The sequence below is a fragment of the Silene latifolia genome, chromosome 8 (assembly GCF_048544455.1).
Source record: "Silene latifolia isolate original U9 population chromosome 8, ASM4854445v1, whole genome shotgun sequence".
Lineage (NCBI taxonomy): Eukaryota > Viridiplantae > Streptophyta > Magnoliopsida > Caryophyllales > Caryophyllaceae > Silene > Silene latifolia.
In genome coordinates this window covers 94,902,580-94,974,668 of record NC_133533.1, presented here as the reverse complement: position 1 = coordinate 94,974,668, position 72,089 = coordinate 94,902,580, and the positions used below count along the sequence as shown (strand labels likewise).

General features: G+C 36.7%; 2 protein-coding genes across 2 annotated transcripts; one reads left to right on the top strand and one right to left on the bottom strand.

Moving 5' to 3' along the window:
- Nucleotides 1–25,971: 25,971 nt before the first annotated feature.
- On the bottom strand, nt 25,972–26,322 carry LOC141595538 (uncharacterized). Its single transcript, XM_074415504.1, has one exon. It carries the CDS (start codon nt 26,320–26,322, stop codon nt 25,972–25,974), a length of 351 nt encoding a protein of 116 aa, XP_074271605.1.
- An 8,718-nt stretch (nt 26,323–35,040) lies between these two features.
- On the top strand, nt 35,041–35,658 carry LOC141595537 (uncharacterized). The gene has a single exon (XM_074415502.1). It carries the CDS (start codon nt 35,041–35,043, stop codon nt 35,656–35,658), a length of 618 nt encoding a protein of 205 aa, XP_074271603.1.
- Nucleotides 35,659–72,089: the final 36,431 nt, after the last annotated feature.

The following is a 72,089-nucleotide window of genomic DNA, read 5'->3' as shown; positions in this document are numbered from 1 at the left end:
CAGAAATTTTAACATGCATGGATTAATTTCGTGATATCTCATAATAACACAAATTTTACAAGTTTTATATGTTATTCTTATAACTCGGAAAAAACTTTTAACCGATTTGCATGCAAACAACCATGGCTCATGATACCGATTGAAGGAAAAGTAGATCTATATACTAACATACTCATATATGTTTTAAATTAATTTGTCATAAAATTAACTAATGATCTTATGCATGCAAACATTAAAACAAAACAAGGAAGAAACATTATTCTTACATTGTGATTTCGGTTCATATGGGCACAAAAGAGATCTCCTTCTCTTTCGTTCTTGTGCTTTCCTCAATGGATGAACAAGGACTCAAATGTAGAATCCCTCCCAAAAGCATATACCCAAGGAATACATCTTAATAAATCAATACTATTTAGATCTAGTAATAATATTAGTTTTACAATAAAATTGACACAAAATAAATTGTATTTTGGCTCTTGAAAATTTCGGTCAAGAGGTGGTGTTTTTGTGTGATTTTATTTCTCTAGATTTCACAATATGTAGAGAGTATATTAATTTTCTCACTCTAGAAAATTCTCATGTTGTATGAATGAATTTAAATTGGAAAAAGAAAACCTTCTCTTTTCTTTTCATTTTGGCCGAAAATATGGCTTTGGGTAGGTTGCCCAATAGCTTTCATTTTTTCTCTTCACAAGAGACTAGGCATGAAAGCCTACTACCTAGTGTTATGATTGTGTTTCCATTTAAAAATAAATAACACAATATAAACTATACACACACCCATATTTTCGGTTTTAGGTATAAAATGGAGAATCCATTTTATTTTGTCATTTGTCAAATTTGTCACATGTAACATGTTACATGACATGTTACAATGCAATGTATTTTTATCATATTAAAAATCAACATACTCATAAAATATGTCATTTACAAAATCGACTAGTAATTCGTAATTACTCGTACCAAAAATGTTTCCAAATTATAAACTACAACATTCTGTATTTATAATAATTTATTCATTCCGTTTCAATTGTTTCTGTAAACAATAATTTCATCCAAGTAATAAAATAATTCGATTACTTAGACCGTGTCTTATTTAATCATATTTACAATAAGATACGTAAATTATACTCACAAAATCATCCGTCAATTTTAAGTAATTTAATTAACTCGTATCGGTAAACGATCAATTAAATAATCAATTAAGAGTATTTCCCTATAGGTATGACCTAAGGCGATCAACTGATCACCACCGTCGACGATTTAAAGAATGTCAAACTCTAGTCACCAATCATTACCGATATGTGTGGACCAGTTGACAGTAAAATATTACATCCCATATGTATTCTTAAAATGAGATTTAATAATGATATTTAAATCATATGATCGCACTATTGTTGAGGACACATTTCCCAACAATAACAACGGGTTTTAATATACAAAACCGTTGTTATAACTAAAGACAACGGGTTGTTTGTAAATAACCGTTGTTGTTTGTTCTTAAAAAATAAAAAAAAAATTAAATTAAATGGTACTAGATGCATGCATAATTACGGCCCGTTATAATTCCGATGCATGCATTATTACTGACATCACTGTGCATATGAACGGACAATATGGAATGAGAAGGGTTAGTAATAAGATTTGAAGCAGCATTGAGAGATATGATGATGATTATGCATGGCACAACTTCCTAACATATATATTAATTAAAAAACAACTCAGCCCACACATTGCTTAGTATAAATACATTGCATTATCTCAACTAACATTTCCATTATCTCAATATATACATCTCCAAACCCTAACTGCTAAAACAAACTCCAAATAAATAACCCTACTTAATCTTTCAAAACAAACTCCAAACTCCAACAAAATGAATGATTTCATCCTTAAGACTCTTACTATGATCGAGAACAACAACAGTTTCATCCGCCGGTTGCTCCATATTGAGGAAAGTTCCAAGAGCTACCTTGCGGATGCTCGATCCCATCAAGGACGCCAAAGAAGAAGGCTTGACGGGCGGCGGCGATTGCGGCTATATGACGATATAGCAATCTGAACGGAACCTCAAATAGCCAAGGAGGAGAGGAACGATATGATAGAGGAGAATAAGATCCTCTATGAAAATATAAGAATTGCATTTTCATCAATGTAATTTTTTTTTTTAATTTATGTATTTATAAATATATATATATATATATATTAATTATGTTTATCTTGCTTCTTCATCTTGCTTCTTCATTGTTTTACTAACTAATTATGCGAACAATACTTAAACAAATAACATAATGGTCGATAAAAACACATACATGCAAAAGAAATAATTAGAAAAAGAAAATAATGACGATGAAACTAACAGTGACGGCGAGATTTGCCTGATAAATACAGAACGTAAGAGATGATGAAATCAACAGTGACGGCGAGAAGATAAAGCGACGATGAGAAAGAGAGAAAGAGAGAAAGAGAGAAAGAGACGATGAGAAAGTGTGTGTTTTGTGTTTTTGTTTGTCTGCTGTGTTTGTGTTTGTTTATTAAGGGGTGTGTTTTGTGGCTGCAGCAGACTTGTATTTGTGTGGTTTATAGTATGGAAGGTATTGACAACGGTTATTAAACAACAACCGTTGTCAAATATGTTTTAACAACGGTTGTAGAAAAAACCCGTTGTCAAATATGTTTTAACAACGGGTTACAAAAGTAACCGTTGTGATTACGTTTCACTAACTTTGCGCCAATTTTGCGCCAAATTATTAACAACGATTGTTCATGTGTGACCCGTTGTTAAAACTAATAACAACGGGTTTTATAACCATACCCGTTGTAATTAAGTTTAGTAAAATTCGCGCCATACATTCTACAACGTCTATTGTGATTTTCGTGAATAATCGTTGTTAAAGGGGCGTTGTAGTTGCCTGGATTTGTAGTAGTGATATGCCAAGAGACTTTGTCAAAATTGGGTGTCTTAGAACAAACCAAGACCTTTTTCGAGTCTATGCAGGGATTGAGTACATTGTTTGATATGAAAGAGTTGACTTACTCATCCCTCACCTTAGAGTTTTAAGCTCTTTGAAAGTTACCAAGGTGGAGGCTCTAAAGAACATTGAATTTCACCTCGAGAATGTTGATAGGAAATTATCTTTTGAGGAATTTGATAAAATTTTCGGCCTTAGCAATGACCCGACATATGTGAAGAAACCGACTAAGTATGATCCCACTCCCTTATGGAAAGCCATAACCGGAAGAAAGTTTACTTCTTATCATGATTTTCGTGCTCTCCTTGTCCATCATCCAGGCATAAGACTATGGCACAAGGTTGCTGGGAATACTTTGATTGCTAGGAAGGGCACGAATCATTTCACCGAACTTGACTTTATTTTTCTCTAGTCAACCTTGAACATTGGAAGAGAGTTCACCAAAAAGTACAACATTCTTCAACTTTTGATTGAGAGGTGGCTCAATGTTGATCATGGCAAAGAAGGCACGGCCTTTTTGCTAATGGAGGATTAGTAACTTATTTGGCTAAGCACTTTAACCGGAACTTCAACAAGAATGACACCTATAAACCGGTAAAGGGGGGGCATATCATTGATTTGCACACCATGGTTCAAAAATTCAAATGGGTCAAGAATGATACTCTTGATAACAAGTTTGGGTGGTTGACAAACGATGCTAGATCCTTACATTGCCAAGCAAGATTTGCCTATTAAATGTTCATAGGCCAAACTACCTTCTCCCACTCTCCGAGGAAGCCGAATTTATTATCCCACACCAAGGGGATGAATTTGCCAAGCCCTCCTCCTCAATTATCACCCCACCTTACCCATTCCTCTACCACGAATTTCAACCCGAAAATGCTAAGGCGTGAGATGACTACTTGACTCTCTTGATGAAGAAAATGCACAAACAAGCTTATAAAGATAGAGTCGATGCTTACAAAGCACAATATCCGCCCCTCCTACATCTTGCTAGGCAAGGACTTCTCCATCCATCTTGTCCTTTGCCTAGTTGGGCGGATAAGGAAGTCTTCTTTCCTAGTCCTTTAGAGGTGGTAGATTGGGTGAAGAGGAGATGGTCGTTGTCGAAGAAGAAGAAGAAGAAGAAGAAGAAGAAGAAGAAGAAGAAGAAGAAGAAGAAGAAGAAGAAGAAGAAGAAGAAGAAGAAGAAGAAGAAGAAGAAGAAGAAGAAAGGGAAGAAGAGGGAAGTGAAAGTGAAAGTGGTGATGACTCCGCATCCATGGAGGTTGATGATGACTCAAGTGAAGAGGTTGATGATGATACTAATGATAGTGATGATGCCATGGGTGAAGATTGAGGACTAGCAAGCTTTTGGAGGATGCCACATTACTTTGTGAGTTTCATACACCTCCTCTAAAGTTGTCTATTTCTCTTGTTTTTCATATAATTTGCATCTTGATCATAGTTTGGAGTCCTAGAACCATCTAGAGGACTAACACCTCGGTCGCATTGAGGTGTTCATTATATTGTTCCCATTTTAAAAATCCAAAATGAAAAATTGTAGTTTCATGCATTCATTTTTTGTGCATGGACTCCCCCTAAATTCTTGACATTAGAAATACCGCCTATTTTGGTTTGGGGAAGTTTTATGCATATGCATTGGGAGCTAATCTAAATTATGCTCTCCACCATAACAAAAACCCATGCATCATGTAGTACTGCTTATTTTATTTTGCATTTAGCTTAGAAATCATGAATTTTCATATAGAATGCATAATTTCCTATCGTATTGGCCATTGAGGACAATGCCCTTACTAGTGTGGGGATGGGAAATTCTAACTTGACTTTTTAAACAAAAATCATAAAAATTGAATTTTTTTGAAAAACACAAAAACATGTGTCTTTATTTCATTAATCATAAAAAACCATAAAAATTTGAAAAATTTAAAAATCCAAAAACATGTTCATTTCCTTTATAGTGTAGTCTTGTATATATTTTTTGTATATATTGTGTTTGTTCATCCTTGTTCACATTGATCGACTACGCCACATCCGAGACATGAGGATATAGAAGACCGCATGGTATGATCTTTCCAATCTCCTCTTTCCTCTTTATGCTGATGACTATGTGACTTTATTTTGATTGATGGGGTATAAAAAATGTGAATTTAGGATTGCATTTAGAATATTTGGCATATTAGTTGGTAGAATCACATGCATTAGGTTGTATAAATGTTAGTCGCATCATGGCATTTAGTTGCATTTAGGAAAAATTTTGTGAAACCGTCTATTTGGGAAACTTGACAAATGTATATAAGGCCCTTGTAGATACTTTTTCTTTTTAAAACTTTGCTTGTTAGAATGCTTGTAAAACACCCTAGGATGTGTCATGCTAGTTTCCTTTGACCCATGGATTAAGGCCTAGTCAGGAGTACCTTGTGGTATGATAACTCCTTGGCTACCCTTTATTCCATGGTGACCCTTGAAACCATGCAACTATACATCATCCATATTCTACCATATTTTTGTCATCAAAGGCAATGGCCACAAATATTGTTCAAAATTTGAGTTCAAGAAATGAAAAGAAAATAAAAAGTTTGCAATTGCTGAAGGAAAAGTATATCTACATACTTACATATTCATATATGATTTAATTTAATTTTTCATAAAATTAAATATGGATTTTATGCATGCAAACAAATGAGCAAAATAGAGGAGAAATCATGTTCTTACATTGGATGTTTCAGATTATGGGCACAAGAGAGATCACCTTTCTCTCTTGTTCTTGTGCTATCCTTTAATGGAAGAACCAAGATCCAAGTATAGGATCTCTCCCTAAGCTTAATACGCAAGGCTTTCTCTTAATAAAAATTAATATTATAGGAACTAGTACAATATTAATTTTAGTAGAAAATTGATCCAAAATATTATATAACACTTGAATATTTCGGTTTTTAGAGAGAAGAAGGGGAGAATTATTTTTCTCTCTAGAATACTAATTTTGGATGAGTGATAGAATGAATGAATGATCTTCAACATTTTGTATGATATTAGGTTAATTAGAAGAAAAACCATGATGGGTTTCTCTTCTCAAAAACCGGGTGGAAGGGGGGCTTTTTGGGGAGCCAATGCATGCAATTGTTGCTCTTAACAATAAACAATAGGGTTGCATGGCTAAATAGTAGGTAATCATTGTGTTTCCATTATCTTAATCAAACACAATATTAGCTTAAATCACCCCTTAATTTCGGTACACTTGATAATATGGGATCCATATTATTTTTGTCAATTTGTCAATATGTAACATGTCACATGTAGCATAAATTTGTTGTGTATTTTTAACATATTAAAAATCAACGTATTATTAAAATACGTCACATACAAAACTGACTTAGTAATTTCATAATTACTTGTACCAAAATATTTTTCCATTTATAAATCACAACTGATTGTATTTATAAAATTCATTCAATTTGAATTGTTTCTTTAAACAATAATTTCATCCGAGTAATGATACAATTCGATTACGCATACCGTATCTCATTTAATCACATTTTAATATGATACGTAAATTTTACTTCCAAAATCGTCCGTCAATTTTCAAGTAATTTAATTAACTCGTAACGTTATACGATTAATTAAATAATCAATTAAGAGTGTTTCCCTATAGGTATGACCTAGGGGGTCAATCGATCACCACGTCGCACGACGACAAGTAATGTCAAACTCTAGTCACCAATCATTACCGATATATGTTGACCAGTTTGATAACAAAATTACTTCCCAATTGTATTCTTTATAATGAGATTTAAACATGTGATCATCATGATCAACAGTCGTGATCGCATTATTGTCGGAGGACACATATTCCAACAATCTCCCACTTGTCCTTGACAAGTGTGCGTCACCAATTCTCTTGTCCTATTACTATCTCCCACTCAATGCAAGGTGTCTTTCAGGTCGTACTTGCAAGTGATCATATCGAGAGTGGTTTCCTCGATCTGGAGAATAACTGATTGACCGGACTTATCTATCATAGATACTTTCCGAGCGTGGCCACGCATTTCCAGTTCATTACTCCTCGAGTGGCCTTGAGATATTGTTGTAACCCTGACTAGGGGTGGACAATTCCTATCGCACTCATTCCCTTCGACTAGCCACAGCCATCATAACCCAAAATATGCCCATTTGACCCCATTTACGAAGGTCGTAGTAACACAAATCAAAGTTAATCTGAAACTGTGCCATCTTAGGAGAATAGTCTTTAGTCAAAAGAATCGACTCATTCGAATACTATAGCAGCTCTCGCCACGACCAGGCTATATAAATTTGCCAGAACTCTATAAGCGGTCATTAGGCCCGACAAAATGTTCCTAACAGTCTGCCTATGTGATCGACTAGTCATTCTCATATGACCCTATGGCACTTGAACTTGCCATCAATCGCATCACACTCTAGTCACTTCGAGACGTCACCTCATATAAGTGACTATGGGCAAATACTATGTTAATCCGTGTTCACTTTAACGGGGTTCAATTGTCTTCACAACCCGTTTGGATGTAACAAAGTATAAGGTGAGTTAATAATAACTCAAACGACAAATGTCAACATCACACTCGGGTAGTCAATATCATATTACAACCTTGTGATGTATATCGTAAGTGTAAACACTTATTGATTGCAATAGAAGTTTAACATGCCATGTGTCCATGTGTTTAAACTGCTTATACTTGCATTTTCCTTTACATTCATGTTCTCTCTTATAGCATGAATCTTACCAAGTACACATCAAGGTTCCCGACCTTGGTTTCGGTTCTTTAACTTGAAAGAACTTTCTTATCAATTATCACATAACGAACGAATTTGTGTTGAATGATATAACTTGTACTGATCAAGTACTCCATCCACACAACAATGTACTAGGTATATGTTTTGTAGAGTCTTGCAACAATTTGTCAAGATGATTAGCCTAGCACTTCTTACAAGTCCTAGCATATTAGGAAAGATTAGTTTTGAGCAACTTCTTGTTCAACTAAGTGTCTTTCCACAACTTCTTATTTCTCTTTCTAGGCTTGAAAGATTTGGGATTCTCATATATCCTTACATGTGCTCGGACTTTCTATAATATGTGTAACCTCTTATCACATAATGGAGTATTCCGTCAAACACTGAAATCGCTCATCGGATTCTACTTGAGAATTCATGACGTTTCTATTATGGCTTACCAATCAATCATCATGCCCTTATGCATATGATTCATAATTGTACATGTACATGATTATTCTAATGGCGGAAACATTAGTTACTAATAATCATGAGATCAACCGTTCATAGGTTCAATGAACGACCATGACTGCTAATGGCAATTCCATTTTCATTTACATGAATAACCTATGTGAATGTTGATACGATGTGTATCTCTTAATACTAATTCAACATCCCTTGATGTAATTGGATTCATCATAGTCAATTTTCATCCAGAATTGAAAACTCAAAAGCTTCTTAATGAAAGAAAGTATTAGCTCGTCATTCTTTAATGAGTGATGAGTTGTAAACATTCAAAGGATGATAGCTCCCACTAAATTCCATGTCTTCACATGAGAATTTCCTAACTCCCACTCAATTCTACACATTTTGAAATTGACTTCTCAATCAAAACTTATTCAAGAATTGAAATATAAATTGCATTGCCAAGTTACTAAGATAAAACCATATATGTTCCCATCATATCCTTTCAAAATACCTATTTTGAAGTGGTCTCATCTTAACCTTATGGAAAGAGATTTTAAATCTCCAATACACTCATGTCATAATGATGTGTAGCAATGTCATTATTCGAATATAAATAATATTTAGAACCCGTCCTTCGAAATACCCTTTCGGAAGGAGGTTTAACCATTTCATTTTCATAATGAGGTTAAGAAATGACATTTGCTTAACTTAGCTATTGAGGATATCGGTATATCAATCCTTGGGATTTGTTTATTAACTAGTACGTTACTCTGATTCATTTAGGCTCTTAAGTAAATCTCGGTTGAAACTATAGGTCAAAATTTATCACAAAAAGTCTAAACTTAGTCCAAAATTCTTATTTAAGACTTTACATTAGTCATTTCCTCCAAAACATTCTTTTGGTGTCCTTACGTAGTTTATCTCAAGAATGTCTTCTTTCGATTACTTCACGTGGTCTCTTTAGTTATATAGAACATCCTTGAGACCATAGATCTCATCTATTGGGTATACTATATAAATAGACATATCTCTATTCAAATCATACTACATTGCGTAGATCTCTTTTACACAAGTTCACAAACTTATCTTGGTGTGTGTCGTGTCCTCATTTTTCTCCCACTCTATCTTTAGAATAAATACACTAAAAATTCAAAGATAGTATATGAGACACGAATAATGAATTTGAAGTATAAGGAGAACTATCTCATAGATTGAGTAATATTTGTTGATTTCATATGTGTACTTGGTGATTGACAATCCTTTAAGAGAGTTCATAGACTCAAAATCGCTTTATGAATGATCATACACAAGCCTTAAGCATGTGGACATATAATGAAACCCGTCATTATATTTGTCTATTAGATCACTTTAAGTGAATAATCTTATGTTTCAAAGTGCAAGCATTTAAAGATGAATTTTAGAACATAAAAGGATAAATGATAAAACGGGTGACTTGGGTTGCAAACCAAGTCACCATTATCCAAAATACAAACCATTATCCAAAATACCTTTCCATGTCGAACACGGAAACTTAAGGTTCTAAAATTTAAAACATAATTTAAAATAAGACAATGAAAAGCAAAGCTCCATAAAAGCTATCCCTAGCTTCTTGATGGTTTCTCATGCTTGCTTTTCCTTTCCCTTGTCTTTGCTTGGTGGAGGCCCTATTTACAATAAAAAGGGAGATACATTATCACAACTTTGCATCATAATACCATAGTTGAATTAGAAACATAAAAGAAGGATAGTCATTTACCTACTGGAGTGATCTTTCCAGCCTTAATATCACCAAGGTATTTGGAACAATTTCTTTTCCAATGTCCCATACCATTACAATAATGGCATTTATCAAGAGGACCCTTCTTGATCTTTGAGGTGCTAGCTTCAAAAGTCTTAGCTTTGGTGAATGTGGGAGCTTGCTTCTTGCCCTTTCTTCCATTCTTCTTGAACTTCCCCTTACTCTTAGTGCTTATGTTAAGAACATCCTTGGGAGGGTTCACATTTAACCCCATGTCCCTCTCGGCTTGCACAAGTAACTTGTGCAACTCCTCAAGAGACACATCCTTGTCTTGCATGTTAAAATTCACCCGGAATTGAACATACGCTTTTCACTTTAGACAAGGAGTGTAGAATCCTATCTACAATGAGTTCTTTGGGGATTTCAACCTTTTGAATTTTCAAGGTCTCGACGAGCTCCATAAGTTTGAGCACATGAGGGCTAACTTTTTGGCCCTCTTTGAAGTCGAGATCAAAGAATGTCGCGGCCGCCTCATATTGGACGATCCGCGGAGTTTGTGAAAACATGGTCACAAGTTTGGAGTAAATCTCATTAGCATTGCCCATTTTAAAGGCTCTCCTTTGGAGGTCCGCCTCCATCGCAAATATCAAGACATTTTTCATTGCGGCGGACTCCTTTTGGTAAGCCTCATATGCTTCCCTAGTGGCGGCGGTCGACCTAGTAGTAGGTTCGGGTGGAGAGGCCTCGGTAAGGTAACAAAGCTTGTCGTCACCTTCGGCGGCTAATTTGAGTTGGGCATCCAAATCGGAGAAATTTGACCCATTCTTTTCAAGTTTACATCGATCCATAAAGGATCGGAGCCATGACGAACTAGCGAGAGGTGTGGCGTTTGGAGTTGGTGTTGCCATTTGTTATGAGAAAAAAGAAGTGGTCTACAAAACAAAATATAAGGAGTAAAACAAATGTCGTTTTAACAATACTCGTAAAAATGCATGATTTAAACAAGTTTTAAGCATTTTTCTAGTGACCTCTACCCAACTAGATAAATGATTCCAAGACCCAAATTCATATCGACTTAGGCACGGTAGGGCCGATTCATCCTTTATCAATATAACTCGGTGGATTAACGTTTAATCGATTCTACTTTTAGAACTCTTGGTCGATAATATTACATTAACAATTATCTTTAGCCCAAAACACATTCGACAAGGGCACGGTAGGGCCGATACATCCCTTATCAAAAACTTTTGTTGAGTTCAATCCAAATTTCGAATAAATGTGTCCATGATCCAAATCCATATCAACTTGGGCACGGTAGGGCCGATTCATCCCTTATCAACATGAATTCGGTGGATAAATATTCATCACCCACTTCCCCTACGTAACAAGGTTTGTACACCGGTAGGGCCGAGTGCACTCCCTCGCGAAATAGGTTTTCATGGTTTCTACTATTTGGTAAGGCTATGTCTCAATTAATTGTTTTAGCGAGAGGTCATGTCAATTTATTATCTATCACGTTTTAAGTGAACTAAAGCGGTGAACTACGATAATTTTAATTGACACGGTCGATAAACTCGATAAAATGACAATGCATGTTTAGTTATGGCGATTTAGCCATGCATGTGACATATAAATAAAATGCAAGCATAAAAATAAATAAATCCTAGTATGGCCTTTCCTAAAATAGAAAAACTATTTAACTATTACATAATCGGAAACCAACTCCATTGGTCCCTTGAACTTCGGTTGTGGCACGCATCTCGAGGTAACACCGTCTTTATGTATCTCCATTCTTGAAGAATTCCGTCTTTGGGTACTCCGGAATGAATAAAATTACATAATAAATTACATAATTTCCTATTATACATTTGTAACTAAAATAAAATAAATCTATTAAATTACAAAACGGTGATAGGAGATCACAATAAAATTACAACCGAATCGATATTCCCATACATTTCGGGAAATACCAATTAAACTCTAAGGCCATACTAAGCAAAATTACATAATTCAAAATTACATAAATTAAAATTATGACAATCATAAAGAAAATGCAGCATTATAATATGTATGAACATGCTCAATTTTATGCTAAATCGCCTTTAATTAGCCAATATCGTATATAACTCGGTTTTTACGGATTTGCGCGATTTCAACATTTTACAATCACAAAAATTACATAAATTCATATTTATGCATAAGTTAATTACCCTAACCTCTTAGGACTCAAAATTTAGTCTTCACTAATAATTTGACCATAATTAACTCATATTTACAAAATTTTTCATTAATGGACTAAAAATACAAAAGTAAGCTATAAACTTCAAATAAATCACAAAATTTCAAATAAATTCAAAATTTGAAATTTAAACTCATGAACATTCTGGAAAAATACCATGACACTCATAATGTTCAAAATCTTAGGTTAAAAATTTCGAAATTTTTCCGGAAAAACAATGTTGCGATTTATCGGTTTTAACTAAAATAATCATAAAAACATGGAAAAATTTTATTCATTAACTTTTAAATTTTAGATCTGAAAAAGATAATAAAAATCAACATTAGACGTTTTTCCTAAGTCATAGATTATGTTTTATTAATTTTTCACTAATAATGTCGCTATTTATGCTATTTTTCTTCAAAAATCCATAAATCATGCAAAAAGACTTCTTTATAGCCAATTATTTTACACACATCTTGTAAAATTGCATGTGACAACATAATAAATTTCTATGACCAGATTCGAAATTTAACTCATATTAACCTATTTTTCACCTAAATCCGAATTTAATAATGAAAAATCCATTTTTCGAGCATAACAAGTCCAAAAATTATGAAAATTTACAGGTTATCTCGAAATAACATATGTGACAACATATCAAAAAATCACTGGAAAATTCGAAGTATAGCTAATTTTAGACCGAAAATGACATTTTTACTCATAAAATCATATTTAAATGTCATTATTGTATTATATGAACAATAAAAATCCGTAAATATAACCAAAATATCCTAAAACATTTTAGGACCAGAAATATTAACATGCATGAATTAATTTCGTGATATATCATAATAACACAAATTTTACAAGTTTTATATGTTATTCTTATAACTCGGAAAAACTTTTAACCGATTTGCATGCAAACAACCGTGGCTCTTGATACCGATTTGAAGGAAAAGTATATCTACATACTTACATATTCATATATGATTTAATTTAATTTGTTATAAAATTAAATATGGATTTTATGCATGCAAACAAATGAGCAAAATAGAGGAGAAATCATGTTCTTACATTGGATGTTTCGGATTATGGGCACAAGAGAGATCACCTTTCTCTCTTGTTCTTGTGCTATCCTTTAATGGAAGAACCAAGATCCAAGTATAGGATCTCTCCCTAAGCTTAATACCCAAGGCTTTCTCTTAATAAAAATTAATATTATAGGAACTAGTACAATATTAATTTTAGTAGAAAATTGATCTAAAATATTATATAACACTTGAATATTTCGGTTTTTAGAGAGAAGAAGGGGCGAATTATTTTTCTCTCTAGAATACTAATTTTGGATGAGTGATAGAATGAATGAATGATCTTCAACATTTTGTATGATATTAGGTTAATTAGAAGAAAAACCATGATGGTTTTCTCTTCTCAAAAACCGGGTGGAAGGGGGGCTTTTTGGGGAGCCAATGCATGCAATTGTTGCTCTTAACAATAAACAATAGGGTTGCATGGCTAAATAGTAGGTAATCATTGTGTTTCCATTATCTTAATCAAACACAATATTAGCTTAAATCACCCCTTAATTTCGGTACACTTGATAATATGGGATCCATATTATTTTTGGCAATTTGTCAATATGTAACATGTCACATGTAGCATAAATTTGTTGTGTATTTTTAACATATTAAAAATCAACGTATTATTAAAATACGTCACATACAAAATTGACTTAGTAATTTCATAATTACTTGTACCAAAATATTTTTCCATTTATAAATCACAACTGATTGTATTTATAAAATTCATTCAATTTGAATTGTTTCTTTAAACAATAATTTCATCCGAGTAATGATACAATTCGATTACTCAGACTGTATCTCATTTAATCACATTTTAATATGATACGTAAATTTTACTTCCAAAATCGTCCGTCAATTTTCAAGTAATTTAATTAACTCGTAACGTTATACGATTAATTAAATAATCAATTAAGAGTGTTGCCCTATAGGTATGACCTAGGGGTCAATCGATCACCACCGTCGCACGACAAGTAATGTCAAACTCTAGTCACCAATCATTACCGATATATGTTGACGGTTGTGAACAAAATTACTTCCTAATTGTAATCTTTATAATGAGATTTAAACATGTGATCATCATGATCAACAGTCGTGATCGCATTATTGTCGGAGGACACATATTCCAACAATTGCATCCAAAGAAAAGAGGAGTAACAAAAATGAAAACTCCTATGCTTCAAATACAAGGCACCCTCGTTACTAATTGGGGTGACTTTGATAATGTTCAAAAAAAAATGCAAAAAGTTGAAAACTTGTCAAGTTTTGAAAATGCATAACATCAAAAGAAATGGCAAAAACAAATGTTCTCAAATGTCAAATGCCACATGAAATTGGGGGGAAAAACAACAACAAAGCAAACTCCCAAATGAAACTCAAATACTATCGATCCCTTTTCCATCGTATCCACTTTTTTGCATGGTAGAGACGGGACGAACCTTCTTGTCTAGGCAAGAAGGGGAATTCCGCGATCCTCCAGTGTTTCTACCACCATAGGGAGTCTACTCTTGACGGAAGCATTTAACGATTGAGGACAAAGGTACTCTAGCTTGACATAACTTGGAGGTGATTTATTGGTATCCTTCTAGGCTTAGTAGTTTGAAGAAACCGTATCTATAATGGAATGTGTACCCTTAGATTGCTTCCCCTTTAGATAATTTCCGTCACTTAGATGAGGAAAGTGGCTATTCGTTTTTGTAGATGCATCCATTACTTATTTTTTGTTCTTTAATGCTTGGATGTGTCGCCATTTAAGCAAAGCCCCACCTTGCCTTGCTAGAAGACATCCTACCTCATGGTTGTCTTGTTGTGAGTTGAAGGGGCGGAGTGAGACCCGCTAATTGTCTCACATCGGCTATATTAGTAGGTTAGTTTCAATAAAGGTCCTAGTTTTGTCACATCTTTACTCGGGACGAGCAAAGGTTTGGTTTGGGGATATTTGATGTTACTCATATTTGAGCATATTTAGTCCCCGAATTAGTCCCTGAATTAGCCTCGTTCCTATGCTTTTTAGTGCATAATTGGGTCATTTACTATCTTTAGTCTTTCGTTTTGCATATTCTTTGAGGTTTTGATCCTTTGGTAGGAAAGGAGTACAAACCTTGCATTTTTCATGGCAAAATGGAGCTAAATTGATCGAATCTAATGACCAAGCATCAAAGGGAAGACAATGCTAGAAGGCCTATGTAAATAATGACGTAAATGGGCAATGATGAAAAGATCCTTGTATCTCCAACAAGATCCTTGAGGATTGTTGAAGAAAGAAAATAAGAGAAGTGACTGCCTAGCAATCCGAGTGTCGCAGTGCACGGGACGAGCGTCCTGGCCCGTTACAATCCGAGCGTCCCGTGGCCAAGACGCTCGTCCTGGTACGTCTCAATCCGAGCGTTGCCCTCCCCAATCCACTCGGATTCCTCTCCAGTGCAGACCGTCCCTTAGCCAAGCCGCTCCCTCGAGAGGAGCACTTCCTCAACTTTTCTTAAGGGTCTTAATCGTCATTTAAGCCCTTAGAAACCCTAATTCATGTACCTAATGCTTAGTATAAATACCCCATTGTACTAATTATATGATCATGCTTTTTGTATGTTCTTCTTAAGCAATCTTAGTCTCATCTTAATCTTGTAATCAAGTCTTAATTTAGCATTAATACAAATCCCATCTCTTAATATTTCCTTAATTTCTCCATTGTTCATCCTTTATTTTGGGTAATTGAAGATTATTTGGGTATTATTTGGAGATTGACAACCTTCCATCAATCATCAAGTACTTCTATTATTCTTTTGCTTTATAATTGTGGAATCTCCATAGGTATAATTTCTTAATCCTTGCTTTAATTATTGTTAATCATTTCCATTCAATCATCATGTTTTGCCTTGTTAATATGATTGACAACCTTGTTAGCATGTTAAACTTGGGAGTGAGTGAGTAGTCTCTTAGCTAGGGTTAATGGGTGATTAGGGGAAACCAACATGGGATACGATTAATGCTTAATCTAATATGTTCTCATAATTTATTTGCTTGCTTGTTGTGAATTCAACTTATGCACATGTTATGTTTGATGAAATGCTAGCCTATGAATCCTTGCATTTTTTTACCCGTCACATATCTATTCAATGAGACTTGTAAGACATAAACCATCTCGAGTCTCATTAGACCATGCATATAGTTGAATAGGGAGGAATAAGTCGACTTGTAGGTGTTGTACAATCTAATCGATTCGGCTCCGAGACCCAAACCTTTATAGAATTGTAGGATATAAACCAAGTCGATCCTATCACAACAATAATTGCTTGCTTACAATTTGAGAATACGTTTGTATGATCAATTCCCATGTATCTCCTATGAACCCATGACACCCTAGTGCTTTTAATCAATTGTTTACATCCCATTTCAATCATCTTGCTTGTTTTTCTTAATTTGTTTACATTTCTATTTAGCTTAGTTGATCTCCTACCTCAATCCAAATTGTGACACCCTTAGACACAACCAATTGCAATCGAAAATCCTACATCAAAACCCGTCCTTTGGGATCCGACCTTTACGTACCTATTTACTAATAGTAGAGTAGTTTGTGAAGCTATAAATATTGTTTTGGTCTAGGTAACTCCTAACGACAAGTAACCGAAAATAGAAATCCCGACCATTTTCCTTTCAAGTTGTGTTTCTTCCTGACACCTCAAACCTCCTGCCACGGGACTCGTGCCTCTTCAAACCTATCCAGGATATTTTATGTTTCCTCACACTCACATTTCCTTAATTTCGCGTTTTATGAAATCCGACACGGTTTCCATGACGCAGATTTAAACATACGGGTTTTTCTCTTCAGTTTTTAGGGGGGAAAGGCTAGTTTCCCCGATCCGCGACGGATCGTCTCTATGACAGTCGAAAATTCCGAAAAAATTTCGCTTTTTCGCATTTTCCACGAAATTCAAAATTGATAGCACGACGTCAATTTTCTTCAATTTCAGACTCTTGAAAATTCGAGTCTTGATCTCACAAAAATCAAGTCAAATACAGTAGCAAAAATCTTTTCTAAAATTCACCCATGACGGTTTGATTTTTAATTTTTCGAGTCACAAATCGATTCCAGCAAATTTCGATGCAATTTAATTCAAAACACGAGTTAATTGCGCAAAATTTCAAATCAATTTCTTATTGAGAAATCCATATGTGACGACTTGTCGCGGAATTTTCAAAATATCATTTTAAATTTCAATTTTAACTTCGAGTCATCGTGGTTAATTTTGTTTCCATCAAATACTTTTACGTGTTTACATTTGTGCATATGTGTAATACCCCCTGTTTCGATAGTAATTTATGAGAATAATTTATGTAATTTTATAAATTAAAGGCATTTCTAATAACAATTACAAATAAGACGTTAATTAAATAATCAAGGAAGTAAGCAAGTCGGGAATCAGGTTTAGCTAATAGTTGGACCTTGGGCCGTGTGCCATGTTTTGTGGACAGAAATTTAGTAGTATAATATTGATGTGGTCGGGATTTGTATCGAGAATTAATAATAAATAATATGGAAATAATAATACGGGAAAGTAATAATAATTATATTAATTATCCTAATAATTAAATTAGTAAACGATATGTGTGGTAATTCTAGTTATCGTAAGACTAGTAATATATGATAATAATAATAATAATAATAATATTAATAATAATAACAATAACAATAATAATAATAATAATAATAATAATAATAATAATAATAATAATAATAATAGTAATAATAATAATAATAATAATAATAGTAATAATAATAATAATAATATAATTCATAATAGTAATAATAATAATAATGGTAATTCCTATATAAATAGAATAAGGTAATTAAAATAGTTTCCTAATTGACCTCACATACTCTTTAATCTGACACTATAAATACATGTTAAATCTAAAGAAAAATTCATAAAATTAAGAGACGGAGCTTTTGGAGACGGAATTAACAAGCGGTTTTTAATAGATAACAAATTCTAATCTCATTTTATTTTCTTATAAAGCTGAATGTGAACCGATTTGAAGACGCTTTGAAACTGACCCAAACCTTGACAGAATCAGACCAAACTTTAGGAAGTCGTACGTGGGTTTGCAAGGGTTGGAATGGTTGTGGTGGTGGTATGAGGGAAGGCCTAGGGTGGCGGTGGCAGGCGGCTGAAAGTGGCTCGTTAGGGGGGTTGCGGGTTTTGGTCGTGGGTGGTTGTAGGGGGTAATTGAACCCTTATTCGGCCGAGTATTGACCTGGGCATTGTGGGATTGTGATGGGGGAAGGTAGTCGGTCATGGTGGTGGTGTTGGTATGGTGGCAAGTGGTAGCAGGTGTTGGTGGTGGCGGTAAACAGGGGAGAGCAGGGAGTGATGTCGTGGCTGTGTTGGGGCGGGTAGTGTGAATGCGTTTCTGACCATGAGTGAGGATAGAGGGTACCATTAGAACCGTCGTAGACCAAGGGTGGCAACGGTGGTGGCCGTTTGGTGTGGGAGTGGTGTTTTGGTAAAAATTTACCGATTATGAATTAATTATGTGAGTGATAATGATTATTCTTGATGCCAAGTTTGTTTAAAATACGAACGAAAGGAACGACGAAATAAAGACAAACGGAGAGAAGGACACGGAGGATTTTTGGTGACGCGGAAAACCCGGTGTGGGAACAACCGCGGGGGGAGTCGGAATCCCGCCAATTATTGCACTATAATCGAGATTTTATGAAACAAGTAAGGAAATACAAGTATAATATTGCTGGATAATTCTCGTCAATTGCTAGTTATTTGTTTTTGGGTGGAGTTGTTGCTTGATGATACTTCAATGTCCCTTGTACGTTGCTTTGCTCTTGTTTTTATAGCTGCTGAAGTCAATACCTAGGGTTTGAAAGCTGCTTCTGCTTCTGTTGCGGAATAACAGGTCAACATGCTACAAAGTAGGAGTTTGTTAGTTGACTGGGTCTTTTATTCTTTCTCACGCATGGGCTTTTATCTTAGACAACTTGTGTTTGTTTTACTTTACATCCCATGGTCCACAATATGCCACCTCAGCAATCCCTCTCCCCCTTCTTCTTCCAATTGTCGCGCGCCACGTTGGCATCCCTTGTCACTTTTTCTCGCCAATGATATTCTGCCATGTCACGGGTAATAAATGACATTTTTATCCATAACAATTGCCCCCAAATTTCCGTCTCAAATATTTTTTAGGCGGGAATTTCAGTTGCGACGCGGAGAACTGACGAAGCCTTAGCAGTTATCTTGGTTTCTACAACTTCCCTCACTTAATTCTTCTCAACCGCCCATTAACTTCCCCACTTGCCCTCAAACTCTTCCTCTCACGCCACTCCCTCGGTATCCTCCCTCTTTTTATATTCCCCAACTCCCTCTATCATTACTTCTCACTTCCTATCACCATCAATCACTTCCCATCTTCTCCGCCGGTTGCTTTGTTTCACAGGTACTTCGTCTTCACCTTCACTCTCTTTCTATTTCTTTGTATATCATGCCACGAAAATCTACTTCCTCGACCTCGGCTTCGGATCCGGCAATGTCGTCCGATGTTTTTCTCTCCGGCGGCGTCCTATCCGCCAAACATTCTTGTGATTCCGATTTTACCTCCGAGGATCTTCATTATATCAAGAAAACCTTTGGTTTCTCTGACGATGTGGTGTTTCACATCCCAACCCCGGGCCAAAAAGCCGATTCAGTGAGGGTAGGGTGGATATGTTTATATGAATATGCTTTAAAATGCGGGCTTGAGGTTTCCTTTTCCTCCTCTGATTCAAGAGTATCTGAACTTGAATCACCTGGCTATTTGCCAAGTGGCTCCATACACTTGGCGGACTTTGCTTGCGATTGATACTATGAACAATCGTTTTGGTTATGAAATTGGTCTCCCGGATCTTGCACACTTGTTCTCGGTCAAGTCCCTGGCTCGGGGTCAAGTGACCATTCGGGTTCGAGACGGGGAGAAGAATTGCATCATCTTCCCTGTGAAACCGGATGATAGCAAGTGGTTTTCCCGCTTTATTTTCGTGAAAATTGATACTCTTCCTGCTCCGACTGACTATATCGTCAGTGTCTGGCGATCAACACACGGTACTTACATGCCCTTATTCCCGTGCATTTTTCCTTGACGCTTATATTTCCTTACTTGGTTTATTGTGTAGGTCTGTGTCCCTTGCCTTTGTCTCCTGACAAGACTGCCTCGCTTTCCAAGTTATTCAGCCCTCCTCCAGAAAATAGGACCTTTCCCAATCTGATCCAGTATTCTGCTGCTGCGGTGAAGAAAACAGCTGCTGAAGAAAAAGATTCAATGTCGACTAGTGCGTTGCTCTTCCCTTTTTTGGCTTGGTTCTGTTTCTGGATTCTTCGTACATCTGGTTCTGACTTAATATTGGCTGCTTACAGGTTCTGCAAAATCTAGAATTTCATTGCAAGATGTTCTGGCTCAGAGAGTGCAAGAGCAGGTTACGTCTGTCCCCAAGCCTGCTGAGAAGAGAAAATCTACTCCTGCCCCTGGTTCTGGACCTCGTCCCAAAAGAAGGTCTGCTGCTGCGGAACGGGCTAAGGAGCAGACTCCTATTGAAGCTACGCCTCTGGCTGTGAGGCCTCCATTACCTGGGCATGGATCGTCTGCTTCTGGAGATGCTCTAATTTCCAAAGCTGTTCCTGGTTCTGCTCCAGCTGTGCCTGCGTCTGGTGCGACTCCCACGTTTGGAGCCACCCCTGCCTCTGGAGCTATCCCTGCTTCTGGAGCTATCCCTGCTTCTGGAGCTATCCTCGCTTCGAGCGCCTCGGTTCCAAGATCGCTCCCGCTTCGGGATCGCTTACGGTTCCAAATGCATACGCCTCCAAAGATATAGTCTTTTCATTTCCAGATGACTTTGGTAAGGCCAAATCAACGCAATCTGGGCTGATGGATCAATTCTTTGTTTCCCTCCGAGTCGTAATGGGGCAAGGGCTTTGCGTTATTTAGCAGATCGTGCAGCAGAGCAGTCTTTCGAGGTAACATATGTTTGATTGTCTCTGAAGAATTTTCCTTTTCTCTTTTGACACTTTGCTTTGGTCTGGCAGTCCTTCCAGATGTCTCTGTATCTGAGGAAGAAGGTTCCTCTTATGGAAGCAGAAAATACCAAATTTCAGAAGTTGGCGAAAGAAGCAAATGAGGATAGGCTTAAGATTCAGGCTGATTTGGATAAATCCCAAAGTCTGCTGCTGGAGGAAGCCGCTCAGAAGCAGAGTTTGCAGAACAACCTTTCTCTTGCTGAGGGGCGGGTTTAGTCTTGAGAAGAAAGTCGCCGATCTTTGAGAAGAAGGGCCGATCTTGAAAGGCGTGCTTCTGAAGCTGAGAGGCGTATCTCAGAGGTGGAGAAGCGTGCTTCTGATGTAGAGGCTCGTGCTGCCAAGATTCAGGAGGAGAAGGTTTCTGAGGTGCAGGAGTTAAAAAGGACTCTGGTGGATGCTCTGTCTTATGCTGCTCTGGAAACGAAGATTGACTGTATAAAGGTGTTCCAGAAGGGAGGACATTCGGCCTGGGATTTAGGAGCTGAAGAGGGGAGGCTTGCTGCTACCTTTCCGGATGGTCTCAATCTGGATATATTGGCTGGCTTGGTGGAGCACAGGCACGTTTCGCCGATGATCCGGTCTTGAGGAAGAGGTCAATTCTCCGCTCCCGATGTTGCACATTTCTTCAAAGCGTGGTGCACATTGACGTGGATTAGTATTTCTGCATCTGAAAGACTTATGCTATGTTTAGTTAGTTTTTGGCCCTACGGGGCATGACGTCTTTATTTTGAACAGTTTGTGTACTTTTGGTCTGGCTCTGGTGCCAGACGTACTTTGCTTTGTGACTTAAGTATTTTCTACTAGTTATCTTTTTGTGTCGTACCGTTTCTGGTGCTTTGATTTGTGCATGCACGTCGTTTGTTTGGCCATCGCTGATAGATTGCTGGCTAAGGGGTCTAGTATGCCCACTCGTCCAGAGGAGCCAGGCTTGCGTGGGTGCTAATGCATCGCGGGAGGCTGGTTGTCCCGGTTGTATGTGCTTAGCCACGGACACACGCCTTCTGTAGTGAATACAAGCTCTGCCAGATTAGTTTGCATTTTATTTCCTTGGCTTACTTGAAAATATTTTAAATGTTTCACGATGGTTTTGCAATTTTTAAAGCTTGTTAGAATTTAAAATACGAGCAAGGCTTTTAGAACCAAAAATGTTGGATTCAAAAATAACGTTTTTAGAGCCAGAAAACATGCAGACTCAGGAGATATCTAGACCCAGAGAAATGTAAAAAAATAGAAAAATATTTTAGAAGCAGGAAAATATCTTTTAGGGCCAGAAGAATTTTTGGAGGCATAAAAGTATTCAGAGACAGAAAAATATTCAGAGCCAGAAAATATGTAAGGCAATGTCTAGAACCTGGCTGGGCTGTATCTGGTAGGCTGAGTACCCGGTTGTTGACCTTGCTGGTGACTTTAAATAAAATATTTTTTTAAGTGGGTGATATTCCAGGATCTGGGAACCATCTGCCCTTCCATAGTCATGAGTCGGTAGGCTCCATTTCCAACTGTGCTTTCTACTTGGTATGGCCCCTCCCAGTTGTAGGCAAATTTCCGCTTCTTTGGTTCTTGGTATTCGGAAGACTTTCCTTAAGACCGGATCTCCCACCTGCAGAGTTCTTACTTTTACGTTCTTGTTGTAGCTTTTAGCCACGATCTGTCGGTAGGAAGCCATCCCGATCCGGGCGTTGGTTAAGGTTCGTCTATCGTGTCCAGGCCGCTTGCCATTTCTACTGGTTCCGATCTTCGTGATGCATCCATATCGTGGGTTGGGACCCGACTTGAGATGGGATGACGCTTCACTCCGAACACCAGGCTAAAGGGGGTTTGCCCGTTGCAACCTTTGGTGTGGTTGTCGGCCCAGAGAACCGAGAGGTAGCTCTTCCGCCCATTTGCCCCCAATCTCCTCTAGTTTCTTTTTCAAGTTTTCAATGATAATTTTATTCTTTGGATTCACTTGTCCGTTGGATTGGGGTTCCGGGAGTAGATTTTGTAACGAGATATTCCACCTAGCACAAAAAGCTTGAGTCTTATTTCCAATGAACTGGGACCCATTATCACATATAATTTCAGATGGAATGCCAAACCTGCATATGATATTGCGTTTAATGAAAGATATCACCTGGGTTTCGTAACTGGGAGGATGATTCTCGCTTCTATCCATTTGGAAAAGTAATCCGTCATGGCGAGCATGTAGACTTTGTTTCCTGGTGCTCTGGGTAATGGTCCCACGATATCCATCCCCCATTTCATGAAAGGCCATGGTGAGATAACCTGGCAGAGGCTCGCTTTGGCTGGTGGCTAACATGGGCGTGTCTCTGGCAAGCGTCGCATCTTTTTGCGAATTCCATGGCATCTTTGCGCATTGTGGGCCGAAGTATCCCGCTCGAGTGCCTTGTTGGATGGGCTCCGCCCCTCGCATGGTTTCCACATTCTCCACTTGTGGATAGCATGCAAAACGACTGAGACTCTTCCCGATCCAGGCATCCGAGGTAGGGTCCAGCGTGGGATTTCTGAAAAGAGCATTATCGATTAGTAGGAATCTGGATGCTTTCATTTTAAAGCCCCTTACCTCCTTTTTATCTGCTGGTAGGACGTCATTCTCGCAACCCGGTCTAGATAGGGTTTCCTCCGTCCGGAGTATTTTCTTCACTCTTTTGTGTCCGCATTACATCGTTTTCGCTTCTGCTTTGGGATTTTAGTGTTCTTGGCTCCAAAGACGTGGACAATTGGTATCGTGGAGATAGTTCTGTTTTGAAGGTTGCCCCCGGGGTGGCTAGTGCGTGCCTTCGCATTCTCGCTCTCGGGGATTTGCTTGATGTTGAATGTGACGAACTTGACTTTCAGCTCTTTTGCTACATCTAAATATGCCATCATCCTGGGGTCCCTGGCTTCATAGCAATCATTCACATGGTTAACTATAAGCTTAGAATCACCGCAAACCGAAGGTGTCCGATTTTTTGGATCGAGCGCCTTGGACCAGGATTAGTGCCTCGTATTCTGCTTCGTTGTTTGTGGCTTTGAATTCACATCGTACGGCCTGGACTATGAGATCTCCTTGGGGTGATTTGAGGACCAGCCCTACTCCTGCTCCTTTGGCGTTTGAGGCTCCGTCCACATGTAACTCCCACACTTGTTCTCCTTTGTCTTCTTCCAGATTCAGGATATCCTGTTCGGCCTGGGTCTGGAGTGCTGGGCAGAAGTCAGACACAAAGTCTGCCAGAGCCTGAGACTTTATGGCCGTACGTGGTTCAAATTTCAAATCGTACCCGCTCAAATGTACGGACCATTTAGCCATTCGTCCTGACAATTCTGGTTTTCTCATGATAGTTTTAAGAGGATAATTAGTTATCACAGAAATTGTATGAGATTCAAAGTAGGGACGCAGTTTATAGGATGCAGTAACAAGTGCAAGGACAAGTTTTTCTAGTGATGTGTACCTGGTCTCCGCGAAAGCGAGAGACTTGCGATGTAGTATACCGGATGCTGTGATCCTTCCTGCTCTCGCACTAGCACTGCACTGACTGTTGCTTCTGTGACTGACAGATATAGGAACAGTGGCTCCCCTGGCTCTGGTTTCGATAGGAGAGGCGGGGTGCTGAGATAACGTTTCAGCTCCTGAAACTCTTTTTCGTGGTCGTCCGTCCATTCAAATTTTTGGCTTTTCCTGAGTATATCATAGAATAGCTCGATCGTCCGAGGATCTCGGATATGAATCGTTTAAGGCCGACACTCTTCCGGTCAGCGCGGACGTCTTTTGGTTTTGCGGTGACTCCGGTGCAGGATTGCTCTTATTTGCTCGGTCTTGGCCTCTATTCCCCTACGGGTCACCATGTACCCTAGGAACTTTCCAATGGATACTGCGAAGGTGCACTTCGTAGGATTCAGCTTCATTTGGTATTTCCTAAGGGTATTGAAAGTTTCTTCCAGGTGTTGGTGGTGCTGTGAAGCCTGCTTCGATTTGACGACCATATCGTCTATATATACTACCATAGTTTTGCCTATTTGTTCTTTAAACATCATGTTTAGCCGACCTACGATAGGTAGATCCCGCATTTTTCGGTCCAAAAGGCATGACATTATAACAATAGATACCTCTCTCGGATCCGAACGCATTTGTCTTTTCCTGGTCACCGGGGTGCATCTTTATCTGGTTATATCCGCTCCAGGCATCCAGGAATGTCAGCATCTCGTGACCTGCAGTAGCATCTACCATGGCGTCTATGTGTGGTAGAGGGAATGGATCCTTTGGGCAAGCTTTGTTCAAGTCCGTGAAATCGACGCAGACCCTCCACTTGCCATTCTTCTTTGGGACCACTACCACATTAGACAACCACTCTGGGTATTTTACTTCACGGATCTTTCCCGCAGCAAGCAGGTTATCTACTTCTTGATTTATGACCTGGTTTCTTTCAGATGCAAACTTTCTTCTTTTCTGCTGCACGGGTTTATAGCTTGGGTCCACACTTAGTTTGTGAGTTATCACGTTTGGGTCTATCCCTATCATGTCATCATGTGACCAAGCAAAGCAATCCATGTTAGTTCTCAACAACCGAACGAGTTCTTCACGAATCTTACCTCTACATTCGGATCCAATGAGAACCGTTCGCTTTGGATGCAGCGAGTCCAGGATGACTTCGTCTAGTTCTGCCTGCTGAGGTTCAATGTACTCATCCTGGATGCGCTGGCTCTGTAATTGCTATGCGGGCGAACCTGTTGTTGGCTTCTGAGCCACCTTGTAGCAATCCCTAGCTTCTTCCTGGTCCCCACGTATTTCTTGCACTCCCCAAGGTGTTGGAAACTTCAGGCATTGGTGGTACGTTGAGGGAATTGCTTTCATCTCGTGGATCCAGGGCCTGCCAAGGATTACATTGTAAGTAGAGGGCCCATCAATAACCAAATACCTTACCTGTTTGTTTACACCTCCGGCGTAGGTCGGGATGATGATTTCTCCTATGGAGTGCTTTGTTTCGCCGCTGAAACCAACCAATGGAACTGCCTTCTTTGCTAGATCTTTTTCGGTGAATCCCATTCCTTTGAGTGTTTCCATCATGATCAAGTTGACGGAGCTTCCGGTGTCCACTAGGATCTTTTTTACTTTGCAATTTCCTATGGGAAGCGTGATGATTAGGGCGTCGTGGTCTTTGTTCAGAGTAGATCCCAGATCTCTGTTTCGTCGAAGGTGGTGATGGCGGATTCTCGGTGGTTAACCCTGCGGGGAGCTCTCTCAGTCTGTCTCCCTTAGCCACGGTTGCGTGCCTCTTAGCTGCCGAGTAGGTCGGCCCACACAACTCCGATCCACCGTAATGACATTCACGGTTCTAGAATAATGAGGAGGAGGAGAGGCGAACCTCGGTCCGTGAATTTACTCTTGTCGTGTTTCGGGTAGGAGGTGATCCAGGTTTCCCTGGTCATAGTGGAATTTGACTTCTTTTTCCGAGGGAGTGGCATTCATCGGTGTTGTGAGTGTTGCTGCCGTGGAACTCACACTTTTGCCTGTGTCTCTCTGCCGGGGTTTCCTTCGGATGTTTTGGCCATCGACTCTGCGTCCGCCTCCTTCAAGGCTCGAATAGTCCTGCAAGATTGGTAGTGAAACCATACTCACTTACTTTCGGAGGCAGATCTGCTTCTGACTTTCCTTCTGAGCTTCCAGAAACTTTATTCACGTTCCTGTTGTAGGGTTTGGATCTTTCGCTTTTCTTTTCTACGGGAGCCTTTCTCGGATCGGGTCTGAGTCATAAGTGCCTCTTACGGGTGCAGCGTCTTCTTCCAGCCTCATGACAGCGATTGCTTTCGATTGCACCTCCTCAAAGGTAGTGCATGGGTGCATGGTTAACTCCTTGTATAATTGTGAATCCTGGTGCAGCCCTCGGCGGAAGGCTTGTATAGCGGTTGCTATATCACACCTCGGAATTGACACCTTCTCTTTGTTGAACCGGTTCAAGTAATCACGGGTGGATTCCTCAAATCCTTGCACCAGCCGATAGAGGTCACTGGTCTGCTTCTCTGGCTTTCTGCTGCTGGCGAACTGCTGGTTGAAGGCATTGACTAGGTCGGCGAAGCTGGATATGCTTTTGTTTGGTAAGCCTACGAACCACTGCAGGGCTGCTCTTGACAGTGTTGATCCGAAACCCTTGCACATGCAAACTTCCTTTAGAGATCCAGTTGCGGTTATCACCATCATTTTCTGCTTGTAGTGGTTGATATGGTCAAGTGGATCTGAGGTCCCATCATAGAGTGTCATAGCTGGCGGCACACATCCTTTAGGAACACCGATTAGAGCTATGTCATCCACGAAAGGTGAGTCTGCGTAGCTATCTTTGGCTGCTTTCTCCAGCGGGCGGGCTACGCCTGGTATCCTGTACATTAGCTCTCTCAGCTCCTGGTATTGCTGCTCCAGCGAGTTACTTGCTCCTACAAGAGGGTTAGAAACAGGCAGAAGAGAACCAGCCGGTGTACCTCCTAGCCAGGGTGCTCCTGATAGCTGGCCTGTTGCTGGATGACTGGTCACTGGTGTTGCATTGACTATGGATCCAGGCTGCCATCCTGGTGTCTGCTGTAATTCTCCGATCCAGGCTCCACTGGTGAACTGGTTGCAGGATGGAATTGCTGCATTGGGAACAGATCCAGATTGCCATCCTGGTGTCTGGTGTGTGTGGGTACCTGAAAAGGATGGATGGTCAGATCCAGAAGGGGTGCTAAACAAGGCGTTACCTGTTGTCTGCTGTAGACTGGGTGGATTATCGAATGACAAACATCCCAATCCTCTTGGCTCGATTGGTTCGCTGGGTGCTACCCCTGCAAGATCCAGCCTGGTAATTAGTTCTGACGGGATTGATCGACCCGATCCTCCACCGCTTGGTTCGATTGGAGCCTGCGGTGCGATCTTTGGTTTGGATTGATCTTGTCACGATTTGAGCCATCATATTCTGGTTGTCTTTCCTCAGATCCTCAACGGCCCGACGCAGAATGTCTATCCCCTGAATCATCACCTGCATCGGATCGAGTGCTGGAGATCCTCCGCCGGGAACTCTCGCACTGAGCCTTCCCGGGTCGGACTTCGGATGCCGCTTCGACTCCTCTCTTTGGGTGCTTTCCTATTTGGATTTGGATCGATTTGGATGCACTCGCCGCCTTGGGAATCTGCGGTGGTTTTTGAGGTGGGGCATGGCTCGGTCGACACACTAGCGAGGATCATCGGGCCGGACTTGGGGATGCACCGATCGATCCTGCAGATGCGAAGTGAGGCTGCTGCGGAGGATAGGGTGACATACTCTGCCGGGGCTGGAAGGATTCTGGCTGGTTCCAGACATTGCGATGGATGGTTCGGTTTTGCGAGGCTTGGCTATAGAAAATGATCACTATGCCCCACGGTGGGCGCCAAACTGTTTTGGTAAAAATTTACCGATTATGAATTAATTATGTGAGTGATAATGATTATTCTTGATGCCAAGTTTGTTTAAAATACGAACGAAAGGAACGACGAAATAAAGACAAACGGAGAGAAGGACACGGAGGATTTTTGGTGACGCGGAAAACCCGGTGTGGGAACAACCGCGGGGGGAGTCGGAATCCCGCCAATTATTGCACTATAATCGAGATTTTATGAAACAAGTAAGGAAATACAAGTATAATATTGCTGGATAATTCTCGTCAATTGCTAGTGATTTGTTTTTGGGTGGAGTTGTTGCTTGATGATACTTCAATGTCCCTTGTACGTTGCTTTGCTCTTGTTTTTATAGCTGCTGAAGTCAATACCTAGGGTTTGAAAGCTGCTTCTGCTTCTGTTGCGGAATAACAGGTCAACATGCTACAAAGTAGGAGTTTGTTAGTTGACTGGGTCTTTTATTCTTTCTCACGCATGGGCTTTTATCTTAGACAACTTGTGTTTGTTTTACTTTACATCCCATGGTCCACAATATGCCACCTCAGCAATCCCTCTCCCCCTTCTTCTTCCAATTGTCGCGCGCCACGTTGGCATCCCTTGTCACTTTTTCTCGCCAATGATATTCTGCCATGTCACGGGTAATAAATGACATTTTTATCCATAACAAGTGGTTGTAGTGGCCGTGGTGGTGTGTTTTATACACAGTGGAGGGTGGTGGTTGGTTGTTAATGGCAAGTGGAGAAGGGGGTTAGGGCATACGTTTCTGGGCTGTCGGGGGTGGTTTGATGGGTGGTTACGGGATGGTTGGATGGGCCGTGGTGTAGGGAGGTGGTAGGCTGACTGGGTGGTGGTCGTGGTGGCCTGTGGTGTCGGGCTGGAGGGTGTTTATGGGGGTGGTTAGTCACGGGTTCTAAACCGTGTATATGCGTAGTGTTGTGTGTTTTTGTAACGGGGTTTAACCAATATTTGAATAGGCTTCGTTGAGTCGAGATAACTAATTAATTAATTAATTAGTTAATACATATATGTCGAGTTCTAAGTTGAGTTGACTCGGGTTTATAAGTAATCAAGATTTAATATATATAATGAAAGGGTAATAATAATTTAAGTAATATAATAATCAAATCAATTGGTGATGATTAGTTAGTAATTTTAAATAATTACTTATGATTAGGGTACGGTATTGTTGAGAAGCTTATATTGGATTTCTACTAATTGGATTGCATAATTGGAGTGCTTACTTTCGAGGTAGGATAACTACTCAACTCGTTTTCTTTTGCGGGATTAAATGGATGCGTAAATTATTATTGTTTTTTGGATTGGATTATTCGTATTGGCGTAATATTTTATCGGTTATCCCCAGTCTTGGACTGAGACGACATTTGTGTTTATATTGCGAGATATGAGATTGTTATGAGATGATCCTCAGTCTCGGACCGGGACGACAATGAGTTATGAGATATCCTCAGTCTCGGACTGGGACAACATTTGTGTTTATCCACGGGCCAGGAGTTGGCGGGACGACGGTGTGGTGGAGCCTCAGTCACAGACCGGGATGACTAGGGTGAATATGATGGAGAAATGGTGGTGGTATTTATTCCACGTGTTTACATCGGTTAAGTTTGTATTTTAATGTTGTGTAATTATCCTACTCAACCTCGTGGTTGACAGTGTATTCGTGAACACCTGCAGTGCACGGTTTTACGGGGAGCGGTTTTGATAGGTACTAAAGATTAGCTAACTTGGGAGCATTGGGACGTGAGCTCGACTTGGACCATAGTTGCTGTCTAGATCACATAGAATAATTATATCACTTTATTTATTTCCGCTGCGAGTTGTAATGTTTTATATTAAGTTTTAGTTGGTTAATTTGTAATAAACATGTATTCACTAAAGTTTTAATTTAAAGTACATTGGTTTGTTGTACTTTGTTATTCCCTACCTCGGGAAACTGAGATGGTAACAGTCATATTTATTTGGGAATGTCTAGCTAAAGGCTCCTGAATAAATGGGGGTGTTACAGAGTGGTATCAAAGCAAAACGATCCTCAGGCCTAACCAATGAATAAAAATGCACTTAGGTTGTGTCTAAATAAAATGAACCCCGGGTAGAAACTATTAGGAGCCCCTCTTAGTACCGTTAGGAAAGCGCGCGCTAAATTTGTACCTTGGCCCTTCCAGTTTTAAACCGGGAACCCTGAGAGATATTACAGTGTGGGGTAATTTCAAAATGAATATTGTTTATTTTGTCATAGGAGTTTTGGTTGCCTTGTTTGTTATTGATTAGATTGATGATTGCGGTTACGGGGGCGTAACCTTGTTTTATGGAGGAGGGGTGTGACATGATTTCTTTTAAGTATTGTTATAAGCATGTTGATATGGGAAAAGTATGTTGGCATGTATGTGGGAGGTGTGAGTATGACTAATATTTGAAGTGTTAAAGGAATTGCGTGAAATTGTGAAGAATGCGATTTTGGTTGAATTCTCGAAATTTTACCCTTGATTGTTTTGGCTGCCATTTACTACCTGTTTGAAATCCTTGTACGAAAATGTTATGAGTAATATATTTGTGAGTTTGCTTTCATATGCCACTAGTCACATGTTCAAATAATATACGGTTTAGGAGAAATAAATATTTTAGTGGACAGTGGTCGGAATCACTACTCCAGATACAGGCTATAAGAACGGTTAAAAACCGTTGTTATATAAAAAAATAGACGTTGTTAAAGCGTCCGTTGTTAAAGGTTTTAACAATGGTTGGTTTTTCTAAGAATCCCGTTGTTAAAACGATTAACAACGGTTTATAGTAGAAAAAATCATTGTGGAAACAGTGACTAATTTTTGGTGGGAAAGTTATAACAACGGTTACAGTAGAAAAAACCGTTGTTATAACTAAAGACAACAGTTTTTTCTTAAATAACCGTTGTTGTGATTTTTTTTTTTAAAAAAAATTAATTTTTATATTACTAGATGCATGTATTACCATTACCGATCCATGCATTATTACTGCCATATGAAAGGACATAATATATGGAATGAGAAGGGTTATAAGATTTGAAGAAGATATGATGGCACAACTTCCTAAACATATATTAATTAAAAAACAACTCAAACGACACATTACTTAGTATAAATTCATGCATTATCTCAATAACCATTCCATATATTATCTCACTCTCTCCAAACCCTAAACTGCTAAAACAAACTCCAAACCCTAAATCTTTCAAACAAACTCCAAACTTCATCAACAATGAATGATACCATCCGTAAGACATGCGCTATGACCGAGTACAATAAGAGTTTCATCCGCCGGTTGCTGGACATAGAGGACAGGTTCATGAGCTACCTTGTGGACGCTCGACTTGCACTGAAGGACGCCAAAAAAAATAACTTGACAGAGCAGCAGTTGTTGCAGTTATATGACGATATAGCAACTGCTGAACGAAACCTCCAAATAGCAAAGGAGGAGAGGATGGATATCATAGAAGAGAATAAGACTCTCTATGCATATCTAAGAATTGCATTTTTAACAATACAATTCGTTTTTTTATGTATTTATACATATATATATTAATTAATTAAGTTTATTATGCATTCCTCTCTATCATCTTCTTCTTTGTTTTATTTTATTTAATTTGTTTTACAAGCTAATAAACGCAGAAAAACAACAGTGTCAAAACTAATTAAACGAATAATACTTAGAGAAAGAACACAATGATCGATAAAAACACATGCAAATGAAACAAGGTTAGAGAAAGAAAATAATGACTGAGATGACAAAACGTACCTAAATTAAACCATGCATATTTACCTGATAATTAGAGAAAGTAAGAGACGATGACAACAACAGTGACGGAGATGATAAAGCGACGATGAGAAAGAGAGAAAGACACGATGAGAAAGTATGTGTTTGTGTTTGTGTTTGTGTTTCTGTATGTTTGTATTTGTGTTTGGTTTATTTGTGTTTGTGGCTGTAGCTGATCTGTGTTTGTGTGGTTTATATTATGGAAAGTATTGACAACGGTTTTTACACAAAAAACCCGTTGTCATTAGAGAATATATTAACAACGGTTACTTATAAAACCGTTGTTAAAAAGTATTAACAACGTGTTTTTATATAACCGTTGTAATTACTTTTCACTAACTTTGCTCCAAATTATTAACAACGGTTATAATGTATTACAGAGTAAACCGTTGTTATTAGTTTTATGTTAACAACGGTTGTTTAAGTTTTACCCGTTGTTAAAACCTATAACAACAGTTATCAACACATAACCGTTGTAATTAAGTTTAGTAAAATTCGCGCCATCCATTCTACAACGTCTTATGGTGATTTTCGTGAATAAGCGTTGTTAAAGGGGCGTTGTAGTTGCCTGGATTTGTAGTAGTGAGTCTCCCTGTACAGTTGTGTTTTCGCGCCATGTTTTTGTACAATTTGTCATTTAAAAACTACATAATGATTTGTTATAATTCCAACTCTAATGTTTAATAGACTCATGTAAGTTTCGAAATTGATAAGTCACGTTGCTATTTAATATTTTGACAATTTATGGTGATTTTTATAAATTGACCTAAGTTTCTGACAAGATGCTGTGAAATTTCTGTTTTGACCAAATAAATTATAAAATGCATTATAAATTGTCCTTATGAGTTTTTGGCTTGATTCTTTTTCTCGTAATTTACTAACTCTCTGTATTTTCTAAAAAAGTTTAAACTCTTAAGAATTAATTGTGTTATTAGTTATTTGTGATTTTTAGAAGTCGTAATATATTTTCCTTAGTTTTGAACAAATGATAGTTTTTGTTTCTTAATATTTTGATATTGTGAATTGTATGAAGTAGATTACTATGTCTAGTGATATGCGGAATGTGTTTCTCTAAGCCTAAATATTTATATTAGTTGGATCCATGTTTATGTTAGATATCATTATTAAGAAAAGACTAAACAATTGTGTGTAATTTGTTACAGATTGTTATTTATCTTGGCAATGTATTCATCCGTAGTTAGGTGAAGTAGTTGAGTTTAAATAAAGTTAGTTCGAGTATACTGTATGTTGTTGTTTTGCTATTTCGAACTAAATCAAAGATTTTGTTATTCATTTAATCATTACTTGGAGTTGTGTTTGAAATAATAGTTGACTTGTGTTACGATGTGTGCTCTTGATTTTGTGGCATGTCAACAAGGATTTGGTTGTTCCTATTGTTTGTTAATTCGAACTTCGGGGCGAAGTTTATTTTTAGGGGGAACGAATGTAATACTACGAGTGTTTTAAGTTATTATTGTGATGCCTTGTGATAAGATTGGCATGACTGATAATCGTAATATGCATAATTGTGTTGGATGATGCTTAGTTATGAGAATGTCTATGAATGTTATGGCAGTAGTTGTGAGCGAACTTCGGGACGAAGTTCATTTTAAGGGGGGAAGACTGTAATACCCCGTGTTTCGATAGTAATTTATGAGAATAATTTATGTAATTTTATATATTAAAGGCATTTCTAATAACAATTACAAATAAGACGTTAATTAAATAATAATATGGGAAAGTAATAATAATTATATTAAATTATTCTCATAAATTACTATCGAAACACGGGGTATTACAGTCTTCCCCCCTTAAAATGAACTTCGTCCCGAAGTTCGCTCACAACTACTGCCATAACATTCATAGACATTCTCATAACTAAGCATGATCCAACACAATTATGCATATTACGATTATCAGTCATGCCAATCTTATCACAAGGCATCACAATAATAACTTAAAACACTCGTAGTATTACATTCGTTCCCCCTAAAAATAAACTTCGCCCCGAAGTTCGAATTAACAAACAATAGGAACAACCAAATCCTTGTTGACATGCCACAAAATCAAGAGCACACATCGTAACACAAGTCAACTATTATTTCAAACACAACTCCAAGTAATGATTAAATGAATAACAAAATCTTTGATTTAGTTCTAAATAACAAAACCACAACATACAGTATACTCGAACTAACTTTATTTAAACTCAACAACTTCACCTAACTACCGACGAATACATTGCGAAGATAAATAACAATCTATAACAAAATACACACAATTGTTTAGTCTTTTCTTAATAAATAATATGGAAATAATAATAAATAATATGGAAATAATAATATGGGAAAGTAATAATAATTATATTAATTATCCTAATAATTAAATTAGTAAGAGAGATGTGTGGTAATTCTAGTTATAGTAAGACTAGTAATATATGATGATGATAATAATAATAATAATAATAATAATAATAATAATAATAATAATAATAATAATAATAATAATAATAATAATAATAATAATAATAATAATAATAATAATAATAATAATAATAATAATAATAATAATAATAATATGTATGTTCTTAAGGGCCATGATTTCTGGTTGGCCACCACCAATATTTCTCAATCATGGTACTGGAACAACGTGGTTAAAATGAAGAATCTTGTGCTTGAAATAGCTGGATCACCTGCTCAAGCTATTCAGTTGCTTGAGGGTTGCTCTACTAACCTTAAGTATAATACACGCTTAATGTATGATTCTGTCAGATCTTGCAGTCCTCAGGTTAGTTGGCATAATTTGGTTAATAGCAAAGGCTGTCATCCTAAGCACTCCTTTGCTGGGATGATGGTTATGCATAATGCTCTCCCTACCATTGATAATCTGGTGAGAAGAGGTCTATCTTTAGTCAATAGGTGTGCTCTTTGTGAGGCTTGCAGTGAGGATGCCCATCATATCTTCTTTCACTGCTCATTTTCCAGGCACCTTCTGAACAATATGGGTATTTGGTTGGGTTTGTCTTTTCGATCTGTTTCTTTGTTCACTATTGCTCAAGATTTTGCTTCCAGGCGTAGTACTTGCAGGCAGAGGATTTGTTTCATGGCTACTATTTACTACCTTTGGAACGAGAGAAATGCTAGGATTTTTAAGGGGGTCGAATCCTATGTTGATAATCTGAGTGTCAAAATTTAGAAAGCTGTACATTTACGTCTATACGGTTTTGGGCTTTCTTAGGTTTTTTGTGTAGGCTGTTTCTCTTTTTGTTTTCATCTTAGGAGGCTACCCTGGTCTCCTTTTTAGGAAATATTAGAAGGGATCTTGTATATTCTGAATATTTTTGAAATATAGATCCATAATTTTCTGCAAAAAATAAAAATAAAAATAAATAAAAAATAATAATAATAATAATAATAGTAGTAGTAGTAGTAGTAGTAGTAGTAGTAGTAGTAGTAGTAGTAATAATAGTAATAGTAATAATAGTAATAATAATAATAATAATAATAATAATAATAATAATAATAATAATAATAATAATAATAATAATAATAATAATTCTCTCAAAATTGCCCTCTCACTACTTTCTCTCTCCTAAACTCTCTCAAAATTGCGATTGTGACCAAGCTTTCGCAACCATGGCCAGGGGCCGGCCGCCGCTGGTTGTGGACCCTCCAAATCCACCTGTTTCTGAGGATATTCCTACTGTGATTGAGGAGGACATTGTTGCTCCTGCAACAGCTGAATTGAATGGAAAAGACAAGGGTTCTGATGTACCGTCGGGGTCGGGAACGAAGAAGGACGCTCCTGGGGTATCTTCTTCTAAAACCTACTCTCAAGTCCTTAAGAACTCTTCGAAAGGTACGAATCTCTCTTATGTTCCAGTGGTTGACTCGTCTGTTACTATTGAAGAGGAGGATATTGTGAAAGAGATCGAATACTGGCAGACTACGTTAGCAGGTACTGTTTTAGGCAAACAATCAATGCTTGTTCAGATTGAAAGTTTGGTTTCTATGTACTGGACTCACATAACTACCCCGAAAATTATGTACTTTGCGAAAGGATGGTATTATTTTTATTTTGCGAGTCCTGAGGACATGAACAAAATTAGGTCTGATACTTGGAATGTCAATGGATTCCCTTTGGTGTTTAAACCTTGGAGTCCTACTATCATTGATGAACTGAATGTCACACATGTTCCTGTGTAGGTGTTGTTCCCAAACCTTGACCCTTGCTTTTAGTCTAAAGCAGGCTTAAGCAAGGTTGCTAGTGCAATTGGAAACCCCATCTGTGCTGATGAACATACTACTAACAAGAGCAAATTGGCATGTGCTAGGATTTTAGTTGATGTTGACCTATCTAATGAGATTCCTAAAGCCATTAAGAATAACTCTCCCTACAAAGGTCCTTTGTTGCAGGCTGTTTCTTATGAATAGGTGCCCCATTTCTGCGCTGCTTGTAAGAAGATTGGTCACACATAGGATAGGTGTAAGCCTACTGGACAACCTAAACCTAGAGCTTTTTATAGGCACAAGCAGCCTGCTGCTCCTAAACTTTCAGAAGCTAAAAAGACTCCTCAACCCTCTGAGACACCTAGGCAGCCTATAGTTTAGAAGACTATGGCTACAAAGCTGTCTAACAGGTTTACTCTGCTTCAAGAGGAAGGTCGTATTGAGCATGTTTCCTCTGATCTGGTTACTGTTGAACTATAGTTTGGGGATGTCACAGGTTTAGAGGATGAAGTAGACGAGGATTTTGAGTTGGATCCAGGGGAAGCTGATGCATCCCATGATCCTCTCCTCATGGAACATTAGGGGTCTAAATGACCCCTTAAAGCAGCAAGAATCTCATCAATTCTTGCTGGATAATAGGGTAGATTGTGGGGCTTTTATTGAGACACATGTTTGTTAGAAATGTATATCTCATTACTTTACATATTCATATATGTTACAATTAATTTAGTCATAAAATTAAATACAAATATTATGCATACAAACAAAAATAGATAAGTGAAGAAATCGTTTCCTTACTAAATAACTTCGGTTTAATGGGCACTAACAAGATCTCCTTCTTGTTCGTTCTTGAGCTTTCCAATAATGGATGAACAAGATTCAAGTTTAGAATCTCTCCCAAAAGCATATACCCAAGGAAACCACTTAAAGACTAAAATAATATGATCTAGTATTAGGATTAGTCTTACTTAAAATTTTGACACAACTTATTAATTTGTTGTCCTCTATTTTTGGTTAAGAGGAGAAGAGATTAGTGAGTTTTATTTCTCTAGGATTTTCACAAATAGTAGAGAGAATGATAGCAATTTCTTACACTAGAAATTCTATGTAAAAATGAATGAATAAAATCATAGAGAAAACACCTTCTCTCTTTCTTTTGTTTTGGCCGAAAAAGAGGCCTTGTGTAGGTTGCCCAATGCCTTTTATTTTTGCTCTTCTCAAAAGCTAGGTATGCATGGCTACAAGTTAGATATAATCATTGTGTTTTCCACTTAAGATAAAAACACAATATATATCTTACACTCCCTCCATTATTTCGGCACATTCAACATAAAATGGATGGTCCATTTTATTTTGTCATTTGTCAGTAACATATGTGACATGTTACTTGACATATGAAATTGTAATGTATTTTTAACATATTAAAAATCAACATACTCATAAAATATGTCATATACGAAATCGACGAGTAATTCGTAATTACTTGTACCAAAATGGTTTATCAATTATAAATCACAACATCTTGTATTTATAATAAATCAATCATTCAATCTTAATTGTTTGGTAAAAAATAATTTTATACAAGTAATAAAACAATTCGATTACTTAGACCGTATCTCATTTAATCAAATTACAATAAAACACGTAAACTTAACTCACAAATCACCCGCCAATTTTAAGCAATTTAATTAACTCGTATCGGCATACGATTAATTAAATAATCATTTAAGAGTATTTCCTTATAGGTATGACCTAATGGGATCAACTGATCACCACCGTCGCACGACAGTAATGTCAAACTCTAGTCAGCTAATCATTACCGATATGTGTGGACCACTTGACTGTAAAATATTACATCCCACATGTATTCTTAAAATAAGATTTAAACATGTGATCATTATGATCAACAGTTGTGATCGCATTATTGTCGGAGGACACATATTCCAACAATCTCCCACTTGTTCTCGACAAGTGTGCGTCACCAATTCTCTTGTCATATTACTATCTCCCACTCAATGCAAAGTGTCTTTCAAGTCGTATTTGCAAGTGATCATATCGAGAGTGGTTTCCTCGATCTGGAGAATAACTGATTGACCGGATTTATCTACCATAGATACCTTCCGAGCGTGGCAACGCATTTCCAGTTCATTATTCCTCGAGTGGCCCTGAGATATTGTTATAACCCTGACAAGGGGTGGACAATTCCTATCGCACTTATTCCCTTCAACTAGCCACAGCCATCATAACCCAAAATATGCCCATTTGACCCCATTTACAAAGGTCGTAGTAACACAAATCAAAGTTAATCTGAAACTGTGCCATCTTAGGCGAACAGTCTTTAGTCAAAAGAATCGACTCATTAGAATACTATAGTAGCTCTCGCCACAACCAGGCTATATGATGCGTGTCATTTATATGATGTTTTACATCTCTTTTTACACGCATTTCAGAGCTCATTCTTGTAGTTTATGCTACATTTCTCCCTATTTTCGTCTACTTCCGTATTTTGTACATTATTGCAGAAATGTGAAGAATTTTACGGGAAATCGAGCCAAATCCGTCCCCGAGTAATCTGCATTGCAAATAACGTAAAGGAATTGCTTAAGGAACGAGCTTGGTGCGTAATTTAAGGCCCAAAAGACAAGTCCACGAGTTAAAAGAAGTCAAGTAGCAGCTCATCCAGTCGATCGACCGTTACCTTCAGTCGATCGACCAATGCTCGGGTTCCAGAAGCCACTGTTTGCTGAGGAGCAGTCGATCGACCAGCATTATCAGTCGATCGACCAGATTTCTATTCCAGACGTGAATTGAAAGACCGTGAATCTTGAAGCCCGTGAAGTTTAGGTTTAGGAAATAAGATGTTGCGTTGATTGCTATATAACGTAACATAAAACCATCAGTTTAGATATCAAGTTTTTATCCAAGTTTTTATCACAATACAGTACTTTCAGTTTTAGTTTATTTCGAGCATCTAGGGTTTGGGATATCGATCTTTAACATTGGATTTCTGCCTTTGCTCTTAATCTTTCCTCTTAAATCTCGGTATTCATTCTGCCCTAATTTTAGTTTATTGTTTTACTTTCATTATTAGTATAGAATTGATAGCTAGTGTCCCGCAAGCCAATTATCGTATTATCATTGTTGTTATTTACTTTAAGCATGAATTCAGTAATCATCATTAGTTTAATCGTTGTTTTTACCTTTAGCATGAGTAGCTAATTCCATAGTGCTAGGATGTAGGCGATTTATGGCATAGGCGGCATTAGCTTAGGAAGGACTGTCTCGCGTGTTGGTCGATCGACCGATATTGCCAGTCGATCGACTGACCTCGTAGGGTTTTATTTTCGTTTTAATTATTTTAATCATGTATTTAACGAATCGAATGCATGCGACCAGTTAGATACCTTTTTCGTGACTGACCCATTAGATCGAAAGGTAGGGGAGGTTATTAGACCATCAATTAAATCGACTAAACTGTGCTAAGATCGAAAGATAGGTATAGTTTGGACCATTAGTCACTTTTCAGGACGAAAGTTAGTATTAGTGACATTAGGGACCTATAGCGAGATCGAGAGATGCTATTCGTTAAGAGTCGACCGAGAGGACCTCTTTATTTCCCGCCTTACCTGTGTTTGATTCAGACCGACTTAATTTGCTGCCGCCGAAGCTATAATGACCCGACCATCCTAGTACCCTTCTTTTGTCTGTTTAATCCGTCTTTTTAGTTTATTTTCCTTTTATTGTTATTAGCTTTAGACCAATTCAAATCAACCCCCACAATAGTTACCTCAGACTGAACATAAATCAACTAAAGTTTACAACTGCCTCCTTGTGGTTCGACCCTGTTACCACTAGCCTAGGTTAGTCTTAATAGAAGATTATAAATTTTATCTTTGGTACTCACAACGACGGGTATCAAATTTTGGCGCCGTTGCCGGGGAGGCAATAGTCCTAATTTTAGTTGTTTTTATTTTTAGTCTTTCTTAGTTTAAGGGACATCCATTCCTTAAACTTTTCTCATATTCTTTTTGTAGTTTCTTCTTATGCGCAGGTCACAGGGTGGAGAATTAGTACCATTGAACCCTGAGCTTGAAAGATCCTTGCGCGAGTTGAGACGAACACAAAGGGTATTACCGACAGGGGAAGAGCTGAGTACTCTGTCAAGCTATTACGAGAACGATCTGTTCGAAGAAGACCCACAGTCTTCACCCGTTTCCACTTCTTCAGCCGAGACAGTTACTTCTCCGGAAATTCCAGTCATGGTCGAGGAAGCAAGTATAGCTAGTTACTCTGAGCCGACAGCCGATAACTTATACAAGGGGTTCGAATTACCAGGAGATGCCAGGAAATTCGAACCAAAGCCTGCCTACATCACTATGGTCGAGAGAAATCAGTTTGGGGGAGCTGCGAATGAAGATGCAGCTAAACATATGGAGACCTTTATTGACTCATCATTGTTCCATACCCCCACCGGTGGCGTGACCCAGGACCGGATCAAAGAGACTATGTTCATCTTCTCCTTCGCGATCCGCAAGGGAATGGTATAGAGATCTGGACCGAGCCGTTCAAGGGATCACTGATTGGAATACATTGGCATTAGCGTTCTACAAGAAGTACTTTTCTGCTTCAAGGACGATCGCTATTAGAGCTCAAATCACGGGCTTTAAATAAGGGCCAGATGAGAATTTCCACGAGGCATGGGTCCGATTCAAGAAGTTGGTGCGAACCATACCGCACCATGGGTTCGAAAAGTGGAGTTTGTGTAATCATTTCTACAATGGGTTGTACGACGATCAGAGGGCCATTTTGGATGCGACCAATGGAAGATTATTTGAAAATTTGGGAGCAACCAAGGGGTGGAAGATCATTGACGATCCAGCTACCCACAAGGCCGAGTATGGGAATTCGAGAGGAAACCAGAGGAGAGCTTCTGAATCTTCTTCTGTTGCTGCACTTGAGGCTCTTACTGCGAGATTTGACAAGTATGAGCTAGGAGGAGTTTCCAAAGGTGGGATATACCACGTCAATGCTGTGTCAGACGGTCCCTTCGTCTGTGAAAGGTGTGGAGGAGAGGGCCATGTCTCGAAAAACTGTCCTAGCCCCTTTGAATCTTGTGTTGCCTTTCAACACTATAGGCAGACTAACACCTACTACGAGCCACCGCATCCAAACTTGAGTTGGAGAAGCCAGAATGTTTTGAATCCAACTCAACCTCCGCCGCAGCAGCAACCATATGTGCCTCCTCATCAAAAGCAGCAGCAATATCAAAAGCCTCCTTATGTGCCGCAGCAACAACAAACACAGAATTCTAAATTTTCCGAGCTTAAGAATCTGTTGTTGAAGGAGTCCCAAGAAAGAGAGGCCGGGATGAAGTTACTAGAGAGCCAAATTGCTCAACTGGCTAGTAAAAATAACACTCGAGCTCCCGGACACTTACCCACTCAACCCGAACAAAAGGAGACCCTAAATGCCATCACTTTGAGGAGCGGGTCTACCCTTGATGGTCCTGCCATGGTTGAGGATGCTTTTGGAAAAGATGAGCCGGAAACAAGTCAAGAGAAAGCTTCAACGAACAATTCAAAGAAAAAGACGTCTGCCAGGCATTTCAGTCGATCGACTGATATACCTAGTCGATCGACTGAATTACGGGTTCTGGAGCTTCGAATCGGCAACCTTGATCGATCGATCGAGGAGGGTGGTCGATCGACCAATATCACTGCTGATGTTGAAGAATTTCGTCCTTTAATGCCAAATAATCTACGAGACCATTTGTTTCGGGGTACCACGATCCCGAAAATTTTGGGGACAGACCCGAGTGCTGATGGGTCAGTCCCGGCTCCGAAGTTCGATCCAATGACGGTCAATGGTTCTCATTTGAGACGGTCTGAGGAGGGGTCTAGCTTCAACAAAGAGAAGGTGACGGACTTTCAGCCTAAGTCCAAGGATGCCGGTGCGCGTGAATTGGAGGAGAGAGCTAAGGTACTCCTTACAGCCCCATATCCGGAGAGGCTCGTGTCGACCAAAGAACAGGTATCTTTCAATAAGTTTGAGAAAGATATCCGTAGTCTGAATGTGCAAGTCCCCTTCCTTGAGTTAGTTAACCAAGTACCCGCTTATACTAAATTTATGAAACAACTGTTGTCCAAAAAGCGGTCACTTGAAACAGTGCACACTGTCGCACTCACCAAGGAGTCTTGCTCTTATCTGTCTCACACTGCACCCATTAAGTTAGAAGACCCGGGCAGTTTTTCCGTCCCTTGTAGCATAGGTACCTTTTCTATTGAGAAGGCTTTATGTGACTTAGGAGCTAGCATAAGTGTCATGCCCTTGAGTCTAGCTAGGAAGCTTAAACTGACCAGGTTTGCAATAACTGAAATGACAGTTCAGATGGCTGACCGCTCTGCGGTCGAGCCTATAGGAGTCCTAGAGGACATACCCGTCCAAATAGGGAAGTTTTTCTTCCCTGTTGACTTTGTTGTCCTTGACATGCCTGAGGATGACCATATACCTATCATTTTGGGTAGGCCATTTCTGCACACTGCTGGTGCAGTCATTGACGTCGGTCTAGGCACCTTGACTTTCAAGGTTGGGAAACATTTTGTTGTCTTTGCCCAACCTGCTAGAAAGAAGGACCCTATGTGGCCTGTTACATGTAATACGGTCTCTGAAAAAAGATCGTACTTTGTGCTTCCTGAATCGACTGTCCCTATTACTACTGTTGTGTTAACCCCTCCGCCCCAGACTGGGAGCAAAAAGGAGGAAGAATTTGTTGTTTTAGACATTGCAGGAGCTGGTTTGGGGAAGAAAGAGTCGTTGGATGCTCCAGCCGCGACATAGCAGATTGTTTCGAGAGGCGGTCTTGGATGCCTAAGCTATGAGACTGATGAGGAAGTGGAAGATGAGCCAGTCAAGGTGCGATGGTCCGATTTGGAGTCTGACGATTCCAAGGAAGTCCTTGATTGGGGAGATGGCCAAGTTGATCAGCTGAGCTCTCCGACTGTCGAAGCTAAGAAGGGTGCAGCTGATAACATGAGCACCATTGAGGCTACCTCTAGTAGCCAGAAGCCGACGAATTGGGGCATACCGTGGTCCTTCTTGATCAACTATTAGTTGATCAAGTTCGTTATAAACTTCATTTTATTGCTTTCGAACTATTTTCTATTGCTTTTGTGTGCGCGAAAACTTCGCTTTTATTTTATTTGCTTAGAATTTTTAAGTACTCTAGACTTTATTCTGGGTTTTGCGCAATTTTGGGCGCGTATTATTGTGCATTTGCAGGTATTTAGAGCTTGTTAGCTCAAATCATTGAGCAATTACGAAGAAATAAGACACTGCAGCAGTGTTTTCAGTCGATCGACTGGCACCATTGGTCGATCGACTGAATTGCAGGTTTACAGGAGCTACTGTTCATGCCACACCTGGTCGATCGACTGCCTCTTTTGGTCGATCGACCACTGCTGCTGCTATATTCGTTCACGACCTCTCCCCTGCTGTGTTTGGTCGATATGCGGACCTAAGGGAGTTTTCTACTCCACTTTATTTTCCGTCGAATTATCTATTTCTTCTATTGTCTCATTTGTGCACAATATTTACGCTTCAAAATTGTTTTCTTCGGTCTTATGCGTGGTGTTTTCTGTCTTTCAGGCACTCTTGTTGGTAGCACTGCTGGCTACTGAAACCTCCTAGCTCACGCTGGTTTGGGGAGGTTTCCTTTGCTGCGCTTAAAGTCTTGTGAGTTCCCAAGTCTTTACTTTATGTCATTGTGTTTTTATTTCCCTTTTCTCGCAAATTCCCATTTCTCTTTGCTTTCACTACATGATTTTGCACAATGGGGACATTGTGCGATTTGGTTTGGGGAAGGGTTTTGCGTCGCACTTCATTCATTTGCTTGCATTCACGTTTATACTTTGTTTGCATTGTTTATTTCATTTCACATATTTATACAAAAATCCAAAAAATTGAAAAATTTCAAAAAAAATTTCAAAAAATGCACGTTTATTTTAGCATATAGGTCGAGTCGGAACGGTAGTATTTCAAGGATGATATTGCTCTTTGCATCTGTTTTGCCTAAGCCTTGCTTGATTAACATGTTATTAGTAGAATCGTATAAGTGCATACCTACGAGTTTTCGTTAATTATTTGCTGGACTTGAGACTTGACTTTGAAAATTGGCAAGCTACATCATATTTCTGAGATTTAGAGCCTATAACTGGTGACATTCATGACCAGTTTATCTAGGGATGTGAGTAGTACTCCTTATGAGTCATGTTTCCTTAATTTGCATGAATATGAATTTGATCTACTTGATACCTGTATGCATTCGGTTTGTGGTTTGTTGACACATGTGGAAGATGTTTCCTTTTCTCATTTTACCCATAAGCTTCACACTGCCAAAAATACCATTTTTGTCCCATTACTACATCCTACATTTAGCCTGACCTTTGTCAAGCTAGTAGTCTGTGTTTTCGGGATTGTTACTCATTTTTGGTGGCATATGCTCTGTTGAGACGATGGTTGGGAAATGAAATGAAAAAAAAGGAAAGAAAGAAAAAAAAGAAAAAAAAAAGAGGTTCTGTACTGTTCAAATGAGTCGATCGACTGCTCCTTTTGGTCGATCGACTGAGATTCGAAAAGAAAAAGTCAATTCGCATAATTTAATCCTTATCTTTTGGCGATTTTTGCTCCCATGTTTCATTCATATCCTACGGGGAGTTTTATTGATTTAATAGTTTGGAGATTGTGAGTTTTGTGCTTGCTATAGCACCGTTTCATTTGTTTATGAGAAAGAAGTTGGATGTTGCCACTTGGTTCCGTTTTGGTACTAGCTTGATCATCTGTACCTCCACTTTACCATAAAATGTTTTGCCTCTTCTTACCCATACCTCACATATCCCATATATATCTCGGCATGTGTCATTGGTCATTTGTTTGGTTGGAATGCATATGTACGGTCGTAGAGGTCATTTTCATATTTTATTGCTGGCATGTCCTCATAGGTCGTAGTTAGGTGAGAGTCACTACAAGATTAATTCTTTCTATCTTACAAATATATCATCTGTGCTTAATTGAGTGATTTGAGCGACCCGCGAGAGTCCAATTTGATAAGTCTCTATAGTCAAAGGTGCAGCAGTTTTTGACGACTTTATAATTCGTTTGCATGATTCACATTACTAATTGATTGTTGGTTGTGCATTAAATTGGTTTAGGCTTAGCAGTTTGCATTTCGCTCTGAGATTGAACTCGTTCCATTAGGTCATTAGATCGAGTCTAGTTCTGGCTTGGGGACAAGCAAGGGTTTGGTTTGGGGAAGTTTGTTGCGTGTCATTTATATGATGTTTTACATCTCTTTTTACACGCATTTCAGAGCTCATTCTTGTAGTTTATGCTACATTTCTCCCTATTTCCGTCTACTTCCGTATTTTGTACATTATTGCAGAAATGTGAAGAATTTTACGGGAAATCGAGCCAAATCCGTCCCCGAGTAATCTGCATTGCAAATAACGTAAAGGAATTGCTTAAGGAACGAGCTTGGTGCGTAATTTAAGGCCCAAAAGACAAGTCAACGAGTTAAAAGAAGTCAAGTAGCAGCTCATCCAGTCGATCGACCAATGCTCGGGTTCCAGAAGCCACTGTTTGCTGAGGAGCAGTCGATCGACCAGCATTATCAGTCGATCGACCAGATTTCTATTCCAGACGTGAATTGAAAGACCGTGAATCTTGAAGCCTGTGAAGTTTAGGTTTAGGAAATAAGATGTTGCGTTGATTGCTATATAACGTAACATAAAACCATCAGTTTAGATATCAAGTTTTTATCCATGTTTTTATCACAATACAGTACTTTCAGTTTTAGTTTATTTCGAGCATCTAGGGTTTGGGATATCGATCTTTAACATTGGATTTCTGCTTTTGCTCTTAATCTTTCCTCTTAAATCTCGGTATTCATTCTGCCCTAATTTTAGTTTATTGTTTTACTTTTATTATTAGTATAGAATTGATAGCTAGTGTCCCGCAAGCCAATTATCGTATTATCATTGTTGTTATTTACTTTAAGCATGAATTCAGTAATCATCATTAGTTTAATCGTTGTTTTTACCTTTAGCATGAGTAGCTAATTCCATAGTGCTAGGATGTAGGCGATTTATGGCATAGGCGACATTAGCTTAGGAAGGACTGTCTCGCGTGTTGGTCGATCGACCGATATTGCCAGTCGATCGACTGACCTCGTAGGGTTTTATTTTCGTTTTAATTGTTTTAATCTTGTATTTAACGAATCGAATGCATGCGACCAGTTAGATACCTTTTTCTTGACTGACCCATTACATCGAAAGGTAGGGGAGGTTATTAGACCATCAATTAAATCGACTAAACTGTGCTAAGATCGAAAGATAGGTATAGTTTGGACCATTAGTCACTTTTCATGACGAAAGTTAGTATTAGTGACATTAGGGACCTATACCGAGATCGAGAGATGCTATTTGTTAAGAGTGGACCGAGAGGACCTCTTTATTTCCCGCCTTACCTGTGTTTGATTCAGACCGACTTAATTTAATGCCGAAGCTATAATGACCCGACCATCCTAGTACCCTTCTTTTGTCTGTTTAATCCGTCTTTTTAGTTTATTTTCCTTTTATTGTTATTAGCTTTAGACCAATTCAAATCAACCCCCACAATAGTTACCTCAGACTGAACATAAATCAACTAAAGTTTACAACTGCCTCCTTGTGGTTCGACCCTGTTACCACTAGCCTAGGTTAGTCTTAATAGGAGATTATAAATTTTATCTTTGGTACTCACAACGACGGGTATCACTATATAAATTTGCCAGAACTCTATAAGCGGTCATAAGGCCCGACAAAGTGTTCTTAACAGTCTGCCTATGTGATCGACTAGTCATTCTCATATGACTCCATGGCACTTGAACTTGCCATCAATCGCATCACACTCTAGTCACTTCGATACGTCACCTCATAAAAGTGACTATGGGCGAATACAATGTTAATCCGAGTTCACTTTAACGGGGTTCAATATTGTCTCTACAACCCGTTTGGATGTAACAAAGTATAAAAGGAGTTTTCAAATTTAAAAAACTCGAACGACAAATGTGATTATCACATATGAATAGTCAATACTTGATTACTACTTCATATTCTATAATCCAATTTGATCTTGAATGTAGTTGTTCATCTCAATTCAATTGAAATGACATGACTCGTCATGTTAAGCCTATGAGAAGGCTTTGGTTAGTAGGTTTTATCAACTTCTTGTACCTTACTCAACCTTACTACATACTCGTTTTCCTTTGTAATGTATACATTTGCTTTACAAAACTTTCTGAGTACGTGTCTAGATCCAATCCAGACATAGGCCCTCTAGCCTTATAATAGCTCCCACTGTTTTCACAATGTGCGGGACTCATCCCTCTTGTACATCCCATGATTGCAAGTGTACTCAATTTCCGTTGTAAATATTTCTCATTGTTCTTTATTGATTAGAACAATTCTAACAAATCTATTTCTTAAATAACACAGCCACAATGGTATCTTAACCATCCTAATGTGTTTCGATTATGGTTTTGTCGGAAACCATGCGCAATCTCAATTGTCAATTGTCATTTGTGTAACACCCTTACATAAAATTGCATCAAAGACACTTTGCTTTAAACCCTTAATTTTTCTGCAAGCACTAAGGGTAATCTTTATGACTTACTTGGTAACTATTACTTAAATTCGATTTGAAACAATTCATCATACTTAAAGTATATGAAGTGTTATACATCATTTCCTATTTAATTGATTCGGCAGCGGAAGGAAATGGAATCAATCATATATGTTCAACTCGATTGAACTAGTCATGAATCTTATCAACATAAGACTCCTTATTTGACATTAATATCATGTAGATTTATTTCCATAAATCCGGATATTAAAGATGTATTATATATATCTCCAAGTCTTAAATCATTCCCAATGATCAATATGTCATCCACATATTAGACTAATTACAATAACCGTGACTCCCACTAAACTCTATGTATAAACACAACTTCTCGACTTATCGAGAAAAGTTTTATAACATGATCAAAACATTGATTCCAACTCATTGATGTCCAACTTAAGACAATATCTTAAGTTTCACATTATCTTAGGATTGTAAGAATCTATAAAACTCAAGACATGTATTGAATACATTCTGTCTAATTTAAGAAGTGGGTTTTAGATTCAGTTGCTATATGAATATCATCATAACGAAACACAATCCCTAAGAAGATCCAAATAGACTTAAGAATTTCAACTAGTGCAAAACCCTTTGCTACCAATCAAGCTTTGAAATCTCTCTTTATTAGTGCAAAACCCTTTGTCACTAATCAAGCCTTTAATTTCGGATTTTCATGGCTCTAAGCCTTGTAATGAGTTGTGACTTAAATACTCTCATGTAAGTCATATATTTATTACTTTCCAGAAGTAACTTGAATCAAACAATTTCTTTGTAAGTTGTAAGCTCTTTACTTTAAGCTCTTTACTTTAAGCTCTTTACTTTAAGCTCTTTACTTTCTTAAAAGTAACACTAATTCACTAATTCATCATCTTCAACAAGTGATGGCTTTATTCTCCTAGGTTTTGAAGAAACAACGTCTTACACAAAACGTCTCATGTAGCCAAGAAAGACCAGTTTCTTGCGACATAACATTCTTTGTGGCTGCTCTTGAATAATTTCTCCCACTCTGTCTTCTAGAAATAAACTTGTATTCTAGAAAGACAGCTTCACGAGCCACAAACTCGTTGTACTTGTGATAATAGGAAGGGAAAAATGAGCATTTGTTTCTTGTGAAAACTTACAAGCATGGTACCCTACCATTTCATATCTCATATGATTCGTTTTAGATTTAGTGGAAAAATAATTTAGACAAAATGATATAATCCCCAAAATTAGATCAAGTAACTCAAGGTAACTTGATTAAAGTCCAAACCCTATCGAATAGCATTTGAATTCTTTATCCAACCACACATTATCCCAAAATGCGTGCTAAGAGATATTTACATGTGATACTATATCACATTTCCTTTGTCTTATATCAAAATCTTTACTTAGATAATCCCATCACCACTAAATTGTGATTCCTGGAATTCTTTGAACTTCTTCAAAGATTTCTCAATTTACCTTATTAAGTGAACACATTAGTGTCAACTTAAATCGTTCGTAAAATAAAAAGATCAACCTATTCTGGATCAATGATCTTCAACCTCGATCTCCTTTTCAACCAAAAGGCACGAGATATCTTGCTTTGAATACAAGATACGCATATACCATAAGATCTAATGGTTTCAAGAGTATTCGATAACTCTTTGCGTTCATCATTCCAGAATTTAAGGTATAATCTTGGGTTACCAATTTGAGTCTTGCATCATCTTCATGATATATCATTCTAGTTTGGTTTAGAATATAATCACCTTGATAATGGGCAAGCCATAGATCAAATCATGGTGTATTGGGTCACAAAAATGAAACCTCTTATGTATCTTAACAAAATTATATTCTTATTCAAAGTTTATGCACTTAATAGTCATAATTAAGTACAACTTTAAACCCAAAACTATATTGAGTACACAATGACTCCAAGATTGGAATTGATAGGTTTAGTCTTTACTTTTACCTTTGTCTTGTCAATTCCATTCTAGTCTTTACTTCTTGAACCTCGTCCTTTTCTTAACGGTTTAAGAGAATGCTCCCACTCATTTCAAAGAATCTTTACTTAGAGAAGCAAAGTTGAATCTTATGAAGACTACTATTCAATTTAATCGTTTTAGTCTTAAAACTTTCATTGAAGTGGTTGCGTTATTTTGGTCAATTACGATTTCTAACAAATCTAATTACCAAAACAATTTATTGATCCAAGGTGCTTAATTCAATTAAGTATATGGAAAAACAATCCATTTTAATTAGATGTGTTAGTCAAGAATCAAAAGCCTGTTTGATAATGAATAACTTTAATCTATACTCTTCACAATAGATCCTTCCAATGTATAACATGAGGTTTTAGAAGAAAATCGAAATGATATCGTATATGAATTGTCTTTAGTTACGATGTTTTAATGGAGATTTGAATAAAAAATCGAAATGATATCGTATATCAATTGTGGTAAAGAAATAGAACAATATGATAACGGAATAATGGAAAACTTAACATTTATCGTTTTATTAATACTTGTAAATAACAAGTAAAGCATTTATATAGTGACCTCTACCCAACTATGATAAATGATTCCAAGATCCAAATTCATATTAACTTGGGCACGGTGTGGCCGATACATCCCTTATCAATGTAACTCGGTGGATTAACTCTTTAATCGATTCTACTTTTAGAACTCTTGGTCGATAAAATTACATTAATATTTATCTTTAGCCCAAAACACATCCGACAAGAGCACGGTGTAGCTTATTCATCCCTTATCAATACTTTTGTTGAGTTCAAACCAAATTTCGAATAAATGTGTCCATGATCCAAATCCACATTAACTTGGGCACGGTGTAGCCGATTCATCCTTTATCAACATGAATTCGGTGGATAGACATTTATCACCCACTTCCCCTACGTAACAAGGTTTGTACCCCCGGTGTGGCCGAGCGCAGTCCCTCACGAAATAGGTTTTCATGGTTTCTAGTTTTTGGTAAGGCTAAGTCTCAATTGTTTATTTTAGCGAGAGGTCATGTCAATTTATTATCTATCACGTTTTAAGTGAACTAAAGCGGTGAACTACGATAATTGTAATTGACACGGTCTAAAAACTCGATTAAAAATGCATGTTTAGTTATGGCGATTTTTTTTTTTGCAAGAAGGCACATCCATGTTTAGTAATGACGATTTAGCGATGCATGCAACATATAAATAAAAAGCAAAGCATAAAAATTAAATCCTAGTATGGCCTTCCTAAAATATTAAATCTAATAAACTATTTTACAAATTCGGAAACCAACTTTTTTGGTCCCTTGAACTTCGATTTTGACATGCATCTCAAGGTAACACCGTCTTTGATGGACCGCCTTCTCGAGTGGCACCGTCTTCAAGGATCTCCGGAATAAATAAATTACATAACAAATTACATAATTTCCTATTATACATTTGTAATTAAAATAAAAATAAATCTATTAAATTACAAAACGGTGATACGAGATCACATTAAATTACAACCGAATCGATATTCCCATACATTTCGGGTAATATCAATTAAAACTAAGGCCATACTAAGTAAAAATTACATAATACAAAAATTACATAAAATAAAAAATATGACAATCATAATAAAAATGCAGCATTATAATATGTATGAACATGCCCAATTTTATGCTAAATCGCCTTTAAGGAGCCAATATCGTATATTAATCGGTTTTTACGGATTTGCGTGATTCAACCTTTTAAAATCACAATAATTACATAAAATCATATTTATGCACAAGTTAATTACCCTAGCCAACTTAGGACTCAAAATTAGTCTCCACTAACATTTGACAATAATTAACTTATATTTCTTAATATTGTTCATAAAAGGACTTAAAATTACAATATAATGCCATAAACTTCAAATAAATCATAAAAATTTCAAATAAATTTGAAATTTGAAATTTAAACTCATGAACATTCTGGAAAAATACCATGACACTCATAATGTTCAAAAAACTTAGGTTAAAAATTTCGAAAATTATCGAGGAAAAACAATGTTGCGGTTTATCGGATTTATCAATTATAACCATAAAAATATGAGAAAATTTTTTTTTATTAACTTTTCACTTTTAGATCTGAAATATGTGATAAAATGCAACATGTGACGTTTTTGCTTAGTCATGAAGTATGTTTTAGCAATTTTTACTAATTAAAGTCACTATTTATGTGATTTTTCATCAAAAATTCATAAATAATGCATAAATACTTCATTATAGCCAATTATTTTACACACATCTTGTAAAATTTCATGTGACAATATACTAAATTTTTATGACCAGATTCGAAATATGACTCATATTAACCTATTTTCTCATTTAAATACGATTTTAACTTGAAAAATCCATATTTCGAGCATAACAACTCATATTATTATGAAACTTTACAGGTCATCAGAATATAATATATGTGAACACATATCCAAAAATCACTGGAAAAAACGAAGTTTAGCTATTTTTCGCCAAAAATGACATTTTAATCATAAAAATCATATTTTAATGCCATTACAATATAAAATGAACAATAAAATCCATAAATTTACCAAAATATCCTAAATAAATTTTAGGACCAGAAACTCTAACATTCAAAATTGATTTCGTGATATATTATAATAAACACAAATTTACAAGTTTTATTTGTTAATCGTATAACTCGGAAAAACTATAACCGATTTGCATGCAAACAACCAAAGGCTCATGATACCGCTTGTTAGAAATCTATATCTCATTACTTTACATATTCATATATGTTACAATTAATTTAGTCATAAAATTAAATACAAATCTTATGCATGCAAACTAAAATAGATAAGTGAAGAAATCGTTTCCTTACTATATAATTTCGGTTTTATGGGCACTAACAAGATCTCCTTCTTGTTAGTTCTTGAGCTTTCCAATAATGGATGAACAAGATTCAAGTTTAGAATCTCTCCCAAAAGCATATAGCCAGGGAAACCACTTAAAGACTAAAATAATATGATCTAGTATTAGGATTAGTCTTACTTCAAATTTTGACACAAAATATTAATTTGTTGTCCTCTATTTTTGGTTAAGAGGAGAAGAGATTAGTGAGTTTTATTTCTCTAGGATTTTCACAAATAGTAGAGAGAATGATAGCAGTTTCTTACACTAGAAATTCTATGTAAAAATGAATGAATAAAATCATAGAGAAAACACCTTCTCTCTTTCTTTTGTTTTGGCCGAAAAAGAGGCCTTGGGTAGGTTGCCCAATGCCTTTTATTTTTGCTCTTCTCAAAAGCTAGGTATGCATGGCTACTAGTTAGATATAATCATTGTGTTTTCCACTTAAGATAAAAACACAATATATATCTTACACTCCCTCCATTATTTCGGCACATTCAACATAAAATGGATGGTCCATTTTATTTTGTCATTTGTCAATTGTAACATATGTGACATGTTACTTGACATATGAAATTGTAATGTATTTTTAACATATTAAAAGTCAACATACTCATAAAATATGTCATATACAAAATCGACTAGTAATTCGTAATTACTTGTACCAAAATAGTTTATCAATTATAAATCACAACATCTTGTATTTATAATAAATAATTCATTCAATCTTAATTCAATATCAATTGTTTCGTAAACAATAATTTTATCCAAGTAATAAAACAATTCGATTACTTAGACCGTATCTCATTTAATCAAATTACAATAAGACACGTAAACTTAACTCACAAATCACCCGTCAATTTTAAGCAATTTAATTAACTCGTATCAGCATACGATTAATTAAATAATCATTTAAGAGTATTTCCTTATAGGTATGACCTAAGGGGATCAACTGATCACCACCGTCGCACGACAGTAATGTCAAACTCTAGTCAGCCAATCATTACCGATATGTGGGGACCAGTTGACTGTAAAATATTACATCCCACATGTATTCTTAAAATCAGATTTAAACATGTGATCATTATGATCAACAGTTGTGATCGCATTATTGTCGAAGGACACATATTCCAACAATGTTAAGCACATAGCTATCAAGGATGTTAGAAAAACTTTTACTGGTTATGATCTTGTTCACAATGCTACTAGTCATTATAATGGGAGAATTTGGGTGGTTTGGAAAACTGCTCTCATTTCTCTTTCTATTCTGCATCAATCTGCTCAGCATATTCATTGTTTTTTACTTCATATTTCTAACCAAAAATGCATAGAAGTAAACTTTGTGTATGCTTTTAATGCAAGACTGGTAGAAGGGTGCTATGGGATCACCTTAAAGGTATTTATGTTCAAGTTTCTGCGCCCTGGCTGTGTTAAGGGGATTTTAATGTAGTTCTAAACATGGAAGAAAGGCTTGGAAGCAGTCATGTCCAAATGGCTGATATGCAAGAACTTAGCCAGTGCCTGAATGTTTGCAAGTTAGTTGTTCACCATGCTACTGGATGTCATTTTACCTGGAATAACAAACAAGGTGATGATCTCAGATGGGCTAAGCTGGATACGGTATTGGCATCCCCTCAGTGGTTGTCTGGTATACATTCCACTGTTGCTTTCCTCAATGCAGGAGTATCTGATCATTCTCCTTGTCTTGTTACTATTTCTGATCTGCCTCACCATCCCAAGACTTCCTTTAAATACCTGAATTGTTGGGCTCTGTCCCCCCAATTTCAGGACTTTGTGAGAAGGGGTTGGTGCAGTCAGTACTCTAGTAATCATATTGTCTCTTTATTTGTGAAGCTTAAAAACCTTAGGGGGGGTCCTCAGGAAGCTTCATTCTTCCTCTTTTACTAGCCTATCTGATAGGGTGTTGAATAGTAAGATAGCTCTTGATCATTGTTAGGATGAGCTTAGGAGCTCCCCTTTGGATTTCACCCTCCTTACTAAGGAGAAGAAGTTGCTTAATGATTACTTGATGGTGAAGAAAGCTGAGATGCAAGTGCTCTTTCAAAGAGCTAAGGTCCAGCATCTTCAACTGAATGATCTCAGTACTAGATTTTTTTACTCTAAGCTTGTGGATATAAGGGTTAGAAACAGTATTGGCAGCATTCATAATGAGGAAGGGAAACTTTGCACTGGGGCTGAAGAGATTTCTTCTGGGTTTATCTCTTATTGTAAACAATTGTTGGGCTCTTCTTCCCGTGTTCTTTCTCTTCCTTCTCATTTGTTTCAGCAGGACACTATCCCCCCTGATGTTTGTAGTCTCCTTGAGCAGCAGGTTAGGGTCCCTGAGATTCTTGATGCCTTGAAGTCAATTGACAGAAATAAAAGCGCTGGAATTGATGGGTACTCCTCAGGGTTCTTCTTTGATCCTTGGAATGTGATTGGGTCTGATTTTAAAGCTGCTGTTCTTGAATTTTTTCAGACTTTCTATTTGCCTAAAGCTACTAGTGCTACTTTACTGGTTCTTATTCCCAAGATGGATACCCCTCTCACTGTTAAAGACTTTAGGCCTATAGCCTGCTGCACCACCTTTTATAAGGTAGTGAGTAAAATCTTGGCTAATAGGTTAAAAGCTGTCTTAGACTCCATCATTGGTCCTGAACAGGCTGCCTTCGTGGCAAATAGAGATATTTTTTATAATACTATTTTGGCTCATGAGTTAGTTTCTAAATATGGTCGTGCTTATCTCACCCCTAGATGCCTGCTAAAGGTTGATATAAGGAAAGCTTTTGATTCTGTCAACTGGGTTTTCTTAAGGATAGGCTTCTTCAGCTCAACTTCCCTCATAAGTTTGTTGATTGGATTATGGCTTGTGTTACCTTTCCCCATTATTCTTTACTTATTAATGGAGAGGTCGTGGGTTTTTTCCCTAGTAAGTGTAGCTTAAGACAAGGGGATCCACTCTCCCCTTATCTTTTTGTCATTTGTATAGAGGTGTTGTCTAGATTATTGAGGAAACTCCCTAGGGCTGCTAACTTTTCTTATCACCCCAAGTGTGTGCAACTTAATCTAACACACCTTGTTTTTGCTGATGATTTATTAATTTTTACTAGAGGGGACTTACCTTTTGTTAAGGCTGCTGCTCAGTGTCTGGATGTGTTCAGCAAATACCCCGGTCTGCATGTTAACCCAGCAAAAACTGATTTTTATATGGGTGGAGTTGTTGATGAGGTCAATCATTTAATTTTGGCTGCCACTGGTTATAGTTTGGGTGCTTTCCCTTTCAGGTATCTGAGGCTTCCCTTATTTAATGCTAGAATTACACAAGATATGTATCAGCCTCTTTTAGACAAGATTAAGGGGAGAATTATACATTGGGCTAATCACAGTCTCAGTTATGCTGGTAAGGCCCTCCTTGTTAATTCTATCATTTTTGGTCTTAACAATTTCTGGGGGGCAAGTGTGTTACTGCCTAAGGGTATTGCAAGGAAAATTACAAAACTATGCAAGGACTTTCTCTGGGGTATTAAGGATGGAGCTAGAAGACATGTTTTTCTGAAATGGCAGTTACTATGCTCCCCTCAATTAGAGGGGGGGATAGGGATAAAAGAGGTTCTTAGTTGGAATTGGGCACAGATGATGAAATGGGTTTGGAAACTTTTCTATAGGCCTCAGTGCATTTGGGTTAGATGGGTTCATGCTTATGTGCTCAAAGGGGGGTGCTTCTGGGAAGCTACTCAATCCATCTCCCATTTCTGGTACTGGAATAACGTGATGAAGATGAAAGATCTTCTTTTGTGGACTACTGGATCTCCTGATCAGGCTATTCAGTTGCTCCAAGATTGTACTTCCAATCTGAGGTACGATACTAATGTTATGTATGATCATCGAGTAAAGAAAGCCCCTGAAGCTTGGTCCTCTCTGGTTTATAATTCTGGCTGCCACCCCAAGCATTCCTTCATTGGCATATTGGTTTTTCAGAATGGTATCCCTACTGTTGACAAGCTAGTAGCTCGTGGAATGTTTTTGGTGAAAAGATGTGTGTTATATGAATGTTGCTATGAAGACCTTTCCCATCTCTTCTTTGCATGCGCTTATTCCAGGGCTGTTCTTATGGATATTGCTCGTTGGGCTCATTTCTCAGTCCCCTGTGTGTTGCTTGGTAACATTTTGTAAGACTTCCTCACTTCTCGAAGATCTGGCAGGCACAGTGCAAGTCTGATGGCTCTTATTTACTTTCCGTGGAAGGAGAGAAACAATAGGATTTTTAAGGGGCTTAAATCCTCTACCGACACTCTTTGTATGGTTATTAAGAAAGTTGTAAGCCTTCGTTTGTATGGGTCATGACTTTATTAGGATTCCTATTTCGGCTTTTTATTTTGCTCTTTAGGGGACTACTCTGGTCTCCTTTGTAGGAAAGTTTGGACCGGATCTTGCACTTCGTTTATTATCTTGCAATAATAAGATTCATTGCTTTTCTGCAAAAAATAATAATAATAATTAATAATAATAATAATAATAATAATAATAATAATAATAATAATAATAATAATAATAATAATATAATTCATAATAGTAATAATAATAATAATGGTAATTCCTATATTAAATAGAATAAGGTAATTAAAATAGTTTCCTAATTGACCTAACATACTCCCTCGTATCCCACGGTCGGGGCTTGTCCTATGGTGGCCTAGTTTACGAGTTATAGCAAAGCACAGTATATACATGAGACAACTTACCTCGAGTTAGCTTGCGATATAAATTCCGTCTTAATTCCTTCTACGCCACCTCCTCTTCTCTCAAATTTTCTTTTTGCATATCATAAACTAAGGCAAGGTATTTATCTCTATTTATATGGTAGGTTTAGATGTATAAGAGAGAAATTAGGAAACTATGTAATTTATCATATTATTAATATTATACAATTACCCATGCTATTATTATTATTATTATTATTATTATTATTATTATTATTATTATTATTATTATTATTATTATTATTATTATTATTATTATTATTATTATTATTATTATTATTATTATTATTATTATTATTATTATTATTATTATTATTATTATTATTATTATTATTATTATTAATATTATTAATATTGTTATTATTATTATTATTAGTATTGTTATTATTATTATTATTATTATTATTATTATTATTATTATTATTATTATTATTATTATTATTATATTACTACTCGGAAATCCGTGTACGCATCCGAGGTCCACATGGCTCATAACACCCTTCCGACTTAAATTATTATTTTATTATATTATTATATTATTCCGTCTTACTCACAATTATTAATTATAACGTCATAATTAACTAAAAAAATGCTCGAAATGTAAATATAAATTCCATCAAATTACTGGGTATTACAGTCTTCCCTCCTTAAAAAGAACTTCGTCCTCGAAGTTCACCTAGACTACCCAAAACATTAACTCCATACATTCCCACAGAAATGTTATCATCACACACTTGTATAATGAGGACAATCGCACATGTATAATATATAAAGCATTGATAAAAAATCATATAAAACCACATAACTAAAGTTTAGTAACTCAAAATTATTGTAGTATCACATTCTACCCTTCTAAAAATAAACTTTGTCCCGAAGTTTCGAAACTACTACTTCTTTATTAAAACTACCAACAACTTAATACTTTTTAAATGATAAAACTCCAAGTCTCTCAACAACTAGTTACCCTACTCCCCATTCCCTTTTACCGTACTAGCTGTTTCAAATGACTTTCCACCACTACTCTGGTCACCTCTATTGCCTTGTCTATGGTCATAGCTTCTCTGGTTACTCAAACCTCCTGACTTTTGATTGCTCCCATAACCTGACATGGGAGTATAGTAACCTCCATCACGATTCCAATTGCCATATCTTCCCCTTCCATTACTAGACTTTGTCGTCGATCTGCATTCCCTTGCCTTGTGTCTGTATTTGCCACAAGAGTAGCATGCCTCAAACATCGAGTAACAACCTTCACGAACAGCTCCCACGCTCCCACCATAACCAAATCCACTATATGTCCTTTTGCTTCCCTGATCACTCACAGATTCAGTTTTCCTTCCCCCCTCTTTCCTTTTCCCTTTTTCCCCTTTCCTTCTCCTTCTTCTCTTCCTTTAACATGTGAGTAATCCTCTCTGCGTGCCCAACTCGCTAGTAAACATCATCCATGGTACTTAGCTGACCAGCTGCAAGCCTCTTCTTAATAGTAGTTGTTAATCCTTTCTCAAACACGAGTGCCAACATCACATCACTAAAATTCAAATCAGCTACATATTCTGACAATTCCATAAACCTGTTATAATAAGTATCTACTGTCAATTCCTCAATCATCTTGAAATAATCAAATTCAGCTCTCATCTTACTCCTAATATGTTCTGGTACGAATACGGCTCTCATATTCTCCTTGAAACCCTTCGAAGTGATAAAAGGATCATCACTCTCCTTCCAAGCTTCCCTTAAGACCTCATTACTACGATTCCACCACAAAACCGCTTTTCCCCTCAAATAGTAGGCAACTTGGTCTACTTGCAGCTCCGCAGGACATCCTAACAACTCAAAAAGGTTATCAAACTCCCTATGCCAATCTTCTATTAAGGATGGTCCAGCTAATCCGTTATACTTTGTCGGGTTATGTCTTGCAATATTAGCACTCATCTTTTCTGGATCCTAAACTGACCCCTTAGCCTTCAGTACCGCAGTCAAAGCCTCATTCATAGATATCAAACGGTCAATCTCCTCTTGGGACATGGTAGAGGGTGTAGGTGTATATCTCTTTGGAGGCATGGTTCTGTAAAAGTAAAACAAGACAACATAACCCGTGTAAAGATGGCTTAACATTTTAAATATTCTATACTTACAAAGATAAGGTGTGGTCAATTATGTCCTTTCTTTCCCCTCCCTAGGTCCTCCTATCATCACTCCCGCTTCCCAACTATCATAGGTTAAGAACAGTTAAAATATTTATATTAAACTTTTGGTAAAACGCGCGTTTTCGGAAATCAAAGTCCAGCTGTAACTTTCAAAAATCACCATTAAATAACCGTTACATTCCACGTTGACTTTTTATACTTTACAGAAGATATAAGGAGTTTACAAACCATGAGAAAAAAAAATCTAACTGAAATCTCGTTTAATAATTTTAGAAAGAGTTTTACAATCCAGTTGGTCCAAACAAAAACCGATCAGCAATTTGTCAAAAACTAGAGTCAAGTTGTAAAAATCACTATTAATTGTCAAACATTTACCTTGCAACGTGGCTTATCAATTTGAAAACATATTTGAATCATTTAAACAGTGAAGTTGGAATTAAACAAAAATCTTCAGTATAAGTTAAATGAGAAATTTTACAAAATTGCTTGTCGAAAACTTAACTGCACAGAAATATTCCGACCACTGTCCACTAAAATATTTATTTCTCCCAAATTGTAAAACCTCTAAATATGAGACCAACGACATTGTAAAGCTAACTCACTGTATCAACACTCATAAAAATTTCAACCTTATACGATAAACAGAGGTTAAACCGAAACTAACTCAAATAGGGATAAAATTTGACAACTAAGGTTCAACTTCTACATTCCTTTCAACTAGAACACAAGCCCTCACTAACACCCCCCTATACTTGTATCAACCCATCTTGGTCATCAAACTCTCACACACGACTAGTATTTACTCTTTAGCATTCATATCATCATTTTAATCATTTCATAATATTATCAATAGCACGGTTTCGGGATTCACATAACCACATATCGCTAGACATGATACTACTATAATCATCCAATCACATAATCAATACCAATTCGACAATTACTTCATGCTTATGATAAAAACAATTCAATCATCAAATCCTCATTTCATCCATTCCACTCTCCTTAAAATTAAAGTTACGTCATGTAACCTCGGTCATCAACGAAAACAATACACACCCAAGGCAACCATCACTCCTAATAAAATAAACGAAATTCATTTTAATTTACCCCACTCTTCAATATCTCTCAAGGTAACCGGTTCAAAACTTGAAGGGCCGGGGTTCGGAGTGAGGGTACCTTCCCAGCCTAAGCCAAAAGGGCTCCTAACAGTTTTTACCCGGGTTCATTTTATTTGACACATCCTAAATTCATTTTTATATTCATTGGTTAGGCCTGAGGATCGTTTTTCTTTGATACCACTTTGTAACACCCCCATTTATTTAGGAGGCTTTAGCAAGACATTCCCAATAAATAGGATTGGGGTTGGAGTTGGAGTATTGAGGTTGGTTTTTGTGTAGTGATGATGATTATGATGATGATGGTTAGCGAGGTGCGTCCTTGGCTGAGTGGAGTCACTTGCGGTAGTGGATTCACGCCCTAGTTTTGCCCTCAGTGGAACCCGCCATGGGAGGGGATGTTTACATTAATGGACAGGTTTATCGCTCGTTGATGAGCGTTGTTTAGGTGGAGATTAGATGCGGTCCCCCACTGGCGGCGAGGATCACCTATTACGATGGGTAATTTGGGGGGGGGGGGGCTACACACCTCGGTGTATAGTCAGTGATTGTATGTGATTGGGAGACGGAGGTGGATATTGATCAACTGATTACCTTATTGTACTTGTCTTACTTTAATTGTTTAGTAACTGACCCCGTGTTTTATTTTCAAAACTGTGGTGATCCATTCGGGGATGGAGAACAATTGGTTTAGCAAGTACAGTTGGTTGGTCTGTCTACAGATGGTATTGGAGGGGATTCGAGTCACCACGCTACTGGAATAGATATCTTGACGCATGGGCTCTGTAGTAGTTCTAACTATCGCTTTGTATCATGTTATGTTATTTTGATTGTAAAGACTTAAAGTAATATACTATAATTGTTCTTTCATTGTCTATTTGATCTACTACCTCGGGCGACTGAGATGGTAACACCTTCATACACTTGGATGGTCCGTGGTAAGGCATCTTGGTGTGCGGGGGTGTTATAAAGTGGTATTAGAGCCGACGATTTTGGAACCTGAACCAATAAACCAAATGAATCTAAGGTGTCAAATTAAAATGAACCAGGTGTATGTGTGTTGGGAGCCCCTTTATGTCGGTTTTGGGTGAGAATGCGCCCTCATCTCAGAATCCCGGCCCGAATCATGCTTAAGCCAGCCACATGGAAAGGGGCAGATAATAGGAGTAGTTGCGTGAAGAGTGTTTGTCATGTGTATTTGCTAGCCGTAACTCGTGTAATAATGTGAGTCTTGCATGTAGTGATGACAGTAAGTGATAAGGCTTTGAATTGGTTGTAATGTTTGCGAGTGGTAATTGAAAATTACGATGGGTGAATTGTTGAGTACTTTTGTGTCATGGCATGTTTAAGTCGAATGATTCACTTGATAAATTGTTGTACCATATGATGGTTTATTTCTAGATGAATGTTTGGTGTAGTGTGAGTATAAGTTGAATCGTTGAATTTGCAAAAGCATGATTAGAAGTGAAATAAAGTTATGTGTGGTGTTAATGGTATGGTAAACGGTGTAGGAATGCGCCATGAGGTGTGGTGTTGTAACGTTATAGGCTGATCTCTGCAGGTGTGTGGCTAATCCTAGTTGTGTGCGTTGAACGCGACCTAATTGTTTGCTGTAATTGATGTGAGTAATGTATGTAGTTCTTGTAAGGTTCATAAACCTGTTATTAGACATCCCTAATAGTGATATAATTAACATTTTAATTATTAGTTCTTTACATCTAGTGCACGCATAACTAAATAAGGTATAAAATGATAAACCAATGATTCTTACATTGTTATATTGGGATTTTTGGGCACAAGTAAGGTCTCTTACCTTCACTTGTTCTTGAGCTATGATGAGTATTAGGATGATCCTCCAAGACTCTATATTAGGAGCCCTCCTTTTCATTGCACCCAAGATTAGCCCTTATCACTACTAAATAATATTTGCTAGATATTTATTTAGTAGTCTACCTTAAAATTTACTACTAATACTCATATATTACATTAATAATATTAGTAGTATTGATGAACAATTTGGATTAAAACTTCTCAACTTTTTAGAGAAAGAAAACTATTAACAAGAGAGAGGTTTTTGCATGTTCCATATTTTGAGAAAATGGTAGAGTAAAAATTGAGAAGAACAAAATTCTTCTCATGCTCTTGAATGGTCCGGCCATATGCTCTTGTTTAGAGCATTTTATCCTCTCAAAATTCACATGCTATGTAGAGTAGGTTATAGGCTTGCTAGAATAAAGTGTGTCATAAGATGTTGGAGCATCTTTCCAACAACTAAATGACAAAGCCAAAAAACACAAGCATCCTACAATTTGGACGGTCCACCTGAGCTATTTTGGTCTATTTTAGCCTTATAATATTTATCCCACAAATGCTTATAAGTCTTATATTTAATCATATTTCATAATTAAATATTAATTTGATCATACAATAATTATGTGACAAATTATTAGACATATATTCACTCAACTTATCGAGTAATATTTTACCATTATATCAACATATAATGGGTTTCATAATAGCTAGTTAGTTAAATTTACAACCTCTTGTAAATATAAATAACTAATTACCTCTACCTAAAAATATTTATATAACCTCAACATTATTTAGTATTAATATATCAATTCACTAAATTGAATCTTATTTAATCACATTACAATAAGATACATATTTACTCTTATAAATATAAATTGTTCTAATTTAAGGAATTAATTAACTTGTATCAATATACAACTAATTAACTTTGCTGATAAGGGCATCATTCTTTAAGTGTGACCTTAGGGGATAAACTGATCATCACCGTCCTACGACAGTAACGTCAAACTCTAGCAAGCCAATCATTACCGATTAATGTTGATCAATTGACTATTTAATTTATCATCCCTTTCGTATTCTTGTAATGAAATTAATTTATGATTTTAAATCATGTGATCGCACTATTATTAAGGAAACAAACTCCAACAATCTCCCACTTGTCCGAGACAAGTGTGCGTCACAAATTTTCTTGTCCTATTACAATATCCTACCCAATGCAAGGTGTCTTGCAGGTCGTACTTGCATTTGATCATATCTTGAGTGGTTTCCTCGATTTGGAGAGTAATTGTTTGACCGGAATTATCTACCGTAGATACCTTTCGAGCGTGGCCACGCATTTTCAGTTCACTACTCCTCGATTGGCCTTGAGATTTCAAACAACCCTGACAAGGGGGTGGACAATTCCCTTCATTTAGCCACAGATCATCATGACCCAAATTGTACTCATTTGACTTCAGTTACGACAGTTGTAGAATATAAATAAAAGCCAATCAGAAACTTGTGCCAACTTGGAGAATAGTCTTTAGTCAAAAGAATCGACTCATAAGAATACTATAGTAGCTCTCGCGAGGACTAGGGTTTATGAATTTCCAGAACTCTATAGGCGGTCACTGCCCGACAGAGTGTCTCATACAGTTTGTCTATGTGATTGACTAGGCATCCCATATGACCATATGGCACTTGAACTTGCCATCAATCACATTACACTATAGTCACTTCCATACGTCAACTCGTTTAAATAACCAGGGGAGCATACAATGTCAATCCAGTTCACTTCAATGTGGTTCAATATTGTTTCAACAACCCATTTAGATATAACAAAGTAATGGGTAAGTTTAAGAAACTCTGACGATAAATGCGATTATCATATATAAATAGCCAATACACTATTACTACTATTATAATATACAGTGTATCTCTTACACTAGTTGAAATGCAATAAAAGCTTGGCAAGTGGATATACCATATATCCATATATTCCTACTTTATTAATTGCTATTTCCTTCTATTTAATGTTATTTCTAATAACATGAATTTATCTAAGTATATGTCTAGTCTTCTTACTAGACTTGGGCTCTTTAGCTTGAAATATACTCCCACTGTTATCATATAACTTGTGATAAAGTCATTTGTAGAGGGATTCACTCTTATTCCCTATGTTTACCATTTTATCACAATATACTTAGATTTCTTTGGTAGAATTTGCAATGTACGAAACTAAAACACTTCTCTAGTCTCCTACTCCTAAGTCAATAAAACAACCTAGGATTTCGACAAATCCTATTCTGTTTAGAAACTAGAGTCTGTGCAACCCTTCATCACATAACTTAGTATATCATCCAAACATAAGAACGAATCCTCAATTCTTCTCAAAAATCATAAAGGATGTTCTTTAAGGCTTTCACAAGACATCTTATGAATTAACTTGTTATTGATTTATTATGCTCCAAGCATATGATTTATCACGGCATGTCCATTTGATGGCATAATCATTCTATAGGCGGAAACATTAGCAATCTATCTCATATGATCAACAACTTATTAGGTTCAGTAAATGACTATGACTCTATCATTGCAATTCCACTTTCATCAACATGAATAACCGACTCAACTTTGTTGATGTTAAACAGATATGAAAGATCTTATCATTATAAGACTATCAACTCTATGCCAATATTCTCTCACATAGATTCGGAAATCTAAAATACATCGCACATTTTCTTAGTCTCCCAATCACTCTTTCACAGAAGAGAGCATTGGTACATTATTCTCAAAAAGTAAAATGTTATCAACATATAAGACATGGAAAAATAATTCTTGCTCCCACTTAACTTCATGTATAAACATGATTCAACAACAATGTGAATGAAGCAATTCTCAATTATCACATGAACTAAAAGTATAATCCTTTAATGTTTGCTTAAGACCATTATAGGATTGCTTAAGTAAGCATTGCATAATATGTTAGGGTCTTAGATCTTTATCCAAGATTGTGTTCCATACACATCCTTCTCTAAATTCCCATTTTAGAAAAGCAAATCTTTAATATCATTTGCCATTCTTCATCAAAATGAAATGTGACAAATCCTAACATGATTTATCTTGATCAACATCTTCATGTCAATGTATGCATTGAAGTACTCTAAAGCTCTATTTACTTTAAAGAGACCATCGCCTTAAAGTAATTCTACTCTTGAGATTGTAATGCCCTGACTATTATGCAACAAAGTCAATATTGGGACTACTCGCAATTGATCATTCAATAGGTCATAATTCCATTACTTTCAAAAAGTAACATGTTAACAATAAGACATGTCTAGTTTATTCCCACTCTATCTCAATATCTTATAGTTCCACTACTTTCAAAAAGTAACACAATGACTATGAGACATGTTTGTGACGATCTACTCCCACTCTATCTCTTAGAAATACTCCTATCTACTTAAGAGATAGCTTTGTGAGCCACAAACATATATGGTGGAGTAATAGTAGTTTGTCTAGATTGACATGTTAGCGCATGAAAGACCAACTCTTTAATGGCATTTTGATTCACGTAATATGCGAGTCTTATCCATGTCATTTGTTAAATATAATCTCTATTTTAAGTATCTCCAGGTTGACCCTCTAGATTAATATAAAAATCCCCAACAGTGAGTTCAACAACTTAACCTGACTCATGTTAGTTTTAATTAAGTTACTAATAACTCTAAAAAACTATAAATCGATTATGGATGAAACATCCTATGCTCTGATACCAATTATAAGGTTTATAAACCTATTATTAGAGATCTATAATAGTGATATAATTAACATTTTAATTTTAGTTCTTTAGATCTAGTGCATGCATAACTAAATAAGGTATGAAAGGAGAAAACAATGATTCTTACATTGTTATTTTCGGATTTTTGGGCAAAAGTAAGGTCTCCTACCGTCACTTGTTCTTGAGCTGTGATGAGTATTAGGATAATCCTACAAGACTCTATATTAGGAGCCCTCCTTTTGATTGCACCCAAGATTAGCCCTTATCACTACTAAATAATATGTGTTAGATATTAATTTAGTAGTCTACCTTAAAATTGACTTCTAGTACTCATATATTACATTAATAATATTAGTAGTATTGATGAACAATTTCGATTAAAAATTCTCAAGTTTTTAGAGAAAGAAAACTATGAACAAGAGAGTGGTTTTTGCATGTTCCATATTTAAGAGACTATCGATCCAAAATACTCAGGGGGGGGGGGGGTGAATTGAGGATTAAAACTTTTACCTACTTTTGCGATTGTGTATGTATAATTAATTATTTATAGTATATTGGTTAAACTTTAACTAATTAACTAATCAATCAATTAAAAGGAAAACAAATAAACGAAAGAAAGTGAGACACACGGATTTTTAAAGTTGTTCAGTTTCACAAGTCGAAACCTACGTCCACTATTCTGGATTAATAAATTAAGTACCTTTCTATGGATTACAAGTTTACTAACCCAACTCATACAACTAACTCTAGTTGTAACTGAATGAGTACTGTTAAATACTCGAGTGACTAACTTACGCTAATAAGAAAGCACTAATGATTCTACTAAAAGTTCGCGTTAATGAACGAGTAAGAAATCAATTAAGCACTATTATCTTATAACGATAACAATAGAACGAATGCCCAAGTTTATATACACACGACCTTTCTTAAAAACAACAAAGTGGTTTTTGCTTTAATACACTGTTTTTGTTTTCTTAAAATAAATCAAAGTTAAGCTCAAGGTCTTAAATTTTAATGATGTAAAGTATGGAGTATTTATAGTAAAAGAGGAGCAAGGGTTTCGGTTTGTTAAAAACCCTAGGTGCCGTGTGGAAGTCTTGTAAATTGAGAAAGAATTAGGTTAAATCTTTCCTTAATTCTATTCCAAGACTTGCCTTAACAAATTTTATCATCCTATCTTAACAACTCACCAATATCTTGGAGATTAGGAAAGATAATATAAGGAGATAAAAAAATCTCTAGCAAATATTATCCTAATACCTTAACCCTTATCCAAGTATAGGCTTATTGCGCAAGAAAGAAGTTACTATTCACGTTTTACTATTCACAACACTATTCACGGTACTGTTCATGCAGCACTATTCATCCCTAATATTTTATAAGATAGAAAGGAATAAATCAAATAATAAAGAGATAACAAATCTCTAATCAAATACTATTTTAAAGATTTACTCAATCTTTTCGTTCTATCTTTGCAAAGTAATATCTTATAAGTTAGGAAAGAATAAATCAAAATAATATAAAAGAGAAATTAAATCTCTAATCAAATATTATAAAGATTTACATAAAACCCTAACTTGTACAAAGAGTAACCATGTATGAGGAATAAATGACTCATAAGCCCAATCCTCTTTCACGAAAACCCTAGGTAAGATAAATTAGGTTTAGGGTTTTTTTATATTATGTAGAAACTAGAAACCCTAATTAGCAAGACGTCTCAACTCATAAGTTGATTCAATCATAATTACTAATTCTAAGCTCATAGTAGAACCATACTCAGTATTAAAATAAGCTATAACATTGAGCTCTTATATAAGTAATGTTATATCTGTGAGGCCATAACTTTACCAATGTAAGAAGTCAGTTCTTACGTTACCATTACGAGATAATCACCTACGCTATTCTAATCTTCGTTAGAAGATCTTCGAGTGTAGGCTACTTCATTATTCAAGCTCGATCAATCTTTAGATGAGCTTTATGTTCTCATGACGCTTGAATAAGTCTTTCACTATCTTGTAATATCTTGATCCATGATTGAGGGCTTGATCACGATATCTTCTTGTATACTTCCATTATAATTCTTTAATGCTTGCGATTAGTAAGTCCAATCTAAAATACTAAACAAACAATTATGCGCAACGAGTATATAGAATATAAAGCACTCTTGACATCATTAAAACATAAACATATAGATCTATATGGTCCAACACATATTTTGAGAAAATGGTAGAGTAAAAATTGAGAAGAATAATACCCTTCTCATGCTCTTGAATGGTCCGGCCATATGCTCTTGTTTAGAGCATTTTATCTTCTCAAAATTCACATGCTATGTAGAGTAGGTTGTAGGCTTCCTAGAATAAAGTGTGTCATAAGATGTTCGCGCATGTTTCCAACAACTAGATGACAAAGCCAAAAACCTCAAGCAGCCTACAATTTGGATGGTCCACATGAGCTATTTTGGTCCATTTTAGTTTTATAATATTTTTCCCAAAAATGCTTATAAGTCTAATGTTTAATTATCTTTCATAATTAAATATTAATTTGATCATACAACAATTATGTGACAAATTAATAAACATACATTAACTTAAATTATTAAGTAATATTTTACCATTATATCAACATATAATGGGTTCCATAATAGCTAGCTAGTTAGTTGAATTTACAACCTCTTATAAATGTAAATAACTTTTTATCTCTACCTCGAAATATTTATAAAACCTGAACATTATTTAGTAAATTAATATATTAATTCACTAAATTGAATCTTATTTAATCACATTACAATAGATACATATTTCCTCTCATAAATATAAATTATTCTTATTTATGGAATTAATTAACTTGTATCAATATACAACTAATTAACTTTACTATTAAGGGCATCATCCTTTAGGTGTGACCTTAAGGGATCAACTGATCATCACCGTCCTACGACAGTAACGTCAAACTCTAGCAAGCCAATCAATACTGATTAATGTTAATCAGTTGACTATTTAAATTATCATCCATTTCGTATTCTTATAATGAGATTAATTTATGATTTTAAATAATGTGATCGTACTATTGTTTAGGACACATACTTCAATAGTTCGTCGACTATTTTAGCAGTGGTTATTTATATTCTGCGTGATGCGTGTTGATGTGGTAAAATTACGTTCTAACGGTGTTGAGCTCGATTATACGGGACACCGAACGTCGTTACTTGTTTTGCAGGTTAAATAATTTTGAAATTTTGCTTCTGTTCTGCGAGACTTGACCGAGCATAGTTAATACTCAACCGAGTAGGCCACACTCCACCGAGTATAGTAGCACTCGTCCGAGTATCCAGTAAGTTAGTTTAGACTCGCTACTGATCTCTGGATACTCGACCGACCGATCTGGATACTCCACCGAGTAAGCGCAATACTCGACTGAGTATGGTTTTATTGTGACTCAGCCGGTTAACTCTAAAAACCCTATAATCTCTTCTTCTTTCTTATTTCCGCCTCCCATTTCTTTCCTTCATTTCTAAAAACTTTAAAACCTTTTCTCTCTCAAAGCTCTTGGGTGATTTATTGGTTATTGCTTGTGGATTTTCCTCCTTACTTGCTCAAAACCTCAATTAAGGTAGTGTTTTAACCAACTTATTCAATTTGTTTTCAATTCTGAAAGAAATGTAGATTCATATACATACTAACATACTCATATATGTATAAATAATTTGTCATAAAATTAAATACGGATTTTATGCATGCAAACAATGATAAAATAGAAGAAGAAATCATGTCCTTACATTGAAGATTTCGGTTATATGGGGCACAAGAGAGATCACCTTTCTCTCTTGTTCTTGAGCTTTCCCTTATGGAAGAACAAAGATCCAAGTGTAGGATCTCTCCCTAAGCTTTATACCCAAGGCTTTCTCTTAATTTAATTAATATTACAAGAACTAGTATAATATTAATTAGGTAGAAAATGGAACCAAAATATTTATAAAACACTTATATATTTCGGTTTATGGGAAGGAAGAAGATGGGAGTTTTTATCTCTCTAAAACTCTTATTTTAGATAGTCAATTGAATGAATGAATAATAACATTTCATTATTGTATATGAGGTAAATTAAGAGGAAAAACAATTAGTTTTTCACTCTTAAAAAACCGGACCAAGGAGAGAGGGAGGAGAGCCAATGCATGCCCTCATTTGTCTTCACAATGTATTATAGGGTTGCATGGCTACACTTGCTTTTAATCATTATGTTTACCACTTAAAATGTAAACACAATTTTAGCCTAATTCTCCTCCAATTTTTCGGCACTTTACATAATATGGATTCCATATTATTTTTGTCAATTGTCAATATGTCACATGTCATATGTGACATAAATTTGTTATGTATTTTTAACATATTAAAAATCAACGTATTAATAAAATACGTCACACACAAAAATCGACTTAGTAATTTCATAATTACTAGTGCCAAAATATTTTACCATTTATAAATCACAACAGTTTGTATTTATAACAATTCATTCAAATTTAATTGTTACATTAAACAATTATTTCATCCGAGTAATGATACAATTCAATTACTCAGACCGTATCTCATTTAATCACATTTCAATTTGATACGTAAATTTTACTTCCAAAATCGTCCGTCAATTTTCAAGTAATTTAATTAACTCGTAACATTATACGATTAATTAAATAATCAATTAAGAGTATTGCCCTTTAGGTATGACCTAGGGGTCAATCGATCACCACCGTCACACGACAAGTAATGTCAAACTCTAGTCACCATTCATTACCGATATATGTTGACCGGGTTGACAAGAATAACAATATTACTTCCCAATTGTATTCTTTAAAATGAGATTTAATAATGATATTTAAATCATGTAATCGCACTATTGTTGAGGACACATTTCCCAACAATCTCCCACTTGTCCTCGACAAGTGTGCGTTACTCCTCGAGTGGCCCTGAGATATTGTTTTAACCCTGACAAGGGGATGGACAATTCCTATCGCACTCATTCCCTTCGACTAGCCACAGCCATCATAACCCAAAATATGCCCATTTGACCCCATTTACGAAGGTCGTAGTAACACAAATCAAAGTTAATCTGAAACTGAGCCATCTTAGGTGAATAGTCTTTAGTCAAAAGAATCGACTCATTTGAATACTATAGCAGCTCTCGCCACGACCAGGCTATATAAATTTGCCAGAACTCTATAAGCGGTCATTAGGCCC

Excerpts from the sequence above, each read along its gene's own strand:
- LOC141595538 (XM_074415504.1), bottom strand. The coding sequence starts at position 26,322 with ATGGAAACACTCAAAGGAATGGGATTCACCGAAAAAGATCTAGCAAAG.
- LOC141595537 (XM_074415502.1), top strand. The coding sequence starts at position 35,041 with ATGTATGTTCTTAAGGGCCATGATTTCTGGTTGGCCACCACCAATATT.